General features: G+C 36.9%; 1 protein-coding gene across 1 annotated transcript; it reads left to right on the top strand.

The window, feature by feature from the left end:
• Nucleotides 1–16,593: 16,593 nt before the first annotated feature.
• Nucleotides 16,594–56,523, top strand: LOC128559005 (leucine-rich repeat serine/threonine-protein kinase 1-like). The gene is made up of 6 exons (XM_053549675.1): nt 16,594–17,455; nt 42,926–43,106; nt 44,259–44,435; nt 45,536–45,690; nt 53,456–53,697; nt 56,290–56,523. Exons 1-6 carry the CDS (start codon nt 17,237–17,239, stop codon nt 56,513–56,515), a joined length of 1,200 nt encoding a protein of 399 aa, XP_053405650.1. The 5' UTR covers nt 16,594–17,236; the 3' UTR covers nt 56,516–56,523.
• Nucleotides 56,524–72,089: the final 15,566 nt, after the last annotated feature.

Consider the following 72,089-nt stretch of genomic DNA (forward strand, 5'->3'; position numbering starts at 1 on the left):
CCCAAGAGGATTCCGTAGACAAGTGATATTTCTTTACTATCATAAAGTAACATTCTAAGATGTCGAAAAAGGCATATGCAGAAAGTCAAGAGCTCATTTTATGAAAAAAGGCAATTATTGTAGACACGCTCGGACCAAGGACCAGGTCCAGAGGGCCCGTGCCCACCCCACCGCCCAACCCCCCGCCCCTCCCCCACCCCCGCTGAGAGATGGAATATACCCATCAAAGTTGCACTCAAGATTTGGATCCAAAAATGCACTAGAAGCCACCATTTCATATCCTTATGTTTTTCAGGAGGGGAGTTGGGATACCCCTTCCCATAATACCCCACTCTATGCACATTGCCGATTAAGCTGGTGCCATTCTTTAGTTGAAAAACACGCACTATGTGTATAAAACGGCAATGTTTAGCCGCATCTGCACTTATAAAATGGTAACATACTAATAGAATAACATAGAATAACAAAATATCAACTTTAAGATGTCATCATGAAAATCCCAAGTTAAGCCCCTTCCTCGCCCCCCTCCCCCTCACACACACCCAAATAAAAAATTGTACTAAAACTGCAAGGTAAAATTCCAACTGGGACTGACCCTCAATGCTGTATAGTCACTTGGAAATAGTTATTAACTTCAAATTTAGTTTTAAACATGCTACTTAGATATAAATAACAAATAAAGTTTCATTATCAAACTCAGCTGAGACTGAAAATGTTTTGTAAACACTTCCCCTATATGCATTTAATCATTTGAAACTTTAAAAATTTTCTTGTGTGAATTTTACATTTACCTTGTGGTGTGACCTACCAAGACTGTTCAGATTATTTTGATTAATCAAAAGTCATGGCCACAGAAGGATGGTCACTTTTCCTGATAAGTAAATAGTAGGAACATAAAAAATCCCCGATTTTAAAATAATTTCACACAAATTGTTCTTGTATTACCTTCTACAAAGAGTGTTCAAATTTTACAGATTCATCAAGTGGAGACTTGAAAAAAAAAATCGTGTATGAACTGTTTTCAAAATGATTCCACACAAATTGTCCTTGTGTGACCTGTCATAAAACATGGCCGTCAGGGGGAGATGTCACCTGTTCCCTGTTAATATATTGGAAAATTTAGAAATGTTCTTGTCAGAAACAGCTGGCCCAATTTTAAAACAATTTTACACAAATCTTTCTTGGGTGGCCTTTTTACCAAGACTGTACAAATTATTCTGTTTCTTCAGAAGACGGCTTCTGGGGTTTGTGGTTTCTTTTTCCAATATGCATATAGTGGGGAATTCTTCTGGTTCGATATGTAGTGGAAAAATATTCCTGCAACTTCTTTCGCCACTTCTCTCAACCACACCATGAAACACACACATACACATTACCTACCATTATTTATTTAGCAGAAACTTTTAAAATATTCTTTTCAGAAAACGCTGGTACTATTTCAATTAAATTTCACAAGGGATTTTCCTTGTAAAACCATTTTGCAAGCAGAATAAATCAGATGGGCTCTTGTTTTTAATGTAGTAAAAAAACTTTTCAGTTACTCATTTCAATGTAATATTCTTTTTAAGTTATTCTGTGTATTTAAGGAACATTTTATCTAGTTAAGCACATTTTTAGCAAAACAGTATGAGCCACGCCATGAGAAAACCAACATAGCGCATTTGCGAGCAGCATGGATCCATACCAGCCTGCACGGATTATCAGTTTGTGGTTGAGAGAAGTGGCGGATGCGCAAGCTGGTCTGGATCCATGCTGGTCGCAAAAACGCTATGTTGATTTTCTCATCGTGCGGCCTATATGTAGAGAACTCGTAGAAGTATTTTGAAGTCATGCTATTGAAATTTATTATATAATAGAATCTATATCAGTATTAACAGTAGTAAACACTATAAAAAGTGTAGTCTATACTGTGGTCTATATTCAAATATCCTCTTGATTGGTATACTGTCTGTGAGGCATATGTATTTCGATATCCTGTTTTTTTTTATATATTCAGATATTCAATATGCACGAAATTTAGCTGTCTTTTGTGACATTCACATTAAACTATCTATTTAAACAATATTAGTCGATCAATTCTGATATTTTAAAGATTTTGAAATTTTGATGTTAATCTGAAGGCATGTCACTCTCAAGTTAAAATTATGTATAGTGTAGGCTATAAGCCAGATGATTGTGCACTTTTTAGAAGAGTTTTAAATTTGTATGATTCTTGCGTATTGTATCATAATATTACAATTTTGATGTAGAACCCATCGCTGCATGAAGTATTTTACAAAATATAGGCCGATTTTTAAGAAACTTTACCAGTGGAGATTTTCATTGTACTTTTCATAACTTTTTTAATTTTTGCTCAATTCTACAAATATCTTGTACAAATATTTGTCTTTTAAATGCCGACGCGACACATATATTTGTTTGATGTTTGTTGCAAAATTATTGGAGCGTATCGAACTTTATTGATTTAAGCATTCTGCATGTAAAAGGTGTATTATTGACTTATTTTGTAAAAAAATCATGTAAAGATTAAGGTTGGAGCCGTGGCAACTAAAATTAACATAAAAGTTGATAAAATGTCAATGTACGCATAAGTAGATTGATCTGAAACTTTTTAGTTAACAATTTCATCGCAATGTTTTCATACAATGTTCAGAAGCTTATGACAAAAACAACTGGACCGTGACAAATAGTATTTATTGCAAGTATGCACGTATTTATTTGTAAATATTAACAAATCCTATAAAAAAAATAAGACGTTCATATGAAATAAGGCAAAGTGTCAAATCGAGCTTTACGACTTTGTTACTACTCGAAATGCGCAGATTCTTGAGAAAGTGTTCAAATAAGATTCTGCGTCTGTGGGCACACTGAACACTGAAAGTAGTCTGTGTCAGTATATAGTGCTATTTTCCCGTCTAGTTAATGTATTTACATGCCAAATATAAAATGTACTTAAACTTGAATGAAACATTAAGTGAATGTACGTACCTGCTGAAGTCTTTCTACGCAATATTATCGTTTTATTAAGTATCTCAGTCATGTGACCATGGCTTTAATGCATTATGGAAAACCCAATATTATTTTTATTTACTGATTGTCTATAGATAGACTTTCAAGGCGAGAGTCATCTCGCAAGAAATGTAACACTAGACATGCTGACAAGAAAATACTTTGCATTGTAATTTTACATTGATATAGTAGCGGAGACATTCAGTACATTGTAACCTATAAAGAAAAAAACAAACCGGTGCAATTTCTTACAGGTACGAAGATAGTTATTAGCTAGATATGTCCCTGAAGAGCCGTGGCATTTTTTTTTCCAATTTCATTCTAGAATATTTCTGGAAAAATGTTCCATCTAGCAGGAAACTTTGAGAAATAATTGATAAGTAAGTTTGAGCAACCGGATGACGTTACATCATTATCATTATTATTGTACCACATATATATAGCGCCCTTTCCATGATAAACATGCAAAGACGCTTTACACAGCACAAACGAAGCCTAGCAGGGCGCGAAATTAATCGTCTGTGCTCTCTACTAGTACAAACACAGAGCGATCTGACCAGCGGGACAGAGTGAGAAAAAGCCGCTAAAGCCCCTAGAAGGGACTTTAATAGATCAGTTAATGTTTTTTACGATATTGTATTTTGTTTCATGATTAGATCTGCGTACATCAAATTTAAAATGCTAGGTATCTTATTACGTAATGTAATTTAAATTTTTTCTATAATAGTTCAATTACCATTTGTATTGAACATTATAGATGTTGTTTATGTAAAGCACTTTGAGCGTATTTTTATAGAAAAGAGTGCTATATAAATATGGTATATAATGATGATGATAATAATAACACAGAAAGGGAGAGAGAAATTCCTTTTAGATACAGGCTTGTCGGTTAACTCAGCTTAGTTCTTTGTGAATAGACAATCTGTTCTTTAAACGTGTCCGTGTTATAGCTACGATACACACAAAGCGTCTTCCTTGAAGAAATCAGTACAGTCCTCCACCGGACGTTTTCTCTTCACAGCACAAAAAAAAAAGAAACAATTTCTCCACGACTATTTTAGAATCCATCAAATGTAAAAAAGTCGAGTAACGACTCGAGCTCTATGTTAAATACGAAATTAAATGTATCTTAATGTCGAGTTCTGTGTATCTTTATCAGTTTGTTTTGTCAAGTTGTGCGCATACCAAAACAACACACACATTTCAAAATTTGTTATGATGTTTGAGGTGTGTGCCAGGACGACACATAGAAACGTTTGCCTAAACCACGCCACTGCCAATGCACATCACGAAACACCCTAAAAGCCACCATCGATAAATCAATGACATCATTTACATCTGACAAACATATGAAGTTATCACGTATATCGCAGAATGATTGAAGACGAGTTTCAGATTTATCATCGACGAAATGAAATTGTTTAACGGGCTGAATAGAAAACGACAAGTTTTATATAAAAATGTATTCATCAGTTGACAATTTCGCGGCAATTTTTTTCGCATGTTCCGTGCCGTAACTACGTTGAGGCACACCGAGGCAGATTCCTCGGTGTTTTTTTAAGCAACGTGTTTTTTTCTTCTTTTTTTTTACATTTGATATATCTATAAAAGGTCTGTTTTCGCTCTAAACAAAACAGATACATTTGATAGAAATATCTTACCTGATTTGTCTATATACTCTATTTTTGTAAATGGTTTATTCAAATCCTCTTCATAGATGTAAACATTTCTTTGTCCATTTTAGGATTTCTGTGTACTGAAAACTCATTTTGATGTTTCTAGTCAAGAAATGCCCGAGTCATATATACATATTGATGGAAATGATATCTCGACTTGACTTTTTTCACACTGGCTTACGAAAGAGACATTGAGTTTTGGTTCTTGTGCGGTTGTAGAGTCAACGGTAACTCCTAAACATAGTCACACATTTCCCTCCAATCATTTCTCACATAAGCATTCAATTTTGTACTTTAGCTTGTGAATCAAAGTTTACCAACAATTTCATAATCTGGCTTTAAAAAACGTACCATTTTCTTATCGGTGGGAAGTGAGCAGTTAGCAGTTGCAGCATTTACAGCAGTTAACTGCAACAACTGCTAGCATTTACAGCAGTTAACTGCTAGAACTGCTGGCAGCTACAGCAGTTGAATGCAACAACTGCTGGCAGTTGCAGCAGTTTTTTAGCAATTAGGAGTGACCTGTCGCTTTTATTTTTAGATTTGGATTTTCCAGACTGTTCCATTTATTAAATAATGGTTTGAAAGATATTTGACTTATTTAAAACTATAAATACATTTCAAATACTGAGCAGATTGAAATTGCATCTCAGTTGGTACAATTGAGGAATCTTGTTAGTGATTTAACTTTTGCGATTAGGAGGCTGTGGGTTCAAATCCCACACAGGGCGATTTGTTTTTTGATTAAATTTGTTTTATTTATATTTTTCATGTTTTTTTATTTTATTTTATTTCATCATTTCAATTTCATTTTTAATTTCATTCATACAATTTCAATACATTTCAAACACACGCCTCCAACGGAGCATCCCCACACTCGCTGGCGACGTCGGTTTCCTCCGAATCAGTGTCATCAGCTAGTTGAATGACCAAATTGTCAAGAGCTATGCCAACCATGTTGAATAATTCACAATCAAAAATACATTTGAAAAACCTATGTTATATGCGAAAATAGCAAAATGATACAAGTAATGCAATTCAAATACATCCTTAACATTATAATCATTTTAGATATATGTTACCAAATATAAATAGAAAAAAATATATAAAATGAAAAAAAATATTGATCTCCGTTGGAATTCGAACTCACAAAAGTTAGATTCTAGAGACGTCACACTTACCACTGCACCACGGCGTCTAATTGTCGAATAGGCAGTCATTTAAATATTTATTATAAAAATAAGTTATAAAAAAGGCAGGGTACCCCTTTACTGAAGTGGTTTATTCTAGTAACCTTTCAAATCTATTAATAAAAGCGACAGGTACACTTTGTCAGTTATTGTCAATAAAAGGGAAATTAATCACAAAGAATTCCTCGGAATTGCATCCCCTTATAATTATCTTTCACTAAAACGAAAGTAGGGAATTCCAATTAGAAAGTGGAATTGAAAAATATTTTAATAGTTTCGTATGTGTCCCGGGCACTAAATTTATACATAAGGCGTATATGCATTTTACATGCCTTTATATTCAAGTAGTTATTTATCATTATAATAGAACGTAAAAAGAATAAAAATAATGTATGACTAGAAACCAAATGAGTGAGGATGCGTTAAAGTCGGGCCAGACCGTAGACATAGTACTAGAGTTCAATCAATTACCCAAAAAATAATCCTACCTTACATTTACATTTGCACCTGTGTGACGAAAATTAAAAGGCGGAATGCAGTAACTGTATGGTTAAAAACTTAGTGATAAGTCATTTCATTTAAATGTCCATTTTCATGGTAAATACTGAAGAGTTTTTGCTTGTATTTACGTATGATGTGTGATATGGTATAAATAACATTATATCAAAATTTCAGCTAAAATAGTGAATTTGAATTTATTTTATCAGTTTTAAAACATTTTCTGATATCAGGTTCCAGTCCCACAACAGTAAAAAAAATCTGTTGCCCCCATGCTTGTAGATGGACGCCCGACGCCCGAGTAAGGCCATCCTGAAGGGGCGTGCCAGCAAGGTGACTTTTGCCTTTTCAAAACGCTCGAAAACGCTATTTCGCACTCCACAGGGTGGCCCGCAGTACCTGTGAAATAACTATGGGTTTTAGTCATCTATGTCAATTCATGTCCATAAGGGCCTGAACATTGGAACCATTTTCAATCCTAACAAAGACCACAATTGTGACCGAACTAACTGGAAACTCATTTGTATGATCGACCATGCAGGTGATGATCCCTATTTATTCACCAAGTCAACTAATGTGTCTTGTGTAGCCTTCTCAGTCGCTATTTTGACTTGCGTAATTCAAATTGTCAGATAACTCGTCTATTTTTACTGAAACACCATGCTTTCAATTTCAAGGACGGTTTCCAGTATATATTAATTCCTAATATCTCGTTGCGTATCTCTCACTAAATAGCATTAGGCTAGCGGTTTCATATATTAGCGTTCCCTCCCTCACTAACAAATAAATAAAAAATAAAAACAAATAAATAAAAAATATTATATAAAATAAAATGAGTCTAGGTAAATAGAATGATGACATATGTCATCACCAAAGTATTTTATTTTAGATTTTGAAGTATAATGATTTCCTACTGTATTTCAAATGGTCTCCCGGTTTTTATCTAGTGATTTCAACACTCTAGCTGTGAGAAGATTCACACGTTGTTCAGTCCACTTTCTAGAAAAAAAGGTAAGATTAAGGTTGTCGCGACCCCAGAAAGCGTGAACCTACAACTCCAGATCCAAAGGTAGACAGCTTAATATTGATCCGGTTCACAGTGTTTTAATCAATTCACTACCAAATTTAACCCAGTGAATCGCCTACTCGTGCTATCTTTTAATGCAGACAAATACATAAACCACTTGAACTGCAACCAGTGAAATTGGAACCTTGACAACATAGTTCCACGCACATGATACTAGGAGAAAAAAGAGAACATTGTTCTGACACGGTATAAGGTACGTATTATACCAATATAATATAGCAATTATATTAAAGTACTTACAATTTAAACATATTGAGACACAGTCCTTAATGTGTAAAAACGCAGTATAGACCCCTATAATTCTATTAATTCAGTACCAGAGACATGATGAATGAATTGACAAAAATGGTTGACGCAAAAATTTAAAACTGTGACAATTTTTTCAACACGAACCAACATGTTTCTTTAAAAAAAAAGCTTTATAATGCTGTATAGCAACAGAACACTATATACAACATCCCTCACTGTGTAAAGCTGAAAGAAAGGTAACAGGATAACTTAACTAGTTTGGACATTTATAGCGTATATAACATTAGCCACACTTACAACTCAAAGACATATCCTTCAGTGGTAAGTGGGCAAACAGAAAAGCCCACAGCTAGCCGGACAGTAAAACATGCTTGTAATGCGATTTCTATAGGAAATGCAGCGTAATATTAACAGTAGCGCTTAAATCTTAAATTTTCTCCAGATTGTACGGCACCCTGGCCTACCAAGTAACCGAATCGCAGTGTACCCCTCAAAATGTAGAATCAACCATAACACTTCAAAGACATATCTGCAGGTAGAAGGGGCAAACAGAAAAGCCTTAATATAAACAGCATCCGACATTAAAACATCTTATAATGCGATTTCGAGATGTAAGGCAGCGTATATACTTAGCTCGTAAATCTTAAATTTCTCCAATTGATAGCGTCACCCTGGCCAGACCATGAACCGAATCGCAGTGGGACCCCATTCAAAATGTAATCAACCAACACTTCATAGACATATCTTCATGGTTGTCAAACAGAAAAGCCACAGCAGCCGGACATAAAACATGCCTTGTAATGCGATTTCTATATAATGCAGCGTAATATAACATTAGCTCTGTAATCTTAAATTTTCTCCATGGATTCGTCACCCTGGCCTGACCAGTGAACCGAATTCGGCAGTCTGACCCCCTCTAAATGTAATCAGACCATACACTTCAAAGACCATATCTTCATGTAGAGGAGGGCAAACGAAAGCCACAGCAGCCGGACATTAACACATGCTGTAACTGCATTCCATATGGAATGCACGATGACTTGACTCTGTAAATCTTAAATTGTTTCTTCCAAGGATAGCGTCACCCTGCGCTGACCAAGAACCGAATCCATGTGACCCCTCAAAATTATATCCAGACCATACACTTCAAAGACATCCTCAGTGGTAGAAGCGCAAACAAAAAGCCACAGCAGTCGACATTTAAAACATGCTTGTATCGATTTCTATATGAATCTCGATAGTAACATTAGCTCTGTAAATCTTAATTTTCTCCAGATTGATAAGCGTCACCCGCCTGACCATTGAACCGAATCGGCAGTGTGACCCCTCAAAATCAAATCAACCTACACCCTTCAAAAGACATTATCTTCAGTGGTAGAAAGGGGCAAACAAAAAGCCACAGCACCACCTTAAACATGCTTGTAATGCGATTCTTTATGGAATGCAGCGTATAGTAAAACATTTAGCTCTAAAATCGTAAATTTCTCCAATTGATAGCGTCAACCCTGCCTACCATGAACCGAATCGGCAGTATGACCCCTCAAAATGTAGATCAGAACAGACACTTCAAAGACATATCTTCAGTGGTAAAGGGCAAACAGAAAAGCCACAGCACCGTCTGAAAACAGCGGAATGCGATTTCTATTAGAATGCAGCGTATAGGAAACATTGAGCTCTGTATATCTTAAATGTTCTCCAGATGGATACGTCACCCTGGCCTGACCAGGGAACTCGGAGCGCAGTGAACCCCACTAAATGTAGATCAACCAACACTCAAGACATATCTTCATGTAGAAGGCAAACAGAAACCACAGCAGCTGACATAAAACATCTTGTAATGCGATTTCTATAGAAGGAATGCAGCGATAGTAACATTAGCGCTGTAAATCTTTAAATTTTCTCCAGATTGATAGCGTCATCCCTGGCCTGACATGAACCGACTCGCAGTGTGACCCCCTCAAAATGTAGAATCAGACCATACACGTCAAAGACATATCTTCAGTGGTAGAGAGGGCAAACACAAAAGCCACAGCACCGGACATGGAAAACATTCTTGAAATGCGATTTTCTATATGAATGCAGCGTATAGTAACAGTAGCTCTGTAAATCGTAAATTTTCGTCCAGATTGATAGCGTCACCCTGCCTGACCAGTGGAACACGAATCGGCAGTGTGACCCCTCAAAATGTAGATCACAACCATACACATCAAAACATATGGTCAGTGTAGAGAGGGCAACACAGAAAAGCCACAGCAGCCGGACATTAAAACATGCTTGTAAGGCGATTTCTATATGTATGCAGCGTAGAGTAACATTAGCTCTGTAAATCTTATAAATTGGTCGCCTGATTGATAGCGTCACCCTGGCCTGAACCATGAACCGATTCGCATGTGACCCCTCAAAATGTAATCAGACCATACACTGCAAAGACAAGCGCATGTTGTGAGGGCAAACTAAAAAAGCCTCAGCAGCCGACATTAAAAACAGGCTTGTAATGCGATTTCTAATGGAATGCAGCGTATGAACAGTTCCTCCTGGAATGCTTAATTTTTCTCCAGATTGAAACGCTACCTGCCGACCTGAACCGCAATCGGCATGTGACCCCTCAAAATGTAGATCAGACCATACACGTCAAGACATTCTCAGTGGTAAGAGGGCAAACAGAAAAGCAACAGCAGCCGGACATTAAAAACATCTTGTATTGCGATTTCTATATGAATGCAGCGTATAGTAACATTAGCTCTGTAATTTCTTAAAGTTTCTCCAGATTGATAGCGTCACCTGCCTGACCAGTGAACCGAATCGCATGTGACCCCTCAAAATGTAGACAACCATACCTTCAAAGACATATCTTCAGTGGTAAGAGGGCAAACAAAAGCCACAGCAGCCAGTCATTAAACCTGCTTTGTAATGCGATTTCTATATGGAACGCAGCGTCATAGTACATTAGCTCTGTAAATCTTAAATTATCTCCAGATTGCTAGCGTCATCACCCTGGCCTGACCAGTGAACCGCATCGGCCAGTGTGACCCTCAATATGTAAACAGACCATACACTTCAAAGACATATCTTCATGATAGGAGGGGCAAACAGAAAAGCCACAGCACCGAACAATTAAACAAGCTTGTAATGCGATTTCTATCTGGAATGCAGCGTATAGTAAATGACACTCCTGTAAATCTTAAATTTCTCCAGATTATAGCGTCACCCTGCCTACCAGTGAACCGAATCGGGCAGTGACCCCTCAAAATGTAAGATCAGTACCATACACTTCAAAGACATATCTTCAGTGGTAGAGAGGGGCAAACAGAAAAGCCACAGCAGCCGGACATTAAAACATGCTTGTAATGCGATTTCTATATTGGAATGCACGTATAGTAACATTAGCTCTGTAAATCTTAAATTTTCTCCAGATTGATAGCGTCCACCCTGGGCCTGACCATGAACCGAATCGCATGTGCCCCCTCAAAATGTAGATCAGACCAACACTTCAAAGACATACGCTCAGTGGTAGAGAGGGGCAAACCAGAAAACCACAGCACCGACAGTAAAACATCTGTAAATAATGCGCTTTCTATATGAATTGCAGCGTATAGAACATACTCTGTACATCTTAAATTTTCTCCAATTGAATAGCGTCACCCTCCGACCAGTGAACCGAATCGCTGTGTGACCCCTCAAAATGTAGATTCAGACCAACACTCAAAGTCATACTTTCCAGTGGTAAGAGGGCAAACAGAAAGCCACAGCAGCCGACAATAAAACATGCTTGTAATGCGATTTCTATATGGAATGCAGCGTATAGTAACATTAGCTCTGTAAATCTTAAATTTTCTCCAGATTGATAGCGTCACCCTGGCCTGACAGTGAACCGAATCGGCAGTGGTGACCCCTCAAAATGTAGAGTCAGACCATACACTTCAAAACATATCTTCAGTAGTAGAGAGGGGCAAATCAAGCAAACCACAGCACCGACATTAAAACATGCTTGTATGCATTCATATGGGAATGCAGCGTATAGTAACATAGCTCTTAATCTTAAATTTTCCTCCAGATTGATAGCGTCACCCTGCCTGACCATGAACCGAATCGGCATGTGACCCCTCAAAATGTCTAGATCAGACCAACACTTCAAAGACATACTTCAGTGGTAGAGAGGGCAAACAGAAAATCCACAGCAGCCGACATTAAAACATGCGTGTAATGCGATTTCTAATATGGAATGCAACGTATAGTAACATTACTCTGTAAATCTTAAATTTCTCCAATTGATAGCGTCACCCTGGCCTGACCAGTAACGAAATCGCAGTGTGACCCCTCAAATGTAGATCAGCCTCATACACTCAAAGGACATATCTTCGTAAGAAGAGGCAAACAGAAAGCCACAGCAGCCGACATTAAACTCTTGTAATGCGATTGGTCCTATATGAATCGCGTATAGTAACATTAGTCTCTGTAAATCCTTAAATTCTCCAGATTGATAGCGTCCACCCTGCCGGAACAGTAACCTTGCCAGTGACCCCTCAAAATGTGATCAGACCATACACTCAAAGACATATCGTCAGTGGTAGAGAGCAAAACATAAAAGCCACAGCAGCCCGGACATTAAACATGCTTGTAATGCGATTTCTATATGGAATCAGGCGTATAGTAACAGTAGCTCTGTAAATCGTAAATTTTCTCCAATTGAGAGCGTCACCCTCCTGACCAGTGAAACCGAATCGCAGTGTGACCCTATCAAAATGAAGCAACCATACAGCGTCAAAGAACAATATCTTCAGTGGTAGAGAGGGCAAATCAAAAAGGCCACAGCAGCCGGAATTAAAACTTCTTGTAATCGATTTCTATATGAAATGCAGCGTATAGTATCATTAGCCTGTAAATCTTAAATTTCTATTTTCACCAATTGAAGCGTCAACCCTGGCCTGACCAGTGAACCGAATCGCAGTGTGACCCCTCAAAATGTAGATCAACCATACACTTCAAGACATACGAATCATTCAGGGTAAAGCAAACAGAAAAGCCAACAGCAAGCCGGACATTAAAAACAATGCTTGTAATGCGATTTCTATATGGAATGCAGCGTATAGTAACATCAGCTCGTAAATCTTTAAATTTTCTCCAGATGGATACGTCACCCTGGCTGACCATGAACCGAATCGGCAGTGTACCCCTCAAATGTAGATCAGTACCCATACACATTCAAAGACATATCTTCATGTAAAGGGGCAAACAGAAAACCACAGCAGACGGACATTAAAACATGCTTTTAATGCCGATTTCTATATGGAATGCAGCGATAGTATCTAGCTCTTAAATCTTAATTTCTCCAGATTGATAGCGTCACCCTGGCCTGACCAGTGAACCGAATCGCCAGTGTGACCCTCCAAAATGTAATCAGACCATACACTTCAAAGACATATCTTCAGTGGTAGAGAGGGCAAACAGAAAAGCCACAGCAGCCGGACATTAAAACATGCTTTAATGCGATTTCTATATGGAATGCAGCGTATAGTAACATTAGCTCTGTAAATCTTTAAAGTTTCTCCAAATGATAGCGTCCCCCTGGCCTTACATGAACCGAATCGGCAGTGTGACCCCTCAAAATTAGATCAGAACCATACACTTCAAAGACAATCTTCATGTAGAGAGGGCAAACAAAAGGCCACAGCAGCCGGACCTTAAACATGCTTGGAATGCGATTTCTATAGGAATGCAGCGTATAGTAACATTAGCGCTGTAAATCTGAAATTTTCCTTCTCCAGATTGATAGCTCACCCTGGCCTGACCAGTGAAACCGAATCGTCAGTGGACCCCTCAAAATGTAGATCAGACCATACTTCAAAGACATATCTTCAGTGGTAGAGAGGGGCAAACAGAAAAGCCACAGCAAGCCGACATTAAAAATGCTTGTAATGCGATTTCTATATGGAGATGCCCACGTATAGTAACATACTCTGTAAATCTTAAATTTTCCACAGATTATACGCACCCACCTGACCATGAACCGAATCGGCAGTGTGACCCCTCAAAATGTAGAACACCCAACACTTCAAAGAACATAGCTTCATGGTAGGAGGAGGCAAACAGAAAAGCCCACAGCACCGAACATTAAAACATCTGAATCGATTCTATATGAATGCAGCGTATAGTAACATTACTCTGTAATCTTTTAATTTTTTCTCCAGATTGATACGTCACCCTGGCTGACCATGACCGAATCGCAGTGTGACCCCTCAAAATGTAATCAGACCATACACTTCAAAGACATACTATCTTCAGTGGGTAGAGAGGGGCAAACAGAAAAGCCCCAGCAGCCGACATTAAAACTGCCTTGTAATGCGATTTTCTATAAGGAACGCAGCGTATAGTAACATTACTCAGTAAATCTTACATTTTCTCCAGATGATAGCGTCACCGACCGCCTGACCATGTAACCGAAACGGCAGTGTACCCCTCAAAATGTAGATCAACCATACACTTCAAAGACATATCTTCAATGGTAGAGAGGGCAAACAGAAAAGCCACAGCAGCCGGACATTAAAACATGCTTGTAATGCGATTTCCTATATGGAATGCAGCGTAGATAACATTAGCTCTGTAAATCTAAATTCTCCAGATTGATAGCGCCACCCTGCCTGAACCAGTGAACCGAATCGGCAGAGTGACCCCTCAAATTAGATCAACCATACACATCCAAAGACATCTCTTTCAGTGGTAGAGAGGGCAAACAGAAAAGCCACACAGCGGACATTAAAACATGCGTGTAATGCCGAAAAAAAAATTTCTATATGGAGATGCATCGAATAGGAACATTACTCTGTAAATCTTAAATTTTCTCCAATTGATACGTTTCACCCTGGCCTACCAGTGAACCGAATCGCAGTGTGACTCTCACAATGTTAGATCAGACCATACACTTCAAAGACATTTCTTCAGTGGTAAGAGGGCAAGCAGACAGCCACAGCAAGCCGGACTTTAAAAACATGCGTGTAAAGCGATTTCTATATGGAATGCAGCGTATTAGTAACATTAGCTCTGTAAATCTTTTTAAAATTTTTCTCCAGATTGTTAGCGCACCCGGGGCCTGACCAGTGAACCGAATCGGCAGTGTGACCCCTCAAAATGTAGATCAACCATACACTTCAAAGACATATCTTCAGTGGTAGAGAGGGCAAACAGAAAAGCCACAGCAGTCCCGACATTTAAAACAGGCTGTAATGCGATTCTATAGGGAATGCAGCGTATAGTAACATGACTGCTGTAAATCTTAATTTCTCCAGATTGATAGCGTCACCCTGGCCTACCAGTGAACCGAATCGCATGTGACCCCTCAAATGGAGATCTACCATACACTTCAAAGACATATCCGTCAGTGGTAGAGAGGGGCAAACAGAAACCAACAGCAGCCGGACATTAAAACATGCTTTAATGCGATTTCTATATGGAATGCAGCGTATAGTTACATTAGCTCTGTAAAACTTAACAACGCCGAAAAAAAACCCTGAATTACTTATGAATTTTCTTAAAATATACCCAGTACCATTAAAAATGTTGGATAAAATGTTAAGAATTTGATTGTTTGATAATAGTATTAGGTTTTGAACAAAATTTTAAGATCTGAGAAACACATAGGAGCATACCGTATTTTCCCGAATTAAGGCCCCCCCTCTAATTAACGCCCCCCACCCGTTTTGGAGGGGAAAAAAAGTCAACAAGAACGAAAAAAAATCACCTACCTCATTTTTATAAGTCCACATAATAAGTAATTTACAGTAAGTATCCAATGTATTAAGAATTAAACACACTTTTAAACAGTACATGTACCGTAAATCCAAAACGTTTATACTAAGTACGGTACGTATCCAATCATCAAATAGAAAATTAAACGGTAAATCCATTTTTGATTTGTTTTTGCACCACCCGAGCACAAGCTTCCTGTCGACTTTAAACAAATTTGCGGCAAAGTGTTAACCTTTTCTTCGGCAGTTCTAATAACTTTTAATTTAAAAGCCGGCACATAAACAGCGTGTCAAACCACTGACATTGTGTATTGCAGTACCCGCATGTACTAAGGAAAATATTATCGGAGTACACAGCTGTTTGGGTATGATGACGTAATGTGTAATGTGGCGAGCGTGTCACGTAATACATGAGGTACCGTATTTAAATGCATAATTTTAAGACAAACTGCATTAAATTAGATGCCAAATAATTACGTTTTGGGGGAATTAAACAACACAGAAACACTTTACAGTTGGTTTGAACGATGTTTTTAAGTTTTGTAAAAATTTTAATTTTTTATTTTTTTACCTCAAATGAACGCCCCCTCTTTGGAAAATGTAACGCCCCCGGGGGCGTCTATTCGGGAAAATACGGTATACATGCTATTATAATTAAAACGTTGCATTTTGATGATAGTATAGCAATCAAGGAACTCATATTCCTATAGATGACATAGCTGTTTTTGACAAAAACCATGAAATTTCATACGAATGAAATTAAACAATTTTACAGTATTTGTTAGATTCTTAATGATATAATTATGATAATAGCTTTCAGTCAAAGTTAACATACAGAGGACAATGTCTTGTTTCAGTATTTCAATACTTTTAAAAATGCTGTCCAGAGCTAACTTAAACACCCTAAATTTCAATGTAAATATATCTTTATCAGTGAAGGAGGTTGTAGTTTCTTAATGGGAGTGTCAAAAATTTTTGTTCGATTACCTGTTATGAGATTTTAGCATAGTCCGGTTTGGATGGAAAGTCAGGTGCTCTACAAGCTTAACATTATTGATGGAAGAATGCTGATAAACCATACCAGACTACTTAATGGTATGAAATTTACCAACTGCAATTACCAGTCCACCACCTTTATGCATTTTTTTCTATTTCGTAGGAAACTTTCATGACATGCTGGTTGATCAGACAGAACAGTAACTGCGTTTGATGACCAAGTCCTGCTGGAGAGTTAAGACATAACAAAACAGATTCCTGTTGAGTGGATGTGTTCAAGCACCTAATGTTTTATGACAATGAGCCAGAGTACATATAGATGCTGTTAACTAGATTGCTCAAGTTAAAGGTATTAAAAAGTGCAAACAATCATGTGATCAAAACAATCTGATATCTTGATAACTACCCGAAGCGCATGAGCTACAGTCGTTTTCAGGTATTTGATGTTTACAAGTGATTTTTGAATTACATTTCGAACACTTCGTAAGAGAAGTGTAAATATTTTGAGGAACATCGTTCTGACATAGACAGAAACAAAATGCTTGCAGTTGTTTTACAATAGATGTGTTCAAATATTAGTGATAGCTTCTGGTATTTAGAGCACAGGAACGGTAGAACCTGTGTATTTTGTGTTCAGATATGTGATTTGCATACATATACTGTTATTAATTGATAAAAGTACAAATCATTATGAAGGCTCATGCTGGGGTAGAAGGTACTGTAGCTCGAGTAAATTATGTTCATTTCTAGAGAAAAGTACATTTGATAAGATCTGTCACAGAGTCCATCATGGCTGAATGGTATGATGACCTTTTGACCTTCATCAATGAAGAGAATAAGGATGGGATCCTGTCCATGTTGCAGCGACTTCCGAATATTCCAGGCGCCATTGAGAGACTTCGTGAAGAATGTGCACCGCTTGTTATAGCGTCTTGTCGGAAAGGCTATACAGACGTGTTGCAGTTTCTGATAGATAATGATATAGACATTAGTAACATAGACACACAGGTAAAGTATTATTTTGGGGTATTCTTGCCTTTACATTTTATGGAAAGTCTTTATTAGGCATTTGTGTACATGTATTATTCAATACGGTTACTCCTCAAAAAGATTGGTGGTGATTATATTTGTACCACAGTGCAAAGATTATGAAGATGCTCCATTTGGTTAAAGACCTACATATAGATTTACATTGACTTACAGTTTAATGTTTTGAGTCACTGTCTGTTGTGTGTCATATTTCTGCAGATTTCTAGAAAACAGGCAACATTTTAAAATAATTGTTTCGGCAAATTATCAAAGTTGAAATTTTTTACGGGGCTTTATAAATTCTTTGATATTTTGTTTATTTTTATAGTAGAAAATAGTTCCACGCAGTCACAGACATTTTTGACTAGTGAGCAGTCAAATTGATTTTATTATGCCCCCAAAGGGAGGCATATAGTTTTTGAACCGTCTGTCTGTCGGTCTGTCAGTCTGGAACCGTCTGTCTGTCGGTCTGTCAGTCTGTCGGTCTGTCCGCATTTTTCGTGTCCGGTCCATATCTTTGTCATCTATGGATGGATTTTCAAATAACTTGGCATGAATGTGTACCACAGTAAGACTACGTGTCGCGCGCAAGACCCAGGTCCGTAGCTCAAAGGTCAAGGTCACACTTAGACATTAAAGGTTATTGCATTGATGGGCGTGTCCGGTCCATATCTTTGTCATCAATGGATGGATTTTCAAATAACTTGGCATGAATGTGTACCACAGTAAGACGACGTGTCGCGCGCAAGACCCAGCTCCGTAGGTCAAAGGTCAAGGTCACACTTAGACATTAAGGGATAGTGCATTGATGGGCGTGTCCGGTCCATATCTTTGTCATCGATGAATGGATTTTCAAATAACTTGGCGTGAATGTGTACCACAGTAAGACGACTTGTCGCGTGCAAGACCCAGGTCCGTATCTCAAAGGTCAAGGTCACACTTAGACATTAAGGGATAGTGCATTGATGGGCGTGTCCGGTCCATATCTTTGTCATCGATGGATGGATTTTCAAATAACTTGGCATGAATGTGTACCACAGTAAGACGACGTGTCATGCGCAAGACCCAGGTCCGTAGCTCAAAGGTCAAGGTCACACTTAGATGTTAAAGGTCTTTTTTCATGATAGTGCATTGATGGGCGTGTCCGGTCCATATCTTTGTCATTCATGCATGGATTTTAAAATAACTAGCATAAATGTGTGACACAGTAAGACGACGTGTCGCGCGCAAGACCCAGCTCCGTAGGTCAAAGGTCCTAAACTCGAACATCGGCCATAACTATTCATTTAAAGTGGCATCGGGGGCATGTGTCATCCTATGGAGACAGCTCTTGTTCCGATTTTTAGCTCACCTGTAACAAAGTGACAAGGTGAGCTTTTGTGATCGCACGGTGTCCGTCGTCCGTCCGTGCGTGCGTCCGTCCGTAAACTTTTGCTTGTGACCACTCTAGAGGTCACATTTTTCATGGGATCTTTATGAAAGTTGGTCAGAACTGGGTCACGTGCCTTCAAAAACTAGGTCAGTAGGTCTAAAAATAGAAAAACGTTGTGACCTCTCTAGAGGCCATATATTTCACAAGATCTTCATGAAAATTAGTCAGAACGTTCATCTTGATTATATCTAGGTCAAATTCGAAACTGGGTCACGTGCCTTCAAAAACTAGGTCAGTAGGTCTAAAAATAGAAAAACCTTGTGACCTCTCAAGAGGCCATATATTTCACAAGATCTTCATGAAAATTGGTCAGAACGTTTATCTTGATGATATCTAGATCAAGTTCGAAACTGGGTCACGTGCCATCAAAAACTAGGTCAGTAGGTCAAGTAATAGAAAAATACCTCTCTAAAGGCCACATTTTTCATGGGATCTGTATGAAAGTTGGTCTGAATGTTCATCTTGATGATATCTAGGTCAAGTTTGAAACTGGGTCATGTGCGATCAAAAACTAGGTCAGTAGGTCTAAAAATAGAAAAACCTTGTGACCTCTCTAGAGGCCATATATTTCATGAGATCTTCATGAAAATTGGTCAGAATGTTCACCTTGATGATATCTAGGTCAAGTTCGAAAGTGGGTCACGTGCCCTCAAAAAGTAGGTCAGTAGGTCAAATAATAGAAAAACCTTGTGGCCTCGCTAGAGGCCATATTTTTCATGGGATCTGTATGAAAGTTGGTCTTAATGTTCATCTTGATGATATCTAGGTCAGTTTCGAAAGTGGGTCACATGCCATCAAAAACTACGTCAGTAGGTCAAATAATAGAAAAACCTTGTGACCTCTCTAAAGGCCATATTTTTCATGGGATCTGTATGAAAATTGGTCTGAATGTTCATCTTGATGATATCTAGGTCAAGTTCGAAACAGGGTCATGTGCGGTCAAAAACTAGGTCAGTAGATCTAAAAATAGAAAAACCTTGTGACTTCTCTAGAGGCCATACTTGTGAATGGATCTCCATAAAAATTGGTCAGAATGTTCACCTTGATGATATCTAGGTCAAGTTTGAAACTGGGTCACGTGCCTTAAAAAACTAGGTCAGTAGGTCAAATAATAAAGAAACCTTGTGACCTCTCTAGAGGCCATACTTTTCATGTGATTTGTATGAAAGTTGGTCTGAATGTTCATCTTGATGATATCTAGGTCAAGTTTGAAACTGGGTTAACTGCGGTCAAAAACTAGGTCAGTAGGTCTAAAATTATTAAAATCTTTTGACCTCTCTAGAGGCCATATTTTTCAATGTATCTTCATGAAAATTGATCTGAATGTTCATCTTGATGATATCTAGGTCAGTTTCGAAACTGGGTCACGTGCGGTCAAAAACTAGGCCAGTAGGTATAAAAAGAGAAAAACCTTGTGACCTCTCTAGAGGCCATATTTTTCATGAGATCTTCATGAAAATTAGTGAGAGTGTTCACCTTGATGATATCTAGGTAAAATTCAAAACAGGGTCACGTACCTTCGAAAACTAGGTCAATAGGTCAAATAATAGAAAAACCTTGTGACCTCTCTAGAGACCATATTTTTCAATGGATCTTCTTGAAAATTGGTCAGAATTTTTATCTTGATAATATCTAGGTCAAATTCAAAACTGGGTCACATGAGCTCAAAATCTAGGTCACTATGTCAAATAATAGAAAAAACAACGTCATACTCAAAACTGGGTCATGTGGGAAGAGGTGAGCGATTCAGGACCATCATGGTCCTCTTGTTTTTATGTACAGGTCTGTAACCCAATTCCAAAAAAACATTGCTAGTTTTATCTTTTACTAGAGCAAAAGAAAACAGTGATTTTAGTTGGAGATGTAGGAATCATTTTCTCACAATCAAATATATATATATACTGTGTTCTTTCAGCATTTGGAATTGTTTTCATTAAGGTAGCGGGGCCCATAATGACAGTTGGCAATGTCTGTGTGATTAGGCCTAAAAAAAAATTCTTTGTTTCCATGCTCAAAAAAATTAGGGTAGGTGGGTTGGAAAAAATTTTTTTTTTGGATTTTTTTTTTATTAAGGGAGACTTTTCAGAAATTATTTTTGTGTCAAAAAATGAATACAAATAAGGGGGTTATGCCTTTTGAGCATCAGGAAGTTTATTTCTAACATCACTGACCATGTTTAAAGCATAAAAAGTGCAGTTTGGCAACTTTTTGTCAAAAAGTTGAAAAAATTATTCTCCAAGGCCATAAAAACATTTAGGGTCAGGCCAAAAATTTGGCGTAGGTCGGGATACCGGAAACAAACAAATTTTTTTTACGCCTTGCGCATTTTCCGTAGGCAATTACCCCGGTAGGCATTTTTCAGATGTAAAGTAGCTCATTCAGAGCACTTTACTTCCCGCAGCAACCTGAAAATGCTGCAGCTGTTTTAAAAGAATTAGGTCTACTACTTTAAGAAAAGTGATAACTGAAAAAGACATGTATTATTTTGCTTCAGTTACAGTCTGACCTTGACCTTGACCTCATTTTGGACTTAGGTTGCTTTATATGGGCCATCTCTTGGTTAACCAAATGGGACCGTTTCGTCTAGCATCAATACCGCTTACAAGAATGAATTGATACTAATACAGATGTAACCTGTGACCATTCCTAATCTTCAAACATCACCTGACCTCAGTTTGACCTTGACCTTGTTTTGGACTTTGGTTGCTTTATATCGACAAGGATGTCACTGGGGGCATCAAGCGTTTACTGAACGCAGCTCCTTGTTTTCCTCATTTTTCTTTTTTTCTAGTAAGTTTTTGCTTCTTTCAAGACTTGTTATTGATTTATTGTACAGAAGTGGAAGATACTCATTTGATAAGCGATTTTTTGCGGTTCAAAGTGAATTTACCTCTGAAATAGAAGGGGTAGAGTTAGACATCTTTAAAAATACTGAGTTACGTGCAGTAAAAGTTCTCTATTTTGCCTTCATTCTTTAGATTACATATTGTGGAAGAAATGTAGGTAGGTTTTACTTCTGCCCCACAGTTATATTTGAATGAAGTGAGCAAATTCAAAATAGACCCACAGGATTCGACCTTAATTTTTCAATGTTGGAGACAGAATTCCGTTTCATTAAATCCGTTTTCTTGGGGCACCCTAGGAAAAATGATACAGACACTTTAATTTTTAGTTTTATAATTGTTTACCAATAGTTTGGTGACTCTTTCATAAAAAAAAATGGTAATATGAATTCTCTGCGAACGTTTTGGATAAAGGCCGCCACTTTGAAATTTGTCTCTACTTGAGCTTAAGAAAATACCATAAATAACACAAAATTTATAAAAAAAACGGCACGGTAAAAGTTTTTAAAAAGTTGCAATAAAGTGCGAAGCACGGTCAACTTTAAGAATATACCAAGCAAATGCCATTTTTAGCTCATCTGATTTTTTGAAAAAAAATGATGAGTTATTGTCATCACTTGAGCGGTTGTCGGCGTCGGCGTCGGTGTCGGCGTCGGCGTCTGCGTCGGCGTTGCCTGGTTAAGTTTTATGTTTAGGTCGGCTTTTCTCCTAAACTATCAAAGCTACTGCTTTGAAACTTGGAATACTTGTTCACCATCATAAGCTGACCCTGTATAGCAAGAAACATAACTCCATCTTGCTTTTTGCAAGATTTATGGCCCCTTATGTACTTAGAAAATATCAGATTTCTTGGTTAAGTTTTATGTTTAGGTCAACTTTTCTCCTAAACTATCAAAGCTATTGCTTTGAAACTTGGAATACTTGTTCACCATCATAAGCAGACCCTGTACATCAAGAAACATAACTCCATCTTGCTTTTTGCAAGATTTATTGCCCCTTTTGGACTTAGAAAATCAGTTTTTAGCTCACCTGAGCACAAAGTGCTCAGGGTGAGGTATTGTGATCGCTCACCGTCCGCGTCCGTCCGTCCGTCCGTCCGTCGTCCGTCCGTCTGTCCGTCCGTCCGTCCGTCCGTCCGTCGTCCCGTCCACACTTTCCTTTAAAACAACATCTCCTCCTAAACCAACAGGCCAATTTTTGATGAAACTTCACAGGGATGTTCCTTGGATGGCCCCCTTTCAAAATTGTTCAAAGAATTGAATTCTATGCAGAACACTGGTTGCCATGGCAACCGAAAGGAAAAACTTTAAAAATCTTCTTCTCAAAAACCAGAAGACCTAGAGCTTAGATATTTGGTGTGAAGCATTGCCTAGTGGACCTCTACCAAGTTTGTTCAAATCATGACCCCGGGGTCAAAATTGACCCCGCCCCAGGGGTCACTTGATTTTACATAAGAAAATCTTAAAAAATCTTCTTCTCAAAAACCAGAAGCCTTAGAGCTTAGATATTTGACATGTAGCATTGCCTAGTAGACCTCTACTAAAATTGTTCAAATCATGACCCCGGGTCAAAATTGACTCTGCCCCAGGGGGCACTTGATTTTACATAGGAAAAATCTTCAAAAAAATTTCTAAAAATAAACCAGAAGGCCTAAAGCTTAGATATTTCACATGTAGCATTGCCTAGTGGACCTCTACAAAATTTGTTCAAATCATGGCCCCCGGGGTCAAAATTGACCCCGCCCCAGGGGTCACTTGATTTTACATAAGAAAATATTTAAAAAATCTTCTTCTCAAAAACCAGAAGCCCTAGAGCTTAGATATTTGACATGTAGCATTGCCTAGTTGACCTCTACTAAAGTTGTTCAAATTATGACCCGGGGGTCAAAATTGACCCCGCCCTAGGGTCACTTGACTTTACAACGGAAAATCTTCAAAAGTTTTCTAAAAACAAACCAGAAGGGCTAGAGCTTAGATATTTCACATGTAGCATTACCTAGTGGACCTCTACAAAATTTTTCATATCATGACCCCCTGGGTCAAAATTGACCCCGCCCCAGAGGTCACTTGATTTTACATAGGAAAATCTTCAAAAATTTTCTAAAAATAAACTAGAAGGCGTAGAGACTAGATATTTGACATGTAGCATTGCCTAGTGGACCTCTACAAAATTTGTTCAAACCTTGTCCCCCGGGGTCAAAATTGACTCCGCCCTAGGGGTCACTTGATTTTACATAGGAAAATCTTAAAAAAAAATTGTAAAAATAAACCAGAAGGCCTAGATCTTAGATATTTGACATGTAGCATTGCCTATTAGACTTTTACAAAGTTTATTCAAATCATGACCCCTGGGGTCAAATTGACCCTGCCCCATGGGGTTACTTGATTGTACATAGAAAAATCTTCAAAATTTTCTAAAAATAAACCAGAAGAGCTTAGATATTTGACATGTAGCATTGCCTAGTGGACCTCTACAAAAAGTTTTCAAATCTTGTTTTTAAAGTTACTTAAAGAAAATTTCAACTATATTTTCTCATAATTCTTTTGATTGATTTCTATTATGATCTTTTGACCTTGAAGACTTGTCCTTAAGTGCAATGATAACAGGTGAGCGATATAGGGCCATCATGGCCCTCTTGTCTTGGTTAAGTTTTATGTTTAGGTCAGCTTTTATCCTAAACTATCAAAGCTATTGCTTTAAAACTTGCAACACTTGTTCACCATCATAAGTTGACCCTGTATAGCAAGAAACATAACTCTGTCCTGCTTTTTGCAAGATTTATGGCCCCTTTTGGACTTAGAAAATATCAGATTTCTTGGTTAAGTTTTATGTTTAGGTCAAGTTTTTCTCTTAAACTATCAAAGCTATTGCTTTGAAACTTGCAACACTTGTTCACCATCATAAGCTGACCCTGTACAGCAAGCAACATAACTCCATCCTGCTTTTTGCAATAATTATTGCCCCTTTTGGACTTAGAAAATCATTTTCTTGGTTGAGTATTATGTTTAAGTCAACTTTTCTCATAAACTATCAAAGCTATTGCTTTAAAACTTGCAACAGTTTTTCACCATCATAAGTGGACACTGTACATCAAGAAACATAACTCTATCCTGCTTTTTGCAAGAATGATGGCCCTTTTTAGACTTAGAAAATCATGGGTAGGACAATATTTCTATTACACAAAAAAAATCAGATGAGCGTCAGCACCCGCAAGGCGGTGCTCTTGTTTAAACATTACTATTAGGGGCCTAATACCTTAATACTATATTGTACCTTGATCGAGGCTATCTGGTCAGTTTGTTAAAATCAGTTGAATGGCTTTCAAAATCACTTTCATGAAATTTTTTAACTTTCGGAATTAAAGTTGATTGTGTTTAAAAGTTCGGTTCAAAGTCATTAAGGGTGTTGGTTTATCTTTCATATGATGTTCAAGGTCGTCTGAGGTGACATCTCTTGTTTATTGTTGAATATGATAAATAACCCTTTAGCACCAGTATGATACTATAACTCAGAGACTAACTCACAATTTCATCAGTTCATAGTATGGATATATATAGTTTTGGTCAAAGCCACAAAATTGGCATTTCGTTCCCACTGAATTAAATGATTTGATATGTGATATATAAATGCTGATTAGAAGCGGAAGTAATTAAGAATACCACTGATATTGAAGGACATATTTATTGTTTGATTTGCGTTATCAGCCTTGATGATTTTGTTTGCTTACAACAGTTTATCTTGTTATTATCTTGTTATTAAAGTAAAAAGATAATACTTCAATATTTACCTCATATGTTCAGAAGGGAGAACCAGTGAAATGGGTATAAGTTTTATTGGTATAAGTTTTATCCCCGCAATAAAGTTGTGTGCATGCAGTTTCATCCAGTGAAAAAGTATAATAAGGTCACCAAGCTGTTATACTTAGGTTATTTTTAAGGTAAAAGTTTTTTGGCAACCTTTGTTTTTCTGTCATATCTTTATCATATATCTTATATCTTACTGTAACTTCACAAAAACATGGTCCAGTATGCAAACAAAGTATACGTAGGGGCTGAACCCATTATACCCAAGGTCAAGGTCACCAAGGTCTTTTACTTAGGTTATTTTTAAGGTTAAAGTTTTTCGGCAACCTTTGTTTTTCTGTCATAACTTTGTTACTTTTGCTCATATCTTACTGTAAGTTCTCGTAAACATTGTCCGGCATACAAACATAGTATATACAGGGACTGGGCCCATTATACCCAAGGTCAAGGTCACAAAGGAGTTATACTAGGAATTATTTTCATGTTAAATTTTTTCGAAAGCTTTATTTATAGACATCTTTGGTACTTTAAAAAATAATGACTTGAAATTAAAAATAATTGTTTATAATCATCATCTGCATGTGTGGTTACATACCCCATAACTCTAATTGTATTTTTGACAGAATTATGCCCCTTTTGTACTTAAACTTTTTTTTGCAATCTTCGCTTTCAGGATATTACTTTAATGCAATATATGATAAAGTCTTGAAACTTAAAATGTATCTTTATCACCTGCGCATGGGTGGTAATTCCGCAAGCCTCATTACCGCCGAATGCGCAGATGCCCTTGGATATTTCTATCTGATACGTAAACACTTGACAGATATTATTAATATTATATCTTTTACTGTGGAAATTATAATTTTTTTGAAAAATCGAAAATACACGAATTTACATTCACAGGAAACAGCCGTTTTGGCCAAAAGCACGAAATTTCGTGCGGACGAAATTAAATGATTTCTCAGTATATGGCGACTTTCCAGCTTTAATGGTGGAGGAAGAACCCAGGTGCCCCTATGTGCATTGTTTCATCACAAGAGGGCTGAGACCTGGGTAGAACCACCAACCTTCCATTTACAAGCCAGCTGGATGGCTTCTGCACATGAAGCATTCAATGCCCCATTTGAGGCTTGAACCCACATCAATCAGGGGCAAGAGATTTGAAGTCACTGTCAGTGACCTTAACAACTCGGCCATGGAGGTCTCCCCCACTCCCACACTAATAACAAACAAAGTATATTTTGAAGTAATATATCAGAACTTGTACACTTAAAAAACAACTTTGGGTTGTTTTGATTAACAGATCTATGTTCAGTGACCTATTTTTAAATAAAACTATTTTCTCAACTTCCTGATTGGGAAGTATTTAATAGTTGCTGTCGGTTTGTTAATTTTGTAATTATCTTGTCTAAACTTTGTTTTATCAGATAATCATGCTTGATGTATGATAACATAAAAGCAAATTTAATTCATTTTATGTTGACTACATTTACCAGTCTGTTCTCCATTGTTCTTGTATAAATATTTTATTTGAGTAGCATTTTCCTCTGAAATCATTCAGTGGAAGTTATTGAAACTTGGCATTGATGTTTCTTGGATGACTGTTATTGGAAGGTGTTCAATGATTCTGTCTTGGCTGCACATGGGCCACAAAAGCTGGAAATAAAAAGTCTTTGTACTGTTTTTGTGCGCCCCCCCCCCCCCCCCCCCCCCCCCCCCCCCCCCACTCTCCACCCACCCATGAGTGGTGGGGGCATATAGATTTGCTCTTGTCCATGCATCCTTCCGTCCGTGCGTCCGTCCGAAGTTTGTGACATGCCTAGTTCAAAAAGTATTTGATATAAATTAATGAAACCTTGTATGAGTCTTTATCATGATATGAACTTGCGCACTTTCTATTTTTCGTCTGGCTCCGCCCCCTAATTTTAGAGTTATGGCCCCTGAAATAGTCAAAAATGCACATTTTCACCTTGTGACACACCTAGCTCAAAAAGTATTTGATATAGATTCATGAAACCTTGCATGAGTCTTAATCAGGATATGAACTTGTGCACCTCTTATTTTTCGTCTGGGTCCGCCCCCTATTTCTAGAGTTATGGCCCCTGAAATAGTCAAAAATGCACATTTTCACCTTGTGACATACCTAGCGCAAAAAGTATTAGATATAAATTTATGAAACCTTGCATGGATCTTTATCATGATATGAACTTGCGCACCTCCTATTTTTCATCTGGGTCCGCCTATTTCCAGAGTTATGGCCCCTGAAATAGTCAGAAAATGCACATTTTCACCTAATTATGTGCCTCACTCAAAAAGTGTTTAATGTAAATTCATGAAACCTTGCTTGAGTCTTTATCATAATGTGACCTTGCACACTTGGCATTCTTCTTGAGAATTTTAGTGTTTATTACAGAGTTATGGCCCTTGAAATAGCCAAAATAGTGGATTTTTTGTTTGTGATGCTCATAGCTCAAAAAGTATATGGTATAGAATAATGAATCCATTTCATAATTTTTTTTTGAGGCTATACACCATTAAGACTGCAAACATTTGAATGATTTCCCCTTATTTGTGAAAAAAATGTACCAGTGGGGGGCACACCCTGTGTCCTACAGACACATTCTAGTTTTTAGCTCACCTGTCACAAAGTGACAAGGTGAGCTTTTGTGATCGCGCGGTGTCCGTCGTCCGTCGTCCGTCCGTGCGTCAGTGCGTCCGTGCGTCCGTGCGTCCGTAAACTTTTGCTTGTGACCACTCTAGAGGTCACATTTTTCATGGGATCTTTATGAAAGTTGGTCAGAATGTTCATCTTGATGATATCTAGGTCAAGTTCGAAACTGGGTCACGTGCCATCAAAAACTAGGTCAGTAGGTCTAAAAATAGAAAAACCTTGTGACCTCTCTAGAGGCCATATATTTCACAAGATCTTTATGAAAATTGGTCAGAATGTTCACCTTGATGATATCTAGGTCAAGTTCGAAACTGGGTCACGTGGGGTCAAAAACTAGGTCAGTAGGTCTAAAAATAGAAAAACCTTGTGACCTCTCTAGAGGCCATATTTTTCATGAGATCTTCATGAATATTGGTCAGAATGTTTATCTTGATGATATCTAGGTCAAGTTCGAAACTGGGTCACGTAGGGTCAAAAACTAGGTCATTAGGTCTAAAAATAGAAAAACCTTGTGACCTCTCTAGAGGCCATATTTCTCAATGCATCTTCATTGAAAATTGGTCAGAATGTTCATCTTGATGATATCTAGGTCAGGTTCGAAACTGGGTCACGTGGGGTTAAAAACTAGGTCAGTAGATCTAAAAATAGAAAAACCTTGTGACCTCTCTAGAGGCCATATTTTTCATGAGATCTTCATGAATATTGGTCAGAATGTTCACCTTGATGATATCTAGGTCAAGTTCGAAACTGGGTCATGTGGGGTCAAAAACTAGGTCAGTAGATCTAAAAATAGAAAAACCTTGTGACCTCTCTAGTGGCCATATTTCTCAATGGATCTTCATGAAAATTGGTCAGAATGTTCACCTTGATGATATCTAGGTCAAGTTCGAAACTGGGTCATGTGCGGTCAAAAACTAGGTCAGTAGGTCTAAAAATAGAAAAACCTTGTGACCTCTCTGGATGGCGATATTTTTCAATGGATCTTCATGAATATTGGTCAGAATGTTTACCTTGAAGATATCTAGGTCAAGTTCGAAACTGGGTCATGTGGGGTTAAAAACTAGGTCAGTAGATCTAAAAATAGAAAAACCTTGTAACCTCTCTAGAGGCCATATTTTTCATGAGATCTTCATGAATATTGGTCAGAATGTTCATCTTGATGATATCTAAGTCAGGTTCGAAACTTGGTCACGTGGGGTCAAAAACTAGGTCAATAGGTCTAAAAATAGAAAAAACCTTGTGACCTCTCTAGAGGCCATATTTCTCAATGGATCTTCATGAAAATTGGTGAGAATGTTCAGCTTGATGATATCTAGGTCAGGTTCGTAACTGGGTCATGTGCGGTCAAAAACTAGGTCAGTAGGTCGAAAAATAGAAAAACCTTGTGACCTCTCTAGAGGCCATATTTTTCACGAGATCTTCATGAAAATTGTTGAGAATGTTCACCTTGATGATATCTAGGTCAAGTTTAAAAGTGGGTCACGTGCCTTCAAAAACTAGGTCATTAGGTCAATTAATAGAAAAACCTTTTGACCTCTCTAGAGGCCATATTTTTCAATGGATCTTCATGAAAATTGGTCAGAATTTTTTATCTTGATGATATCTAGGTCACATGTGCTCAAAAACTAGGTCACTATGTCAAATAATAGAAATAACGATGTCATACTCAGTTGAACACTGGGTCATGTGGAGATAGGTGAGCGATTCAGGACCATCATGGTCCTCTTGTTCTTTTTGCTAAGTGGAGAAGAGGCTAATAGGCCTGTCATTTCAGGGGAAAAGAATGGTACTGGGTCAAAGGGGATTTCTGGATGTAGAGTCAATTTTAGGGGGAAACTGCACAGTTTTAATGAGTTCTTAGCTCACCTGTCACATAGTGACAGGGTGAGCTTTTGTGATCGCCCTTCTTCCGTCGTCCGTTGTCCGTCCGTCGTCCGTCCACAATTTCTTGTCTGCACGATAGAGGTTTCATTTATGATTTTATTTTAACCAAACTTGCACACAACTTATATCACCATAAGATCTCGGTTCCTTTCTTGAACTGGCCAGATCCCATCATGGGTTCCAGAGTTATGGCCCCTGAAAGGGCCAAAATTAGCTATTTTGACCTTGTCTGCACAATAGCAGCTTCATTTATGATTTGATTTTTACCAAACTCGCCTACAACTTGTATCACCATGAGATCTTGGTTCCTTTCTTGAACTGGCGAGATTCCATTATGGGTTCCAGAGTTATGGCCCCTGAAAGGGCCAAAATTAGCTATTTTGACCTTGTCTGCACAATAGCAGCTTTATTTATGATTTGATTTTTACCAAACTGGCACACAACTTGTATCACCATAAGATCTCAGTTCCTTTCTTGAACTGGCCAGATCCCATTATGGGTTCCAGAGTTATGGCCCCTAAAAGGGCCAAAATTAGCTATTTTGACCTTGTCTGCACAATAGCAGCTTCATTTATGATTCGATTTTAACCACACTTGCACACAACTTGTATCACCAAAAGATCTTGGTTCCTTTCTTGAACTGGCCAGATTTCTTCATGGGTTCCAGAGTTATGGCCCCTTAAAGGTCCAAAATTGGCTATTTTGGCTTTTGCAGCCATATAGAGACTTCATTTATGGTTTTATTAGCTCGACTATTCGAAGAATAGTCTAGCTATTCTACTCACCCTGGCGTCGGCGTCGGCGTCGGCGTCGGCGTCACACCTTGGTTAAGTTTTTGCATGCAAGTACATACAGCTATCATTTAAAGGCATATAGCTTTGAAACTTATTTATTCTTTTTCTAGGACAATTACCAACCTCACTGGGTCAAGTTCCATAACTCTAACATGTATTTTGAGCAAATTATGCCCCCTTTTGGACTTAGAAAATTTTGGTTAAAGTTTTACATGCAAGTTACTATCTCCAAAACTAATGCAGATATTGAATTGAAACTTCACATGTGTCTTTGGGGTTATAAAACTATTTGATAGCACCAAGTCCCATAACTCTGACCTTCATTTTGGCCAAATTATGCCCCCTTTTGGACTTAGAAAATTCTGGTTAAAGTTTTGCGTGCAAGTACATACAGCTATTACTAAAAGGCATATAGATTTGAAACTTATTTTTAGCTCGACTATTCATAGAATAGTAGAGCTATTGGACTCGCCCATGCGTCGGCGTCCGCGTCGGCGTCGGCGTCCGCATCCGCGTCCGCGTCCCGATTTGGTTAAGTTTTGTATGTAAGCTGGTATCTCAGCAACCACATGTGGGAATGGATTGAAACTTCACACACTTATTCACTGTGATAAACTGACTTACATTGCACAGGTCCCATAATTCTATTCTGCTTTTTTACAAAATTATGCCCCTTTTTCGACTTAGAAATTTTTGGTTAAGGTTTTGTATGTAAGCTGGTATCTCAGTAACCACTTGTGGGAATGGATTGAAACTTCACACACTTATTCACTGTGATAAACTGACTTACACTGCACAGGTCCCATAACTCTATTTTGCTTTTTTACAAAATTATGCCCCTTTTTCGACTTAGAAATTTTTGGTTAAGGTTTTGTATGTAAGCTGGTATCTCAGTAACCACTTGTGGGAATGGATTGAAACTTCACACACTTATTCACTGTGATAAACTGACTTACATTGCACAGGTCCATAACTCTATTTTGCTTTTTTACAAAATTATGCCCCTTTTTCGACTTAGAATTTTTTTGGTTAAGGTTTTGTATGTAAGCTGGTATCTCAGTACTCACTAATTGGAATGGATTGAAACTTCACACACTTGTTCACTGTCATGATCTGACATGCACAAAGCAGGTTCCATAACTCTATTTTGCTTTTTTACAAAATTATGCCCCTTTTTCGACTTAGAATTTTTTGGTTAAGGTTTTGTATGTAAGCTGGTATCTCAGTATCCACTAATGGGAAAGGATTGAAACTTCACACACTTGTTCACTGTCATGATATGACATGCAGTGCAAAGGGTCAATAACTCAACTTTGCATTTTACAAAATTATGCACCTTTTTAAACTTAGGAGTTTTGGGTTAAATTCTTATATGTAGGCTGGTATCTCAGTACCCTCTAATGGGAATGGATTGAAACTTCACACACTTGTCCACTGTCATGAGCTGATAAGCACTATGCAGGTTCCATAACCCTATTTTGCTTTTTTTAAATTATGCCCCTTTTTCGACTTTCGTATTCATTCAGTCGACAAGGCTGTTGAATAGTCGAGCGTTGCTGTCCTCCGACAGCTCTTGTTTCTTTTTCTAGATTAATTACCTACCTCACTGGGTCAAGTCCCATAACTCTGACATGTATTTTGAGCAAATTATGCCCCCTTTTGGACTTAGAAAATCCTGGTTAAAGTTTTACATGCAAGTTACTATCTCCAAAACTAATGCAGATATTGAATTGAAACTTTACATGTGTCTTCGGGGTTATAAAACTAGTTGATAGCACCAAGTCCCATAACTCTGACCTTCATTTTGGCCAAATTATGCCCCCTTTTGGACTTAGAAAATTCTGGTTAAAGTTTTGCGTGCAAGTACATACAGCTATTACTAAAAGGCATATAGATTTGAAACTTATTTTTTCTTTTTCTAGATCAATTACCTACCTCACTGGGACAAGTCCCATAACTCTGACATGTATTTTGGGCAAATTATGCCCCCTTTTGGACTTATAAAATCCTGGTTAAAGTTTTACATGCAAGTTACTATCTCCAAAACTAATATAGATATTAAATTGAAACTTCACATGTGTCTTCGGGGTTATAAAACTAGTTGATAGAATCAAGTCCCATAACTCTGACATGTATTTTGGGCAAATTATGCCCCCTTTTGGACTTAGAAAATTCTGGTTAAAGTTTTGCGTGCAAGTACATACAGCTATTACCAAAAGGCATATAGCTTTGAATCTTATTTATTCCTTTTCTAGGTCAATTACCAGCCTCACTAGGTCAAGTTCCATAACTCTTAACATGTATTTTGAACAAATTATGCCCCCTTTTGGACTTAGAAAATTCTGGTTAAAGTTTACATGCAAGTTACTATCTCCAAAACTAATGCAGATATTGAATTTAAACCTAACATGTTTCTTCGGGGTTATAAAACTAGTTGATAGCATCAAGTCCCATAACTTTGATATGTATTTTGGTCAAATTATGTCCCCTTTCGAACTTAAACTCTTTTGATATTTAACATTTTGGGTAATAATTTCCTGCTTCTGTGACAATATTTCGAATAGTCGAGCTTGGCTGTCTTACGGACAGCTCTTGTTTGATACAAACTTCCAAAATAACTTCAACAACAATAATTCTTGGATTCCATGACAAATCAGATCCAAGCGTAGGTTAAGAGTTATTTTATATCTGATTACCTCCCCTGATTGTAATCAAAATGGATTTATATCAGTAAGTACTTATAGTACTTATTTGAAATTTCATTATTGTCATTAGTTGGACTGAGCCAATCAGGGTAGATAACTATGGACTGATTTTATGTCAAATTACTTCCCTTTATTTCAAATTAAAATGGGTATATCTCCGTAACTAATGAAGATACTGATCTGAAATTGCATTTATGTCAACAGATTTATTTGGCAGATCCTTCTTTTCTTCACGTACAATAATTTTTTTTTTAATTACTTCCCTTTTATGTTACTATAAATAGCTTATTTTTAGTAACTTTTTTATTATTGGCCATAGGGAAAAACCGAGACCACTTTTCTGTGGTACAACATGGATGGTACCTCCAATTTGTAGGTTTATTTTGACATATCTGTACCTTGTAAGAATTTTTTTTTTCTTTTTGGTTAAATTTCTTCCCTTTGTTGTTACTGTCCTTTGGACTTAGATATTTTTTCTGAGGACCTTCTTGTCCTCAAGTGCAATGATAACAGGTGAGCGATATAGGGCCATCATGGCCCTCTTGTTTTGAATTACTTCCCTTTTATGTTACTATAAATAGCTTATTTCGTAACTTTTTTATTATTAGCCGTAGGGAAAAACCAAGACACTTTTCTGTGGTACAACATGGATGATACCCCCAATATTTAGGTGTATTTTGACATATCTGTACCTTTAATAAAATTTCAACTACATTTTCTCATGACTCTTTTGATTGATCTTGATTATGATTTTTAGCTCGACTATTCATAGAATAGTAGAGCTATTGGACTCGCCCATGCGTCGGCGTCCGCGTCCGCGTAGGCGTCCGCGTCGGCGTCCGCGTCCCGATTTGGTTAAGTTTTTGTATGTAAGCTGGTATCTCAGCAACCACTTGTGGGAATGGATTGAAACTTCACACACTTATTCACTGTGATAAACTGACTTACATTGCACAGGTTCCATAACTCTGTTTTTTTTTTACAAAATTATGCCCCTTTTTTGACTTAGAAATTTTTGGTTAAGGTTTTGTATGTAAGCTGGTATCTCAGTAACCACTTGTGGGAATGGATTGAAACTTCACACACTTATTTACTGTGATAATCTGACTTACATTGCACAGGTTCCATAACTCTATTTTGCCTTTTCACAAAATTATGCCCCTTTTTCAACATAGAAATTTTTGGTTAAGTTTTTGTATGTAAGCTGGTATCTCAGTATCCACTAATGGGAAAGGATTGAAACTTCACACACTAGTTCACTGTCATGATATGACATGCAGTGCAAAGGGTCAATAACTCAACTTTGCATTTTACAAAATTATGCCCCTTTTTCAACTTAGGAGTTTTTGGGTTAAATTCTTATATGTAAGCTGGTATCAGTACCCACTAATGGGAATGGATTGAAACTTCATACACTTGTCCACTGTCATGAGCTGATAAGCACTATGCAGGTTCCATAACCCTATTTTACTTTTTTACTAAATTATGCCCCTTTTTCGACTTTCTTATTCATTCAAGCGACAAGGCTGTTAAATAGTCGAGCGTTGCTGTCCTCCGACAGCTCTTGTTTGACCTTCTTGTCCTTAAGTGCAATGATAACAGGTGAGCGATTTAGGGCCATTATGGCCCTCTTGTTTAATTTATGAGTCAGGACTGTAAATGGCCTCTTCTAAAGAATAAAAAAATAGCCTAGGTGTTAAAGAACACCTCCAATCCAATTTAGACATTGATTTTAGTCACTTCTTTACTGTATGAATTTACACACAATTGGCAGGATAATGATGCAATTATAAAACAAAAAAATGTGGTTCCTTCCTGGTTGTATATTATGACCCAACTGATAAATCTATTTTCACTTCCGGATAAAGTATCGTGTTGAAACTGATATTTTATTGATTTTGTGTTTCACAATGCTTTGTTTTTGTTGATAAAGATATAGGAAGGGCATAGTCAGAAAGATTTTGCTCAAGAGCTATATAATTTTTAGCTCACCTGTCACGTAGTGACAGGGAGGGTGAGCTTTTGTGATCGCCCTTCGTCCATCGTCCGTCCACAATTTCTTGTCTGCACGATAGTGGTTTCATTTATGATTTTATTTTAACCAACCTTGCACACAACTTGTATCACCATACAATCTTGGTTCCTTTCTTGAACTGGTCAGATCCAGTTATAGGTTCCAGAGTTATGGCCCCTGAAAGGGCCAAAATTAGCTATTTTGACCTTGTCTGCACAATAGCAGCTTTATTTATGATTTGAATTTAATCAAACTTGCACAAAACTTGTGTCACCATCAGATCTTGGTTCCTTTCTTGAACTGGCCAGATCCCGTAATGGGTTCCAGAGTTATGGCCCCTGAAAAGGCCAAAATTAGCTATTTTGACCTTGTCTGCACAATAGCAGCTTCATTTATGATTTGATTTTAACCAAACTTGCACACAACTTGTATCACCACAAGATCTTGGTTCCTTTCTTGAACTGGTCAGATCCAGTTATAGGTTCCAGAGTTATGGCCCCTGAAAGGGCCAAAATTAGCTATTTTGACCTTGTCTGCACAATAGCAGCTTTATTTATGATTTGAATTTAATCAAACTTGCACAAAACTTGTGTCACCATAAGATCTTGGTTCCTTTCTTGAACTGGCCAGATCCCGTAATGGGTTCCAGAGTTATGGCCCCTGAAAAGGCCAAAATTAGCTATTTTGACCTTGTCTGCACAATAGCAGCTTCATTTATGATTTGATTTTAACCAAACTTGCACACAACTTGTATCACCACAAGATCTTGGTTCCTTTCTTGAACTGGCCAGATTCCATTATGGGTTCCAGAGTTATGGCCCCTGATAGGGCCAAAATTAGCTATTTTGACCTTGTCTGCACAATAGCAGCTTTATTTATGATTTGAATTTAATCAAACTTGCACAAAACTTGTGTCACCATAAGATCTTGGTTCCTTTCTTGAACTGGCCAGATCCCGTAATGGGTTCCAGAGTTATGGCCCCTGAAAAGGCCAAAATTAGCTATTTTGACCTTGTCTGCACAATAGCATCTTCATTTATGATTTGATTTTAACCAAACTTGCACACAACTTGTATCACCACAAGATCTTGGTTCCTTTCTTGAACTGGCCAGATTCCATTATGGGTTCCAGAGTTATGGCCCCTGATAGGGCCAAAATTAGCTATTTTGACCTTGTCTGCACAATAGCAGCTTCATTTATGAATTGAATTTAATCAAACTTGCACAAAACTTGTGTCGCCATAAGATCTTGGTTCCTTTCTTGAACGGCCAGATCCCTTAATGGGTTTCAAAGTTATGGCCCCTGAAAGGGCCAAAATTAGCTATTTTGACCTTATCTGCACAATAGCAGCTTCATTTATGATTTGATTTTAACCAGACTTGTACACAACTTGTATCACCATAAGATCTCGATTCCTTTTTATACGCCTGCAGGGACGTATTATGTTATCGCCTCGGTGTCCGTCTGTGTGTTGGTTAGCAATTTCCCTTCCGCTGTGTAACTCTTGAACCCCTTGAAGGATTTCAAAGAAACATGACACAAATGTTCACCTCATCGAAACGATGAGCAGAGTGCAAGTTTCGGATCTTTAAGGTCAAGGTCAAACTAAAAGGGGTCAAAGGTCATATGACTTTGTTTTTTGTGTATATTGCTCTGCATTTGCGTTGCATTGCAGTGCTCTTGTTTTTTTAATTCGCAGATCCTTCTTTTGTTCACTTACAATAATTTTTTTATGCCCCCGAAGGGAGGCATATAGTTTTTGAACCCTCTGTCTGTCTGTCGGTCTGTCCGTCTGTCAGTCTGTCGGTCTGTCAGTCTGTCCGCAGTTTTCGTGTCCGGTCCATATCTTTGTCATCCATGGATGGATTTTCAAATAACTTGGCATGAATGTGTACCACAGTAAGACGACGTGTCGCGCGCAAGACCCAGGTCCGTAGCTCAAAGGCCAAGGTCACACTTAGACGTTAATCTCACATAAAAATTATGAATGTTGCATTAAAATTGGTCTAGAAGCGTCAGTTGTTGCGTAACGAAAAAATCGGGGACGACCTGAACTGAGTACAAATCGTACCGTGGCGGAATAGAAGAGTTACCCGTGAAAACGTCATTTTGATCAACAATGAACAATTTTAAGCAGCATTTCTATATCTGTAGACAAGAAAAGCATTCAGTGTAATGATTAACAACTTAGTACTTCATGTAGCTTCATAAAACCCGATAGAACACACAAACCCGATGTTGTTAATCGTTCTCCACCCACTGTCTCGGCAGGTGAAATTGAAAGGGTGTCCATTGGCTGCTTAAAATCTGTCAACCATTCCACACTAATTGCCTCCAAAATTGAAAATGCGTCACAAAATCAAGACCACAAAGGGTGCCGAAAATTCAAATGACACCAAAAAGAAAAATGACTCCAAATTTCAGGATAGTTGATTTAAAGAGTATCAATGGTTGGACTGAAGTAAAGACTTCAGTTTTAGTGATGTTACTGTCTTAGACATATGGTCAAAAGTTGTTGTCCCTAAGATTTTGAAAATGTCCCCACTTTTTTAATACCAAGCAGAGTTCCCACTCATGTAAAATACTACGTAAATCACGTAATAAAAATAAAATTCACGCAAGTATTTTTTACCCGGTGCGAGATCGCGCACGTACGAAAATGCCGGGGACGAATCCGCTAAGCTGAAATCCCACGCTATGTGTACAAAAATAAACCTTGGAAATACTGCCGCAGTGCCTCATCTGCGAATCGATTGGCTTACATCTCTCTGACATCAAAAAATGTAGACGGGTTGTATCTTTTAACGCATTGGTAAATGAATGTACACTTATTAAACGGTTACCGATCTACATCCGGGTCCCCGGGAACTGTCTCGTCTGCAAGAATGTCGCAGTCGAAGCTTTCGGTGTTTGGCTTCATGGCAAAAGACTCACAAACGATGCGATGGAAAATTTGATTTTGAATTTTCATACCCCCAAAATTTGTGTTTTACCCCCAGTTTTTGCACCCAGGGGGTAAGTTTACCCCTGAAAAAAAATCTGAAAGGGAACACCGCCAAGGGGACATGTGTCCCCACCATTTTTGATCCTCGGCAGAACCCTGCACTGAAAACAGTCTGCTCAGTTGAGACTGAGTCAGGCTGTTCGTGTGGACAACAGCCATTTTTAGCTCACCTGTCACATAGTGACAAGATGAGCTTTTGTGATCACCCTTCGTCCGTCGTCAGTTCGTCCATCCGTCAACAATTTCTTGTCTGCACGATAGTGGTTTCATTTATGATTTTATTTAAACCAAACTTGCACACAACTTGTATCACCATAACATCTCGGTTCCTTTCTTGAACTGGCCAGATCCCATTATAGGTTCCAGAGTTATGGCCCCTGAAAGGGCCAAAATGAGCTATTTTGAGCTTGTCTGCACAATTGCAGCTTTATTTAAGATTTGATTTTTACCAAACTTGCACAAAACTTGTATCACCATAAGATCTTGGTTCCTTTCTGGAACTGGCCAGATTCCTTTATGGGTTCCAGAGTTATGGCCCCTGAAAGGCCCAGAATTAGCTATTTTGAGCTTGTCTGCGCAATAGCAGGTTTATTGTACCCCCCGACAACAAAGTTGTAAGGTGGGGTATATTGGTTTCAGGTTGTCTGTCTGTCCGTCCGTCTGTCCGTAGACGCAATCTTGTGCGCACCATCTCTCCTTGTCCCCTTGACAGAATTTAATGAAACTTCACACAAGTGATCAGTACCAACAGTAGTTGTGCATGGGGCATGTAAGGTTCTTTTAGAAAAAAAATTTGCAGAGTTATGGGACTTTGTTTTTTGTTACTATACTATATACATAGACACAATCTTGTGCGCACCATCTCTCCTCATCCCCTTGATACAATTTAATGAAACTTCACACAAGTGATCAGTAACAACAGTAGTTGTGCATGGGGCATGTTAGGTTCTTTCAGAAAAAAAATTTGCAGAGTTATGGGACTTTGTTTTTTTGTTACTATACTATATACATAGACACAATCTTGTGCGCACCATCTCTCCTCATCCCCTTGACACAATTTAATGAAACTTCACACAAGTGATCAGTAACAACAGTAGTTGTGCATGGGCCATGTTAGGTTCTTTCAGCAACAAAAATTGCAGAGTTATGAGACTTTGTTTCTTGTTAACATACTATGTACATACAGTCTGCATATGCAATCTTGTGCGTGCCTAATCTACCAAACCCTTGCACACAATTTAATGAAACTTCACTCAAGTGATCAGTACCAACCCTAGTTGTGCATGGTGCATTTTACATTCTTTAAGATAAATATTCTGCATAGTTATGGGACTTTGTTTTTTGTTACTATACTGTATACATACAGTGTATATACATACAGTCCACATAATTATGCAATCTTGTGTGAGTCAAATTGCAATGTACTGTGTCAGTGCATGCGGGGGGTACATTCATCACCTTAAGTGATAGCTCTAGTTTATGATTTGATTTTTACCAAACTTGCACACAACTTGTATCACCATAAGATCTTGGTTCCCATCTGGAACTGGCCAGATTTCTTTATGGGTTCCAGAGTTATGGCCCCTGAAAGGCCCAAAATTAGCTATTTTGAGCTTGTCTGCACAATAGCAGCTTTATTTATGATTTGATTTTTACCAAACTTGCACACAACTTGTATCACCATAAGATCTTGGCTCCTTTCTTGAACTGGCAAGATTCCGTTATGGGTTCCAGAGTTATTGCCCCTAAAGTGGTCAAAATAAGCTATTTTGACCTTGTCTGCACAATAGCAGCTTCATTTATGATTTGATTTTAACCAAACTTGCACAAAACTTGTGTCACCATAAGATCTTGGTTCCTTTCTTGAACCGGCCAGATCCCATAATGGGTTCCAGAGTTATGGGCCCTGATAGGGCCAGAATGAGCTATTTTGACCTTGTCTGCACTATAGCAGCTTCATTTATGATTTGAATTTAATCAAACTTGCACAAAACTTGTGTCACCAAAAGATCTTGGTTCCGTTCTTGAACCGGCCAGATCCAATAATGGGTTCCAGAGTTATGGCTCCTGAAAGGGCCAAAATTGGCTATTTTGACCTTGTCTGCACAATTGCAGCTTCATTTATGATTTGGTTTTAACCAAACTTGCACACAACTTGTATCACCATAAGATCTCGATTCTTTTTTATACGCCAGCAGGGACGTATTATGTTATCGCCTCAGTGTCCGTCTGTCTGTCTGTCTGTGTGTTGGTTAGCAATTTCCCTTCCGCTCTGTAACTCTTGAACCCCTTGATGGATTTCAGAGAAACCTGACACAAATGTTCACTCATTGAAAGGATGTGCAGAGCGCATGTTTCGGTTTGCTAAATTCAATGTCAAGGTCACACTTAGGGGTCAAAGGTCATATGACTTTGTTTTATGTGAATATTGCTCTGCATTTGTGTTGCATTGCAGTGCTCTTGTTTGTATTTGGCAGATCCTTCTTTTGTTTGCATACAATATTTTTTTTATTACTTCCCTTTTATGTTACTATAAATAGCTTATTTAGTAACATTTTTATTACTGGCCGTAGGGAAAAACTGAGACCATTTTTCTGTGGTACAATATGGATGTTTCCTCCCTTTTTTAGATGTATTTTGACATATCTGTACCTTGTAAGAATTTTTTCTTTTTGTTTTTGGTTAAAGCAATGGTACTCAGGTGAGCGATATAGGGCCATCATGGCCCTCTTGTTTTTTTATTTGCTTACTGGCAGTGGGTGCTTTAATGTAAATCACAAACTCAGTTGAATTCATTCAGGAAATTTAGCAGAGTTTTTAGCCCCTTGAACAGAATTATTTTGCCTAGATTTTCATCATTCTAGATTTTCATCTTACACGGAGGTTTATGCCTGTTTAGGCATATTTTTTTTTAATTCTAAACCTCTGGTTACTTTCAGGCTTATTTCTTGCAGACGGGTTCTATTACAATGTATTTATTATGAACTAGTGCCATGGTTCAGATTTACAACAATCCTTTGCTTGGTTTTAAAATCCACATTATTTAATGATAAAGACTTCAACCTATATCATATAACATGCTGTTTGATCCCCTGACACAGAATATATATTTTCAACAATTTACCATAAGATTTTGTGTCTGAAGTCTTTTATGCTCCACCTCTGTGTCGTGTGGAGAAGTTCTCAGTGGCTTACTGAAAACAAGCCAACACTGCCATTGCAGTGGATTTGTTGTATTACTACAGTAATTTGGAACAGCTGTAAACCTAAAGCTACAAACACCCATTTAATCAAATGATATACAGTAGAATTCCGCTATTAAGACCACCCATGGTTCTTTGTAAAACTGGTCTTATTAGCGGTCTGGTCTGATTAGTGGACAAGGCTATACGGGGAAGGTCTGGCAGATAATAACACATTGGAATACAATCAAGACGCAATAATGGCAAACACAGTGTTCAATTTATATGTAGCTTTATTTTCTTTAATTTCTTTAGCCTTAAATACTTGATCACTGTGTTAATCAAAGAATTACGGATCAAACTGTGTATTAATTAAGGACGCACTTAACTGATAATGATTTGAAATTTGTTCAGTTAAAGACACTTACAACAATATCAAACCTTTTCAAACTTCATTCTCCGCTGAAATCCCAAACGTATTTACATTAATAATAACAAACAAACACTGTTTAGATCTAATTAAATCCGTTTTAATCAAGTCAATTCAATCAGCGGGTATTCGTCTAATTACAAACAAATTAGTTAATTCAACAATTTCTTATGTTAAAATAGCGATGTAAAACACCAAACATCTTTAAATAACAATTTCAGACAATCAAACAGTTTGATACGCTGTTTTGATAATGTTTAAAAGACTTGTTAGCAATTAATGGATAAATACACAATGTACTCGCTTAACGTGTTAACACGATGTCGCACGTGTTAATTCCCACGGCGATTTGCGGTAACATACAGAAAAATTTGAGTGGTCATAATTGTGGTGATTAATTAAGTGTGAAAAAATCAAACAGTTCTGAAATTGGTGGTCGCATTAGTGGATAAGCGGTCTGGTCGCATTTTCGGACAAACGACCACTGGTTTTAAGAAGGAAATATTCCGTTCTTTGCAAAATCGGTCGTATTAGCGGTGCGGTCGTAATTTCGGCGTGGTCGTAAGTAGGAATTTTACTGTATACACCATAAGATTTATTGAAGATTTATGATGATTATGGACACTTGAAATTGCTGACCTTGATCCCTTTGATGCAATATTTATGAATTTGTTCTTTGTTTACAGGAAAATCCCATTCAAGTAGCCTGTGAATTTAATCAAGTCAGTGTGCTTGATTTTCTGTTTGAGAGAGGTGTGCCCATTCTGCCTGGAACTATGAAGGCATGGGAGGAAGAATCACCCATCTATATAGCATCAAAGTGTGGACATTACGATGTTATTTATAAATTAATTGAGAAAGAGCCTAGTAAGTTGTCTCCCTTTCTTTAGCTCAAAGTAAAAACTCATAGGCAGTAGCATCAACTTGTATGTCGTTAAGAAGGGTTTACCTGTTGAAAAAATATCCTTGCAGTGATACAAAAGGCTCAGTGTTATATAATTTCGGCCAAAGGAGTTCCATTGTGTTGAAAAAAACTTTACTTGAGACCCATGCTGAGCTTACTGTATTCTTATTGTTGTAACCTTTACCTTTAGATGGTTAGAGAACTTTTATCTTGTTTGAAATAGTTACAGAATGATGTTTTTGCAGTCAGAAAATTACAGAACCCTCTTAAGTACAAAAAAGGGTTTTCAGATTTGACAGTTTGATAGGAACACATTTTGATAACACTATAAATCCACTACAGCTCTCAAGGCCAAGGAAAACCCCTATTTTTTAGCTCGTCTGATTTTTGAAAAATCTGTGAGGTATTATTGGCGCCGGCATTGGTTAAAATTTTTCTTTAGGTCCACCTTTTCTCAAACATTGTTAGAGCTACAGCTTTGAAACTTTGCATACTTGTTTATCATCATTAGGGGACTATGTAGGCCAAGAACCATAACTATGATATGCATTTTGTAAGAATTATGACTTTTTTATACTAAGAAAATTTGAGTTTCTTGATTAAATTTTTTGTTTAGGTCCAGCTTTTCTCAAAAACTATAAAAGCTACAAAAACTGAAACTTTGCACAACTGTTTATCATCATTAATGTTGTGTGTGTGGGGGGGGGGGGGGGGGGGGAAGGGGGCTGCGGGAAATGTAGTTGGCCAAAACCCATAACTCTTGTTTCAGTTGCAGCCTTAGTGCCTAAGGAAATTTCTAAACCTCTCATTTAAAGTCTCAAGGCCAATGAAAACCATTAGTTTTGAGGAGTGCAATGTATACAGGGATTGGTTTCCAGAAACTTTCTCCATTCTCCAAACAAAGAAAAGTCAAGATTTCTGGTTCTGGCTGAGAGAGATTTCACTTGTTTAATCTTTTTTCCCACACATTTTTCGTGTGCCAACAAGAAGATCTTTTATTTAAACTTACCCTTCTTATGCTTTTTTCTATGAAACAATATCTGTCTCTGTAGAATGACAAGGATTGGCTGATAGCTTATATTTTGTATTAATGTCAACATGTTTTTCTTCTAAAGATTTGATCAAAGATGACCAAGTACGGAACTGTTTACTGTATGCAGCATGTTTAGGAGGAAATATAGATGTTGTGAAGATGTGGTTGTCACCTAGCATAGACATAAATCATCCCCTGCAACTCGTGAAGAGACTCACAGATTGTGAAAAACTTACACCATTATTTGCTGCCTGTGCTGGTATGTACAATTTTCTCTTTAAGTGAAAATTGACACAAGTAGAGTCAGTTGAGATCCTAAAAAAGTGTAAAAAATGCTGTTTGTATCCACCATTTCTGTAACAAAGTTTTTCTTTTACTTCTCTTTGAATATAAAACATTATCAATAGCATTATGTAATATTTTATAGAAATCTGGATATATGTGAACTTCCTAAATTTTCAGAATATTTCTGTCCCTTTTTAATTTATTGGAAAAAAGGATATTCTTTTTATATTCATTTTGCCTGATTTTTACACTGGGAAACACACATTCTGGGCCACATAATACCACTTCTAGGGACCACTTCTAGGGACCTTTAGAATGTTGTTTAGTCTTAAATATGTCTAGATCATGCAAAACAAAGTGGCAAATCATGGAAACTGTTTCAAATAGCTAGATGGATCAAACATTAATATTGTAGTATGCACTGCCAGATAAAAAACTGTCTGCTTTTTGAGTTACCATTAGCATTTATTGTCCAGCAGCATCTGACATTGTTTCACAGCACCACAACAAACTTGATGAGTGCACAATTCACACAAGTTTGCAAATATCTAAACTTCCAGTGACTTTTTTTAACCATATGATTAAATCTGTCTGAAGCGATTAAAGATATCTGCTTGTTTTCAAAAATCGGTTGCTTGAGCTATAGATATATAGGTAAACTTTTGAAAACGCTTGACATGTTTTCATCGAAAAATTGATAAAGAATATGCATGATTTACTGTGGCTGGAAGAGCAGTATAACATTCAGTACATTAGAAACTCATATTTACAGAATCCATCCTTTAATAGAACTTTTAAAATCATTCAAAAGGAGAGCATTTTGGAACAGACTAAAATATAGAGTAGTTAGCAGCTTGCTGTTTGGGGGATATACTAAAGCAAATGACTTTGATTAACTTAATACTGTGAACCAAGTTATCTGTCATTATGGTCCTCAGCCATTTTCCTGTATATATGTTTTATGTTTTGATTATGCAAAACCCTGGATTTTTATATACTTCAGCATTTTGCTCATACCACAGGTTTGACCTAGAGTGATCAGTGTTTTGCTATGATATTTTGTCCATTGAACAGGTGGACACAAACATGTGATAAAGTTTTTACAGAGTAACTGTGAGGATCTGCAGTTCTCTACAGCGGTTTGTCAGGCACACCCTGGCATGATTGGAGAATACCTTCAACAGTATTTTGAGGTGGAGCCTTCAGACAATGAAGATGATTTCATTGAGGTATTTTTATGTCTTACCCCTGAATGGGGCAACATACAATTACTACTGCAAATACCTAAGCATATCTGACAAGGTACCAGTCTATCTCAGTAAACAAAGGTTTCTATATACCAAAATGTTTGTTAGGATCTGTAGATTACAGAACTGCATGATGCAGTTGTATCATGTGTGGTAGATAACTGATATTCAAGATGGCGTCCAAAATGGCCGCCGAAAATTGTTAAATTTCTGTATATGGAGCCTTATGGATATACAGGGGTGCTAAATTGTATACATCTTATTGAAATACACTAAAATGTATGTTATGTTGTCAAGAGGATAATAAAAGGGTTATTTTTATGAAACATCACTAATATCCAAAATGGCGTTCAAGATGGCTGCCTAATTGAGTAAGATTTTTGTTTCAAGACTTCGTGGACGAACTGGCAATGTTATAATTCCTTTAACAAATAATCAATACTGTCTTTTGGAAATGGATTTACACATTTCACTCTCTAGATTACAGAATTGCTTGATGCAGTTGCATCTTGTGTGGTAGATAACTGATATTAAAAATGGAATCCAAAATGGCTGCCAAAATTTCTTAAATTTCTGTATATGGAGACTTATGTATATACAGGAGTGCTAAATTGTATATATCTTATTGAAATGCACTGAAATGTATGTTATGTTGTCAAGACGATTATAAAAAGTTATTTTTATGGAATATTACTAATATCCAAAATGGTGTTCATGATAGCTGCCAAACCTACCTATCTATCGATGTTTACTGCCTCACGCCTCTTTATGGGCAGGGTGCACGACGGGTATTAGTGAAGAATAAAAGTTAAACTGCAAGAAGTCTTCCAGATAAAGTGAAACTGTGAGACATAGCATGATTGATGAAATGTTAAAAACAGTAATAGATCTAGAGTAAAAGAAAGTTAAAAAACAATTGTTATATTTAATACTGGAACAGGGCCAATGCCTGCTTGAAGGATTCAAGATCAGACAGAGTCGCAATATGGGGGTAGTCTGTTCCATAGGACTGTGGTTTGAGGGAAGAAGGAGAATTTAAAGAAGTCCGTGTTGACATGAATTTAGCGGAGACTGAGGGGGTGCATCTGTCTGGTAAACCTGGCTGGGGCTTGTTTGTAAGCTGGAAGCGGGATGGCCACAAGATGGTGATAAATCTTGTAGAACATGACCAGTTTGGAGTCTAGACGTCTCTTCTCAAGTGTGCTCCAGCCTTAGGTGTTCTGTAGGTCCGTTACGCTAGCTACTGTACCGTGAATGATCGTTTGTAACCCATCTGACTGTGTCACTGCACCATTTCCAGCTTATGTATTTTAACCTGTGTTTTGGGGACCATACAGATGAGACGAATTCTAACTGTGGTCTGACCTGTGTTTTGTATGAGAGTGCTTAGACGTTTTTGTGTTTTGTTTTGATGTTGTGTTTAAGGAAACATAATGTTCTATTTGCATTTGTTGTTATTCTGTTGATATGTGTGTTCCAGTTGAGGTCATGGCTGATGTCGACACCTAGGTATTTTGCATACTTAACTAGGGACAGTGTTTGACCATGTAGTTTAAGTGGGCTTTTTGCGACGTGTGATGTGAAGGACCTGGCACTTGCTAAGGTTAAATTCCATATCCCACATTTTCTCCAAGTTTCGAAGATCAGTTTGTAACATTTGGCAATCTGTGAGGGAGGAAACTGCAAGATACACGGCTGTGCCATCTGCAAATAGCTGTTCCTGGGAGGTGACTGTATTAGGAAGATCGTTAATGTACAGTAGGAAGAGCATGTCCCAGGACAGAGCCCTGGGGACCCCTGGTGTGACAGGGACTTGATCAGACATATGACCGTTGACCACGACAGACTGGGATCTGCCTATTAGGAAGAACCTGATCCAAGACCCGATTTGTTTGGGGACACCATGTTCTTGGAGTCTGAATATTAATTTAAGGTGGTTGGCCTTGTCGATAGCTTTACTGAAGTCTAGTAAGATAAGGTCGGTTTGTTTGCCTGAGGAAAGATTCCTTGATATTTCATCAACAAGTTCTATAAGCTGGGTCTCACAAGACCGTTTTTCCCGGAACCCGTGTAGCAGCTCATATAGTGTGATCTGTTTTGAGAAGTGTGTGGATAGGCTAGAAGCAATAATATGTTCTAAGAGTTTGCATAGAACACGCATTAGAGATATGGACCTATAGTTTGCGGGGTCACTAGTATCTCTTTTTTAAAACTGTGCGGCAACATTTGTCTTCGTCCATTCTGATTGGAGTTAACCAATATTTAGGGATCTTTGAAAAATCAGTAATACTATGTCAAGGATCTCATATCGGAGCTCCTTCAGGACAATGGGCTTAATCAAATCTGGGCCAGCAGCCTTATCCATCTTTAGGTTTTGGATAAGTTTCAGGATACCTCTGGGGTCAAAGGCAATATCAGCCATAGTTGGGTATTTGGTTTTTCCAAGGGCATTCTTACATAGTTGGGTCAGTGAGAGTGCAGAAACTCCGAAAAAAAAACTGATACTGTTTATTTAGTATGTTTGCTTAACCAATGCATTCCGAGTTAATTTTACTAGTTGTCTGTTTGATGTCAAGAATGTTCTGGATGTATGTTTCATAAGATAACCTAATTGTTATTGTTGGATGAGGTGTTTGATGGTTTTGAATTGCCTGTAATATTGATTTTGACCTCTGTGCAACTTGACCTTTTGATATTGAATAAGATATTTGTTTCAAGACAACAATGTTATAATTCCTTTTATATCAAATAATCAGGATTGTCCTATGGAAATGCATGTACACATTGCACTCTTTGTCAACACAAACTGAGTGTATTTCATAACAGATTAAACAACTTGGGAGATAACCTGTTAAAAATGATAGACTCATCTGTTACATTCAACAGTTCACAGTTCTGTTCTATCTTTACTCAATCATCTTTCTACTCTAACCATTATGAATATGTGTTTATCACTGACATTAATGTATATGTAAAACATTTACATGACACACACTGATTGAAGTTGGTATCTTATCTAATCTGTTACTATTGCTTCATTAATAGACTCGATAAGCCGATCTTATGAAAGCATAGAACAAAGTAATATAATAACATGTGACTGAGTTTTCTAATGCGAAAATGAAATGTGCAACACGCCTGACACATCTAACTAAAGCGGATCTCTATCATACATAGTCTTTGAATGGACTTCGATTAAAACGAAACAGAAAATATAACAGTCTGGGGAAACTTTTTACAGCTGCCACTAAGCACCTTTAAAATATTCTCTTCGTTGCATACTTTGTTTTGTACTTCAAGGTCACATGATTGGACATTGCAGATATTAATATCACCAAGAAACAATCAAGACAATATAGAAGTTATATTTAATTTCTGTCTTGCCCTGTTGAATGTAAAACATATGAACTGCTGTGCCCTAGCCTGATATGATTTTAAACAACTGCAGAAAGAATTCAACTTGTCAAAACAAATTAAGATCTATCAGCAAAAGGAGAAAAAGGAAGATACAGTACAGAAATAGAGATATTATAATGAGAAGGACAATTTAATTTGGAATAAGAACTTCCTTAGTGTATTGGTTAATGTTGCTAACTTCTAATTAATTACCTCTCCCACCCAATAGTTGATGTCCTCATCAAGTTTGTCCTGATATCTGGGCGATACATGTGAAGCCGTGAGACTCACATCTTGAGCAAATTACCCTAGTGATTCTTAGATTTTACAAATTAACCTTGGACGTACCTCTAGATATTTTAGGCAATTTGGGGTTTCAGTTCCAAAAAAGTGATCAAAAGCTACTATGGAACTATTCATTGACAAATACATTAAAATGGAATCAAGCCCTCCTAGTCCGTTTGGCTTAATTTTTATACAATGTTTCTGTATAAATTTACTAGTTTCTAGAGTTATATGAGTTACATATGACTTGCATTTGTACTTCGTAAAATGTCTGAAAACGGAGGTGTTCTTGTTTTTGTTCGTATTCTACTACTTTTGAATGAACAAGTTATGACCCTTAAATTCAGTTCAAAATCTACATATAGACAGTACATCTTAAAAGAAGATTGTCTTTACAAGAAATTATTTATGCGCCTTATACTTTATAGCTGTTTTCTTTCTAAGATTTTTTTCATGGCAAAAATGGTAACAAGGGAAACAACTATGTCAAATACTTGGATAGATAACTAGCTGGGAAAAAAAATGTATGTTGTGTACCATAAATAAAAATGTTTAAGAAGTATTAAAAGGGACCACCTGTAGTTAATCTATTTATGCAATATTGAATACATACAGAGCAAAACCGTTTGGAAACCCTTATGAAATGTACTATTTCTGTTTGTTTTTTGGCCTGAACTTCCTTAATTATAGTATTATTTGTTTCTTTTTATAATATTACTGCATTTTTCTTATTTATATCTTACTGTCAAGTCAATATCAGCTTAATAACACAATATATATGCTATTATTTTACACGGAAAAGTAAATAAAAGTAAACCTATCTATTTTGGCGGCCATCTTGGACGCCATCTTGAATATCGGTAATCTACCACAGATATTGCAACTGCATCAAGCAGTTCTATAATCTACAATTCCTAACGAACATTTTGATATATAAAAACCTTTGTTTACAGATGTAGACCGGTTACCTCCTTAAGGAGGCATTATATTGCCTACTATTTGCACTATTAAATATTGACCATTTGTCTGTCCGTCAGTCCTATTGTTAGCTCACCTGTCACATAGTGACAAGGTGAGCTTTTGTGATCACCCTTCGTCCGTCGTCCGTCGTCCATCGTCAGTCCGTGCGTCCGTGTGTCCGTCAACAATTTCGTGTCTGCACGATAGTGGTTTCATTTATGATTTTATTGTAACCAAACTTGCACACAACTTGTATCACCATGAGATCTCGGTTCCTTTCTTGAACTGGCTAGATCCCATTATGGGTTCCAGAGTTATGGCCCCTGAAAGGGCCAAAATTAGCTATTTTGACCTTGTCTGCACAATAGCAGCTTCATTTATGATTTGAATTTAATCAAACTTACACAAAACTTGTGTCACCATAAGATCTTGGTTCCTTTCTTGAACCAGCCAGATCCCATTATGGGCTCCAGAGTTATGGCCCCTGAAAGGGCCAAAATTAGCTATTTTAACCTTGTCTGCACAATAGCAGCTTCATTTATGATTTTATTTTAACCAAACTTGCACACAACTTGTATCACTATAAGATCTTGGTTCCTTTCTTGAACTGGTGAAATTCCATTATGGGTTCCAGAGTTATGGCCCCTGAAAGGGCCAGAATTAGCTATTTTGATCTTGTCTGCACAATAGCAGCTTCATTTATGATTTGAATTTAATCAAACTTGCACAAAACTTGTGTCACCATAAGATATCGGTTCCTTTTTTAAACTGGCCAGATCCCTTAATGGGTTCCAGAGTTATGGCCCCTGAAAGGGCCAAAATTAGCTATTTTGACCTTGTCTGCACAATAGCAGCTTCATTTATGATTTGATTTTAACCAAACTTGCACACAACTTGTATCTCCACAAGATCTTGGTTTCTTTCTTGAACTGGCCAGATTCCATCATGGGTTCCAGAGTTATGGCCCCTTAAAGGTCCAAAATTGGCTATTTTGGCTTTTGCAGCCATATAGATACTTCATTTATGGTTTTATTTGATACAAACTTCCAAAATATCTTCAACAACAATAAATCTTGGATTCCATGACAAATCAGATCCAGTCGTAGGTTCCAGAGTTATTTTATATCTGATTACCTCCCCTGATTGTAATCAAAATGGATTTATATCAGTAAGTACTTATAGGACTTATTTGAAATTTCATTATTGTCATCAGTTGGACTGAGCCAATCAGGGTAGATAACTATGGACTGATTTTATGTCAAATTACCTCCCTTTATTTCAAATTAAAATGGGTATATCTCCGTAACTAATGAAGATACTGATCTGAAATTTCATTTATGTCAACAGATTTATTTGGCAGATCCTTCTTTGTTCACTTACAATAATTCTTTTTTTTAATTACTTCCCTTTTACGTTACTATAAATAGCTTATTTTTAGTAACTTTTTTATTATTGGCCGTAGGGAAAAACCGAGACCACTTTTCTGTGGTACAACATGGATGGTACCTCCAATTTTAGGTGTATTTTGACATATCTGTACCTTGTAAGAATTTTTTTTCTTTTTGGTTAAATTTCTTCTCTTTGTTGTTCCTGTCCTTTGTGGACTTAGATATTTTTTCTGAGGACCAATGATAACAGGTGAGCGATATAGGGCCATCATGGCCCTCTTGTTTTCCAATTGATAACCACAGAAGATTTCCTTGCAAGTGCCTCAAACTTGATAGGCAGTTAGGTCGTGACTGGCAGACGACCTCTATTGCTTTTGAGTTTAGTAGGTCAAAGGTCAATAAAGTTGTATCATAAAGTTGAAAATCATATTTTGATTGAAAAGTGCTTGAAAAGAATGCTTTAGCCTAGTAATCAAACTTCATATGATGATTGCCTGTGGTATATGACCTTTATTGTTCTGGCATCAGTAAGTCAAAGGTCAAGGACACTGTGCCTTTGAGCTGAAATCAGTTTCTGCTGGATAACTGAATGATGATTGGCCAGAAGTTGTCAAACATCTTAGAATGATTGCCTGTGATCAGTAAATGACCCTTCTATTTATTGGGTCAGTACATGTATGTCAAAGGTCACAGTGACAATGATACTGAAAACAGTTTCTACTTAATATCTACAATAAGTCTTGGCCTTCAGCCTTCAAATACATAGGATTATTGCTTGTTCTCAGTAGATGACACTTGTTCTTTATGGTGATCAGTAGGTCATCGGATGATTGCCTGTGGTCAGCAGATGACCTCTATTGTGGTTAATAGGACACAATGATATTGATATTGAAAATGGTTTATGCTCAATAACTAAAGAACAATTTAGCCTATAGTGATATAAGATTTCATTTAATGATTGCCTGTGATAAGGTCACCTCTATTGTTATAGGCTCAGTAGGTCATAGGTTTAGGTAACAGTGACATCACAACTGAAAATGGTTTCAGCTCAGTAACTAAAGAGTGCTATGGCATACAGTCTGCAAACTCCATAGCACAGGATGATTTCCTGTGGTCAGTAGGTCAATAGACCATAACTGTTTTGAGTGGTCACCAAGTCAAAGGGCAAGGTCGTAGTGAGACTGAAAATGGGAAGGCGATAGGTGGCATATGTGTTTTATCTAGTTGGTATTGATATTCCTTTTACTTAAGATTGATCTATATCGTAAACTGAAAAAATACTTCATATTTATTGCTTTTAAATAAGGGTATAACTTAGAATTGATAAAATTGATGCATTAGGGGTAAAACCTAATAAATAAAACCTACAAATGTATGCTACAAAATTGCCTTTATTTGATGATGATATTTTTGTAGAACTTTCATATTTAATGACATTGTGTAGATTTAAAGGTCTTTCAGATATGCAAAAAGCGTAGATCATTATTAAAAACATTCTGCATTTCTATCATAGCAGGTAGGTTTTATTATATATGGATGTCTTTATCTATGAGATTTATTTATGGAACTTAAAAAAGTGTTTCTTTCTTTGTCACACCCAAAAACATGAACAAAGGCTTTGAAATTATTTACCACTGACTGGGAATATGATAGCAGTGACATATTCTATTGCCTTTTTCTTGATTTTACAGAAATAATGCACACACTTTTATTTTTAGTTATGTACTGGACATCTGCAACGGAAGAACCTTCACATGCTTCACACTGATTGGTTCACACAACATCCATACTTTATGACATTATCGGAGCTTGATATTAGCAACAACAGATTAACAGAGTTACCCGATTGTCTCCCTTGGAAGTTCCAGAACCTTAGATGCCTCAATGCTTCTAGAAACTTTATAAAATGTCTAACTTACTGTGAAGAGGAGGGTAGTGAGGAAGACTCTATCTGTCCAAGGTACGAATTAGATTATTAATTGTTTAGATAGTAACTTATTTTTAAGTCAGTTGTTAAACTAAGTATTGAAACTTATATTTATCACTCTTGACACCGCCTTATGTAATCTATTGCCATGAGGGTATTTGAGAAGAGAACCCACATTTTATGATACTGCTGAGTGCCAAGCAAGGAGCTGTAGTGCTTCCTGTCACTTTTTATATGCCCGTTTGAAAAACGGGACGTATTATGGGAACGCCCCTGGCGGGCGGGCGGCGTCCACAGACCTTGTCCGGAGCATATCTTCTACATGCATGAAGGGATTTTGATGAAACTTGGCACAGTTGTTCACCATCATGAGACGGAGTGTCATGCGCAAGAACCAGGTCCCTAGGTCTAAGGTCAAGGTCACACTTAGAGGTCAAAGGTCAAATTCAAGAATGACTTTGTCCGGACCATATCTTCTTCATGCATAGAGGGATTTTGATGAAAGGTGGCACAATTGTTCATCATCATGAGAAGGAGTGTCATGCGCAAGAACCAGGTCCCTAGGTCTAAGGTCAAGGTCACACTTAGAGGTCAAAGGATACAAGAATGAAAACTTTGTCCGGAGCATTTCTTCTTCATGCATAGAGGGATTTTGATATAACTTGGCACAAATGTTCACCACCATGAGGCGGAGTGTCATGCGCAAGAACCAGGTCTCTAGGTCTAAGGTCAAGGTCACACTTAGAGGTCAAAGGATACAAGAATGAAAACCTTGTCCGGAGCATTTCTTCTTCATGCATAGAGGGATTTTGATATAACTTGGCACAAATGTTCACCACCACGAGACGTAGTGTCATGCGCAAGAACCAGGTCCCTAGGTCTAAGGTCAAGGTCACACTTAGAGGTAAAAGGTCAAATTCAAGAATGACTTTGTCCGGACCATATCTTCTTCATGCATAGAGGGATTTTGATGAAAGTTGGCACAATTGTTCATCATCATGAGAAGGAGTGTCATGCGCAAGAACCAGGTCCCTAGGTCTAAGGTCAAGGTCACACTTAGAGGTCAAAGGATACAAGAATGAAAACTTTGTCCGGAGCATTTCTTCTTCATGCATAGAGGGATTTTGATATAACTTGGCACAAATGTTCACCACCATGAGGCGGAGTGTCATGCGCAAGAACCAGGTCTCTAGGTCTAAGGTCAAGGTCACACTTAGAGGTCAAAGGATACAAGAATGAAAACCTTGTCCGGAGCATTTCTTCTTCATGCATAGAGGGATTTTGATATAACTTGGCACAAATGTTCACCACCACGAGACGTAGTGTCATGCGCAAGAACCAGGTCCCTAGGTCTAAGGTCAAGGTCACACTTAGAGGCCAAAGGTCAGATACAAGAATGACTTTGTCCGAAGCATTTCTTCTTCATGCATGGAGGGATTTTGATGTAACTTGACACAATTATACATCATCATGAGACGAAGTGTCATGCGCAGTTCCCTTCTTTCGAATTACTTCCCTTTGTTGTTACTATAAATAGCTTATATTGTAACTTTTTCATTACTAGTCATAGGGAAAAATAGAGACCACTTTTCTGTAGTACAACATGCATGCTACATCCAATTTTGAGGTGTATTTTGACCAGTCTCTACCTGGTAAAGATTTTTGTGAGGACTTACAATATTTTTTTTTGATTTTTTTTTTTTTTTTTTTTTTTAAGATTAACTTCCCTTAGTTGTTACTATAAATAACTTATATTGTAACTTTTTTATAATTGACCGTAGGGAAAAACCAAGACCACTTTTCTGTGGTACAACATAGATGTTACTTTCCAATTTTAGGTGTATTTTAAGGTATCTCTACCTGGTAAGGAGTTTTTCTGAGGACTTAGAAAAACAAAACACTTAGTTATTACTAAACAACCACAAAATTAAAATTCCATTTGCAAATACAGGTGCTAGAGTAAAGAAATTTGCTGTGACGGGCGTATATTGTGACATTCTTGCACTCTTGTTCGATATAATGCAGCCTGTGATCAAACCACCAACCCTTCTGCAGTCAAAGTGTATGGTCTGCCAGTATATTTTCTAGGTTGGTTAGATTATTAGATTATAATAGAGTCATTAATAATTTCTGCAAAGTTGAACAAGAAGTGTGTAATGGCCTTAGACCCATAGAACATTAATCTGACAGCGATTAGGTAAAGGTAGAGACCATCTAGTTATTGATGTTGATACTATAATTTCGTTATCAGTGAACATCCAAAGACTGACTGAATTTTATCATCATCTTTTCCCCAAAAATATAGGATGGTGGAGAACATCCAATAATTAATGTTGATACAATATTTTTGTTATCAGTTTGCATTCAAAAACTGACTGAATTTTATCATCTTTCTCTAAAATTATAGGAAGAAATACACAATTTTTTAAGAAGGAAAGTCGAAAAGAATTTGTTCATTTTTGCTACATGTCTTCCTTTAGTAACATTGCAACTATTTGTTCTAGATCTAGATTCATTCATTTCACCTTAAAACATATTTAATTTGACATTTAATTCTGTTAATTGAATGACCCTCTTTATAGATTTAATTTCCATGTTCTTTTACATCAATTCCTATATATTCAGTCTTGAAGAGGTCAACCTTTCCTACAATAACTTGGAGACAGTGTGCCGAGAACTATTTGAGATTCAAACGTTACAGCATCTGAATCTGTCACACAACAAACTTGTGTACCTCAGCAAGTCTTTGCTTCATCAAGGTGTAGCTCAGACAGATAGTATTACAGTACTGAAGCGACACTGTAAGTTTAAACATTCAGCAAGTATACGAGGCAGTTGGGTTCAAATATAAGTAAACAAAGTCCGCCTTCTAGGATATTTGTTAAGGAAGTAGAAGATTGACTTTTGTCTAATTGTTTCATTATCTAATCACTTTGTATCATCAAAGCTAGATTAATCACTTAAAACATTTGTTCTGTTTAGTGATACAGACATTCCTTTAATTGATTTTTAGCTCGACTATACGAAGTATAAGGAGAGCTATCCTACTCGCCCTGGCGTCGGCGTCGGCGTCTTTCCGCGTCTCTTTTTTCAACATGTCTCTGTAATTACTTGATGGATTTGATTCAAACTTGAAATACTTATTCCTCATCATCATCCACATCATCTGACATAAGGGCCATAACTCTGGCACCAATATTTCATGAATTATCCCCCCTTTTCACTTAGATTTTCAGGTTAAAGTTTTGATGCACTTTCACTCTATCTCTGTTATTACTGAATGGATTTGATTCAAACTTAAAATAGTTATTCAGCATCATCACCCACATCAAATGACACAAGGTGCATAACTCTGGCACCATTTTTTCATGAATTTTTCCCCCTTTTTACTTAGAATTTCAGGTTAAAGTTTTGGTGCACTTTCACTCTACCTCTGTTATTACTGAATGGATTTGATTCAAACTTAAAATAGTTGTTCAGCATCATCACCCACATCATATGACACAAGATGCATAACTCTGGCACCATTTTTTCATGAATTATTCCCCCTTTTTACTTAGAATTTCAGGTTAAAGTTTTGGTGCACTTTCACTCTACCTCTGTTATTACTGAATGGATTTGATTCAAACTTAAAATAGTTGTTCAGCATCATCACCCACATCATATGACACAAGATGCATAACTCTGGCACAATTTTTCATGAATTATTCCCCTTTTTACTTAGAATTTCAGGTTAAAGTTTTATGCACTTTCACTCTATCTCTGTTATTACTGAATGGATCTGATTCAAACTTAAACAATTGTTCAGCATCATTACCCTTATCATATGATGCAAGGTGCATAACTCTGGCACCATTTTTTCATGAATTATATCCCCTTTTTACTTAGAATTTTAGGTTAAAGTTTTGATGCACTTTCACTCTATCTCTGTTATTACTGAATGGATTTGATTCAAACTTAAAATAGTTGTTCAACATCATCACCCACACCATATGATGCAAGGAGCATAACTCTGGCACCAATGTTTTATTAATTATTCCCCCTTTTTACTTAGAATATTTTAGGTTAAAGTTTTGATACACTTTCACTCTGTCTCTGTTATTACTGAATGGATTTGATTCAAACTTAAAATAGTTGTTCAACATCATCACCCACACTATATGACACAACACTGCGAAAAAAGAGTTAATATACGGGAGTGTACGGGATCCCGTATATTACCCGTATACGGGAAGAAATACGGGAAAACTAAGATACGGGCGGGTACGGGGCTTGTATATTTAAAAGTCCATATACTAATAAAATACTTAGTATACGATACCCCGTATATTATTGAAATACGGGAAATTCTAAAAAGGGTTATTCTGATCGTATACAACACCGTATATTCCCGTATATGTCTGGTGTACGGGAATACATAAATCCGTATATTACGAAAATACGGAACGTATATTTCCCGTATATGTTTCATATACAACCCCGTATATTTCCCCTATATTCTGGATATATGGGATATGTATAGTTTGTATATTTCGAAAATACAGGGATTAAATTTCCCGTATATTCTTTGTATACAACTCTGTATATTTCCCGTATATGCCGGAATTACGGGATTTAAATAATTTGTATATTTCGAAAATACGGGACGTATATGTCCCGTATATGTTTCATATACAACCCTGTATATTTCCCGTATATTCTGGATATACTGGATATGTATAGTTTGTATATTTCGAAAATACAGGGATTAAATTTCCAGTATATTCTTCGTATACAACTCCGTATATTTCCCGTATATGCCGGAAATACAGGATTTAAATAATTTGTATATTTCGAAAATACGACATGTATATGTCCCGTATATGCTTGGTGTACAACTCCGTATATTTCTCGTATATGCCAGAAATACGGGATTTGAATAATTTGTATATTTTAAAAATACGGGACTTATATTTCCGGTATATTCTTTGTATACAACTCCGTATATTTCCCGTATATTCTGGATATACGGGGTATGTATAGTTTGTATATTTTGAAAATACAGGGATTAAATTTCCCGTATATTCTTCGTATACAACTCCTCATATTTCCCGTATATGCCGGAAATACGGGATTTAAATAGTTTGTATATTTCGAAAATATGGGACGTATATGTCCGTATATGCTTGGTATACAACTCTGTATATTTCCCGTATATGCTGGAAATATGAGGTTTAAATAATTTATATACGAGGGATGTTCGAAATGAATTGCTTATTTCTATCTGGAGACTTCAAATTTCATGTTAGCCCAAAAGGGCTCATTTCATGCCCTCGAAGTACTCCCCGTGGCTAGAAATGCAAAGTTTCAGCCAATGTATCCACTTCTTGAAGGCGTCACGGTACGCTGATTTGGGCACAGTAATAAGGTACTGATGAATGGCAGATCCAAGTGCCTGTCGGGACTGGTATTTCCGCCCAGCAAGGAATGATTTCAATTTCGGAAACAAAAAGAAATCACATGGGGCAATACGAGGGGTGAGGCAAAACAGTTACTTTTTCTTTCTTCAAAAACACCGTCACTATTGCGGAGGTATGAGCGGGGGCATTGTCATGGACATGTTTAAAACCAGTGGCAGGGCGTCGTTTCTGATAATACTTTTTCAGTTTCTTCAGTACTACGTCTTTGTAGTACTTTCCGGTGATGCTTTTGCCCTTTTTCACCAGTACTTTTATTGTGACTCCTTCACCAGAGAAGAAGATTGCATACAAAACCTTCTTTGCACTCAAAGAACGTTTGGCAATTATTGGGCGTTTGCTGTGTTTAGTGGCCCAGATCTTATTGCTAACCTTTCTGACGGGCTCAAAATAATGGACCCAGGTTTCATCACCTGTGACGACATTGGCAAACTGCTTTTTGTCATATTTTGGAAACATTTGAAGCAGCTTTTTGGCCACATTAACCCGTTGCCTCTTTTGCTCATCAGTCAACAGATGTGGCACCCATCTAGCAGAAATCTTTCTGACTTTCAAATGCTTCTTCAAGATAAGGTGAACCATTGATAGTGATATGCCTACCTTTCGTGCAATATCACGAACTGTAAATCTGGCATCTCCTTCAATGATTTCCTTTATTTTGGAAACGATTTCTTTACGAGATGCAGATTTTGGCCTACCTGATTTCGGTGCATTTTTGATGGACTCTACACCAGACTCAGATTTCTTTTTCCACTGCCGAACTGTGTCATAAGACACACAAGAAGGTCCATAAGCAGTAGAAAGTTCAGTCATCAGCTGCTTCAAAGAACAACCAAGTTTTGAGCGAGCTTTGATGTAAGCCCGTATTTCATCTTTCTTGTCGATGCTTCTACCAACCATTTTTACTACAGTGGTCAATGATTGCGTGTATTCAAATGGCAAATTTTATGTCTTACACTTAATCTAACATGTACATTTATACACCGTTGTGTAGGTATTGAATAACCCTATACAGGTAGGTATTGGTTTTTATCGTGCCCCACGTGGATATCGAGCTAGAGGACAATAAGCAATTCATATCGAACACTCCTCGTATTTCAAAAATACAGGATGCAATCAATATGTGTAGTGAAAATTATATTCTCCGGCCATTTCAAAGGTCAAACGTTTTGCATGTTTTCGAACTTGTATGTGTATGTAGAATGAATGCCAATATTGAAAGAAAGAAATGTTTAATACTAATATGACATGAACTGAAAAAAGGATTCACGGACCAAAACAGGTATAAATTTAAAATCAACCATGAATGAATCCATCATTTCATCTAGCGCGTTCCCGATTTATTTGAAATTACTCGAAATAAAAATAAACACACATAGCCTCCTCTATATGTTTAATAATTACCTTGCAAACAATTCTATCATAACAACAAATGTGACAAAATAAAGTGATCATAAGTTAAATAATTAATAACTTTTTATGTCAAAAATAAGTAACCTCCTCAATGGGACCGGGTATGCCTGAGGCGCCTGTCCAGCTGATGAAGGTTAATGAACTTAACTGCCTTGCCAACAGTTCTGAACATACTCAACAACAAAAATTAAATATGACAAAAATAAAGTTATCCGTTAAGTATTAATTAAAACCTAATTCAATCTTAAATACGCAGTAACATTTTCAACGAGACAGGGTAGGCACAGAAGCTCCTGTCAAGTTGGTTTGAAGGTTCAATTCCATTTACATAATATTATAACAAGATGGGATAATATTATAATAAGATGGGTTGTAACGGCCGCTCTAATTAAACTTGATAGGGTAAGCGCGAGGGCTCCGACCAAGTTGATGAAAAATTCACTCGACGGGAAGGAGACCAAGCGTGACATGCCAGTCAGTCCGAATAATCAAGAATCATACCTTAACGGAAAATATGTAACTGCAACGCAATGCAACAACTTAAACAAACTAAGGTTAAATACCAATTGCGGTTCACGTTACTTGAAAGAAGTTTGGGACTATAAACAAGTGAGGCTCCATTCAAGCTCATAGTCTTTTTACTCACGTTGTTGATGTCGAAAAACAAATCATCAGAAAGAAAGATAAGCAACCTTACATTACCTAAATCCAATTATTTACTACAGTGTTTTACTGTTTATTAATGCCTGTTACACAACCCCGAGCAATATAGGTCCTACCACACTATAAGAATCGGTCATAATACTTAACTAGGGAACGGCATCAAAACTGTGGTATTCTACTGCAGTCTTACACTACATTACTAAATATTTACTGTAAAATCTTTATTTTATTTAACGATGCCTTTTTACGCAACGCAAAGCAATCTAAGTCCTACAGTACTATAAGAGCCTGACCTAGTGACCCAAAGCAACTTCGAGTCCTACGAATTTATTAAAGAATGGCATCAAACCTGTAGTATTCTGTTGCAATCTAAACTAATTATTTACTGCCGAAAATTTTGTACAATTTACTGATGCCCTTTACGCAACTCAACGCAATATGGGTCTTGCCATACTATAAAAACCGGACCTGTTGACCCAAGGCAACTTCAAGTCAAAACAGTTTATTAAGGAATGGTATCAGACCTGTAATATTCCACTGCAATGTAATAAATACTTCCTACAGAAAACTTTGTACTACATACTGATGCCTTGTACGCAATGCACCGCAATCTAGGTCTACCGCACTATAAGACCTGGACCTAGTGACCCAAAGCAACTTCGAGTCATAACATTTTATTAAAGAATGTCGTCAAGTCTATAATAGAGAGTTTGAGATTTCAACCTTCGCCTTCCCCTTCAACGTCTCTTGCGAAGTTAACGTATGAAGTTGAAGTTCGATTAAAATTTCTTGAGATTTCAAACATTAGAATGAACCTTACTTCTTTTAATCCGCCCATTCAATTTATCTGTAATTATGATCGTTTTTTTCGTGCATTTTGATACCAATTGTCCGAAAGGGCAGGAAATTTACAAGAGGTTTTAAAAATGAAAAGAATGAAAATTAAATAAAAAAAAACAAAAACATTTCAATTAATATAATCATTGCATGGATATTAGAGCGATTACCTGAAAAACCAACAAAAAAACAAAAACAACAACAACAAAAAAAAAACAACCCACGATAAAACAATGTAAAAACTCGTTAGTGTTGCTCTAAACATTTAGGTTTTATATAAAATTATGTCAGTATAGTCAGTATACAATGCACGATTGTAAATCATACACGAGAGGAAATAAAAATGATTTTTACATACCTAAAATTATTTTCCATTGGGTTTCAATGGACCGCGATCGTGCAATATTTTTCCATATCATGACGTTGAACGCTTTCATATCGGACTAGTCCAAATCCGTGACTCTAGTTACCTCCCCTGACGGTCCGTCCATTGCGAATCTCGTTTCTTTAGATTTTTGTTGCTACTGTGTATTTGATTAATTTGTAATTTATGCAACATTTTGTTTACTTTTACACTTTGATAGGGTAGGGGTAGGGTAGGGTCTCACCGAGTTTCAAGGCTGACTTTCTTTGTAAAATGTAAGAATCAAAGGGGGAATTAACCCACAATTTCTCTCTGCCAGGCTCTGGTTCCGTGCATTTAAAAAATGGAGTTATACTATAGGGCTAACAGGAAAAGTCTCTCATCATGATATCATAAATCTGAAATTGTCTGATACTTCAAAAGAATTTTCCGTCTAGTACCATTTTATGTTTATAATTAAAACGCAATTGTCATATTAAGTGTCCGACAGAAACAGATTGATTTTATTTGGATGTGAAAATAAAATGTTCCACCAAATGATAATCGCGCGTAATTATTTATTTTTCAAGTAAAATGACTGTCATGCCATGTGCCTCCATCCAGATTTCAGTCTTTGATGCCGAGTATGTGGATAGAGTAGATGTTAAAAGAATGAAGTTTCGACTTTCGTGATATCACATCTTCGGACGTTCAAAACTTCACTTCATACGACAAAAAGGCCCATCTGGTATAATCGATACCGCCTGGGGACACAAATATGCCGTAGAAGTTAAAGTTTGAACAAAATCTCAAAGTTTCTCAAAATCAGTTGATAACTTTATACTTCCAGGTTCAATTCAATGTGTTTAGTTAAAATCATTAGCCATACAAAACTTCATTATTCTTATACCTACTGATAGTGTTTCGCATCAAATTTAGTCTAATTATATATACGGATAATCAAATAACTTAATAAGCAGAAATCCTGAAACTAAGCTTTTTATTTCGCATAGTAATAAAGCGAAGTCTTAGGCTTACGTGATATTACATGTAAAACTTTAGTAGCAACGTGTGATTTAAATAAAATACACGCATATCGGTGACGTTTTACCCAAAATATATATGAGAGACGTTGAAGGGGAAGGCGAAGTTTGAAATCTCAAACTCTCTATTATTCCACTGCACACTTCGAGTCATAATACTTTATTAGAAAACGGTATCAAAACTGTGGTATTTAACTGCAATCGTAGATAACTAAATATTTACTGCAAAGTGTTTACTATATACTGATGCCTTTCATGCAACGCCAGGCAATCTAGGTTCTACTGTACTATAAGACCCGGACTTAGTAACCCAAAGCAACTTCGTGTCATAACACCTAAAACATTATACTATTATGTATTGTAGCCTTAGGCAAAGCAAAGCTACACAACAGCGATTAAACTCGTATAAGCAACGGTTTGCAAGAACGTATGTGGCAATTGTGATGCAACAAGCGAATTACATTATTGAAGCTGTCATGTCCCCTCGGGTACGAATTGGAAATGACCGACGAGAAATGATAGCTGAATGTTTAACAAAGATGCTCTAGATTAGATATAATTATAAACGCTTACTAAATGCATTTAATATAGATATCACGCAGTCTCCCCCCTGCCAACTTGAATTCTCCAGTAATATATCATGGTAACGTAGAGCGACAATTAAATTATTGTGTCGTAGGCTACCAATAAATAATTTTATCCCTTCAAAAGCAAGTTCCGTAACAAGCTTTAAAACAATATATTTGTAATGAACGATATCTGATTGAGAATCCAGAGTATACAAACACTTGGCATTTAAACGCACATAATTAAATAACACTCATTAAAATTGATAACACATCTTATGTTACTGTTTATCTCCACACTTGCTGAATGGCATATTATCCGTGCTCCACATCTAATCATTGTCTTCAGCAGTCCATATACTTCGAGCAAATATGTGTGAAATCGTCTTTGGAAACCTTTTGATCTATTTGTACACTCATCCTCGTGAAGTAACGATCTGAAATACATGACTAGAAAAGAAAATCTGTCTCAACTCTCCTACTGAAACGGCTCGAGATAGAGAGGATAATATAAAAATGTTGACAAAAATGAACATATATGTAAATTATGTGGAACTGGTAAAGAAAATTAAATGCACTTCCTTTTGCTATGTCCTTGTTTACAGAAATTAAGAGCAAAGCATATTCCAAGGAAATATTATATCAATTTATGTCTACTTATTTATTATCCTTATAAGCAGTAGCAATAAAACTACAATAAAAATGTTGCCATGTACGCATACTATGATATTTCATAGAACGTAAACGTTTGCTTTGAATATAATAATATGTACTATATGCATGAAACTAAAGTATACAAGTTAATAGGTTTATATTATGAATAAGATTTGAATAAATGTACGTCCCGTATTCCATAAATGTATACTGCTGATTGTATATACATGCATATTTTGATTTTGGGCCGGTGGCCACTACATCAAATAAACTTCGTCATTATCATTGTCATATTGAAACTGGACGGAAACGCATTTTATAAAACAGAACATTGCAAGTGGCACCTTTGTAATCTCATTATGGGGTGTGGCGGGTGGGCAAAATTGTCAACTTTACATGTACTTGCTCAGCCAACGTACAAAAACAGACAGAGAGCTGCACGAGAATTCTCAGCTTTTTATGCAAGTTTGACAGACTGTTTACCGATATCAAATTTAACTAGCTACAGGCTTGTATAAACTCGGGTACCAATTTATAACGATAAGAGCGAGGGCGTATCGGTTCCATAGCAACGGACTTGACATTTGATTTCTCTAAAAATAAATCAAATTATTTTAAAGAAAAATAATTTTTATTATTTGAAATTACTCGAAATAAAAATAAACACACACAGCCTCCTCTATATGTTTAATAATTACCTTGCCAACAATTTTATCATAACAACAAATGTGACAAAATAAAGTGATCATAAGTTAAATAATTAATAACTTTTTATGTCAAAAATAAGTAACCTCCTCAACGGGACCGGGTACGCCTGAGGCGCCTGTCCAGCTGATGAAGGTTAATGAACTTAACTGCCTTGCCAACAGTTCTGAACATACTCAACAACAAAAATTAAATATGACAAAAATAAAGTTATCCGTTAAGTATTAATTAAAACCTAATTCAATCTTAAATACGCAGTAGAGCAAGTGACACAGTTATCGACAGTTTAATCTAAATATAAATACACAAGTTACATTCTTTGTTTACTTGTTGTAATATCTATCCTACTATGTAAAACGGTTTTTGATTGGCCCTTTGGAAAGGTATTTCCCGGTTACTGTGATATGTCCACGTTATGACGATCAAAAAATCGATCTCCCTTGTTGACATAGTTATCGACATCTGGATACAGTTATCGACAGCTATATATGACATTTAATTTTCTGGAAATTTTATGCAGTATTTTATAAATAAATATAGCAAAGTTCAACTTATTCACGTAAAACTGTTTACTTTTTTAAAAAATGTGCAGACGACACGCTAGCTAGCCTCTCCTTCAAATCACATGGTTACGACATCAACATATGCAAATTAATTGGCCACTAATTGTTTAATTGATTCAATTAATGACACTGAAATAAATTTTATTGGATCGCCGAGAGTACTACACAGAAATAATATCAGTGTAAGGTCTATAAAATTATGGTGTTTTACCATATGTGAATACGGTCGCGCGTCTTGGATTTGAAAATTACCAATTATGACATATTCATTTCCTTGAAAACTCGTAAAAGGAAACATAGATTTTATTCATATAGATGAATTTGTCTTTGTACCAATTTTCACCATTAAGTCTGCGTAATAGAACAGCAGATTTTTCTCCGTTGTGTGAAGAATGATGGTAGTCCAGGTCATTTCGGCTCTTCCTACTTCTGGTACCCGGCCTGCCATTTTACATGTAAAGTTGTGCAGGGCACAGCATACATCTTGGCCAAAGCAAAAACAGCGAAGCCATCCCTCAGTATGTTGATGGCAACCTCAGTTTTGAGGGAGAATATTCAAATCTCATGTTATGTTTAGATAACAATTAAACTCAGGGAAAAATGGTTTGTAATCATCTAAATGCTATATATAAACCATTTTGCTATACTAAATTTAAATAAGAAAAGAGGTTTGATGACTCAAATATTCATTTTGTAACATTTTTAAATATTATTAGGGACCGTGTCGATAACTGTAGACATCACTGAAATTCGGAGATAGTTATCGACACTCCCCAATTTGACACCCACAATAGATGCATGTAATATTTAGTGGTATGCAACCTACAAATATACGTCATAGGGGCAAATTAACATAAATAACCCGCCAAAACTACAGTGAAATTTTCCAGAAGCAATATTTAGGACACCGGTACTCTTACCACGTGACGTAGGCACTTCTATTTTTAGAAATGACAACAAACAGTGCCTGACGAAATTGTCTCTGGTCAGTCAAAAATATGGCGAACAGCTTTCCAAAACCGACGAAACGAACACATAAAATATTTTTCTGGTACATTTTGATTTTATTGGGTTTCCATGACGTTACTTTTACTTAAAAATCAATTAAGATCAACAGAACTGTCGATAACTGTAGACTGTCGATAACTGTGTCACTTGCTCTAACATTTTCAACGAGACAGGGTAGGCACAGAAGCTCCTGTCAAGTTGGTTTGAAGGTTCAATTCCATTTACATAATATTATAACAAGATGGGATAATATTATAATAAGATGGGTTGTAACAGCCGCTCTAATTAAACTTGATAGGGTAAGCGTGAGGGCTCCGACCAAGTTGATGAAAAATTCACTCGACGGGAAGGAGACCAAGCGTGACATGCCAGTCAGTCCGAATAATCAAGAATCATACCTTAACGGAAAATATGTAACTGCAACACAATGCAACAACTTAAACAAACTAAGGTTAAATACCAATTGCGGTTCACGTTTGCGTCTATTATGACAACGCGCGAGCTAGATCAATCGGGCTTACAATAATGTTAAGTCAAAAAACGTTTAAACTGATACCGATTAACGAATCTAACGCCCGGTCACCTTCCAGTCGATAGAGTTTTCCCGCCACAATAAATTTTCAGAAATTTATCCCCCAAAATTCTTATCGATTGGAAGCCATGTTCTTAGAAATATATCTTTTAAACACAGTTGCCAAATGCCATAGCCCAGCCCTACAGCAAATATAAAAGATTGTATTTACCTTATGATGTCTTTTAGCACACAGAATCTTTCTTTCTTTTTTTTTTTATTTTTATTCATTTATTTACTTATTAATTCATTTATTAATATATTTATTTTAATTATTTTTGTTTTGTTTTCTAATTATATAAGATGTTACTTTCTGTTCAAAGTTCCACCAGAATGCTGTCTTCTAATGTTGAAGTTGTTTATTAGCAAAATTATCCACAAAGACCCGCGGTTCTCTTCTTGACTTACAAAACACTGTTGTGGCAATGAACTGTCAATACGCTACTTTTAGGATGATTACAGTAAATCTAACGTTTATTTTAAAACGACATATTTATTCTGTACGTACACGACCGATATATAGGTCACGCACACACCTGTTTAATATAAACTACACGCCTCGTTGAATATGCCATGTCGATAAAGTAGAATGCTTGACATGTAACCGTTTACTCTATGTTTTTAAATTGCTGCCACTTATTCATTATTGAATATTTTTCTATACTGTTTTTTGTGTTTTCCGGCCAAAAGTTTGAATTTTGTGCATAAAGTGTTTTACATGTATTTACGATAAAAACTAAGTAGTTATTTATGATCACGCCATATAAAATTTCACATGTAATCCTGTATAAAATCAGCTGTTTTTATGCAGTTTTGTTGAACTTTCTGTCAATAATTTATCAAAAATGCTATAGAATTCCAACTATATTTATTCTCTAGCGGTGCTGTAAGTTTGAGGCCATAATATTAAATAATGAACTGTACACGCATGTTTTTTATGTACGTGATGCCCAAATTTCGCGTGAGCCGTTTAAATAACTAATTACTAGTTTCTTTACTGTTTATTTACTTATACATCTTCACTACTACATTTTCCTAATATTCACTGCTAAATTTTCCTATGATGACTATCTCTTTCATACCCAGTTGTCCCGGACCGTGCACCAACCAGTATGTACTTTTGCCGTCCGATAGTAAACCCGTTCATCCTAGATTTTGAACTAACCTTACCATAAAACTAGGTCAATGTAATGATTCAGTTTCTATGGGACGATACTACTAGGCGATACAAATGGGCCCGCAACCCTTCATGATTCATCTTCCTTATTTCTTTCTGTATTATACAAGAATTCAGTGCAACTGAGCAAAGCTTGTTTGAATTTGAGGCAATCGAGAATAGGAAACTCCTGGTTAAAACCACCCATCTACTTTACCGTTATCACGTGCATATCGTTTCAAAGCATTTATATTAGCTGGTGATTTGGCCGAGTTAATTATCCAAAGTGAAAAACTCATCTTTGTGACCGCGATGTTTGAAGGAATTTACTTGCAAAAAGAGGATTTTTATACCATATGCCGCCACACCCACTTTGAGAATTATTATTAGTACATGGAATATTGCTACTTATACAGTTATTAGAAAGAACTACATCAGAATTTGAAAGAATTTGTTCAAAGTCAATAACAATTGACCCACCAGAATAATCCTGTAGTAGTCTGTTTCCTCTATCGTCAATGTCACAAGTGTTGACTGTTCGACCTTCAGGCGCCACAAGTTCGCCAGCAGGCCTGCTTTCAAGGTTACACTCTTCGCCTTTTCATTTATGACGGACCTCTCGTATTACGCCTGTTCTCTTCATTGTCGGTTGTTGTCAGACCAGCCGGCTTCTCTTATTACAACCTCTCGGCAAGCGTAGAGAATTAAATTCTTTATAAAATTGTCAACTCAAAATTGTCAACTTTACATGTACTCGCTCAACCAACGTACAAAAACAGACAGAGAGCTGCACGAGAATTCTCAGCTTTTTATGCAAGTTTGACAGACTGTTTACCGATATCAAATTTAACTAGCTACAGGCTTGTATAAACTCGGGTACCAATTTATAACGATAAGAGCGAGGGCGTATCGGTTCCATAGCAACGGACGTGACATTTGATTTCTCTAAAAATAAATGAAATTATTTTAAAGAAAAATAATTTTTATTATTTTAACATTTAATCTAGATAGCCGATTGAGAAAAGAAAAGGATTAATCAGTTCATCCCTATTTATTTGTAGTGATAAATACATCCGTGGATCATCGCCATTGCAAAAATCTAATGTAAGCATAAATTAACTCTTTTTCTGCACATTTCCAACGCTTGTGCATACAATGCAAATATTTATACTAGAAAAAAAGAGGAACTAATCCATTTATATTTTGTACTGAAAAAGTATATAAGACATGTATTGATACTTTATTTATGAAATCAATTCTAATATTTTTACAGACGAAAAATAATCGATATAATGTGTCTGCATCCAAAGATTCGAACAAACGCCTTTCGTTCAGTTTTATACAGTATCGTCTGCTACGGACCGAGTAGGTCGGTTTTTTTGTGTTTTTGTTGGGATTAACATTGCGCTGACATACTTATAGGTCCTTTAGCGACTTTCCTGTTTCCTTGGTGGAGGAATACCCTAGGTGCCCTAACGTGCATTATTTCATCGTGACGAGCGAGCACCTGCTCAATGTCTTCCTCACATGAAGAATTTTAACACTCTGAGTGAGGCTTGAACCCGCATCGGTGATGGGCAACTGGTTTGAAGTCATCCATCTAAACCACTCGACCACGGAAACCCACTCCAGGTGGGTCGAATCTTTAAACCAACATGTAGATAACATAGCATTTTGGTAATAAAGAAAGCACATAATCTACCGAAGTCATTCAGTTTAATATAATTCAAAGAGCTATAAAATATGTATTTTATACCTTTTTGTTCAATGTTCACTTTCAACTGTTACTTAATTATAAATCATTAAGCGAAAAATATTTTCATATCCGTTGACTTTTGTTTCGAAGTAATTCTGCAGATGTTCTATGTATAGTACGGTGGCATAGTGAGGACATAGGAAATATTTTATTTTTTCTGTGCGCACGTGTTAGCTACCACGTGCATATGTGGTAATTCACACGTGTGCGGGTGATAACTATCACATGCGCAAGTGACAGCATGTTATTCTACCATGTTCCCATGTTATAACTAACAAGTGCGCACGTGTTAGCTGATCAATGAAAAAACGTGAAAGATCTGCAGTTTTTCTAAATGGATGTCTTTCATAAGGAATTGTTATTTATAGTTAGCTGTAATTTACGAAGTAAGTGTTTCTTGTTTTTGAAAAAAGGCTGATATCTCGATTAGTTTCGTTGGTAATATTTCACGTTCGCACGTGTCAGCTAACAACTGCGAACGTGATAGCTATCACATGCGAACGTGTTAGCTAAGATAGTTATTATGTGCGCACATGCTAATCAACACATTCGCACGTGGTATCTAACATGTGCGAATGTGGTGCTAACACGTGTGCACGTGCTAAATAAAATGTTTCCTATGTCCCCTCTATTCCACTGTAGAATACACTGTGACAGACTATTTTATTTCTCGTGGATGTAGGGTCCTTTAGTATTGACCTAGCACATGTGCTTATTTCGTACATTTCCATAAATTCATTTTCAATGTCCAAACATAAATAGCGATACAAATATTACATATATAATTCTTAGTTGATATTATACTATCGCATATGCAGGTAGCTGGGCGGCAAAGCGTTTAGCTGCCAATATCAGGGTAGTGGGTTCCAGTTTTGGCCATACCTTTTCCCCTAAATTTATTTGCAAACTTTCCACTTATTTGTCAAACGCACCGTGATATTTATGGTCCATTTATTAAAAGTTATCATATTCACCCGTTGTAAAAAAGTCAATTATTTAAAATATTCTAGACAAAAAGAAAGACAAATTACCAGTCACAAGCATACTAAAAAATAAATACTTTAAGAGAAAAAAAAAAAAAATTTATAAAGATAAAACAGGTAACGATAACATCACATTACTTTACTTTAAAGCAATGATAACCGTGGTAACGTGGATGGCGTGACACTGATTGACTGTATAATAAAAATTATTTTGCCTAAAAATAATTACATTTATTTTCTCACGAAATGAATGGATATCTTGTTGCTAGGTGTGTAAGCTAGAAACTATCGTTGTTGTCAAGTATTCTGGTTTTGTGATTTATTGGTTACCTGTCTAAACACAACAGAGTAATGATGAATGCCTTAGCGTCTGGGAACCACTCAAGCGTTGTATTAACTTCAGATCACGTGCAATATTCACAGTTGAATTTAAGGTGTACTGGCTAGCGTTTCAGATCGATGTTAAATTGAATAGCTAGATTTACATGCCACGTGGACGATACAGAGCGTGCAAGGAACGTAGAGGCAAGCCAGCTTGTTTGGGGGATGACCAAGGAAAGCAAACAAAAGACGGTGGATTTGCCAATAAATCTCATGCATCAAACAAATGCTGGAAGGTCTTTTGTTATTGATTTGAAACACGCAAATAATTTTGTAGTCTAATAATTACCATTCTTCTGTTGAGAATCTAAATATGGGGTGTGGCGG

The sequence above is a fragment of the Mercenaria mercenaria genome, chromosome 8 (assembly GCF_021730395.1).
Source record: "Mercenaria mercenaria strain notata chromosome 8, MADL_Memer_1, whole genome shotgun sequence".
In the NCBI taxonomy this organism is placed as follows: domain Eukaryota; kingdom Metazoa; phylum Mollusca; class Bivalvia; order Venerida; family Veneridae; genus Mercenaria; species Mercenaria mercenaria.

Excerpts from the sequence above, each read along its gene's own strand:
- LOC128559005 (XM_053549675.1), top strand. The coding sequence starts at position 17,237 with ATGGCTGAATGGTATGATGACCTTTTGACCTTCATCAATGAAGAGAAT. Across the intron at positions 45,691-53,455 it reads ATGAAGATGATTTCATTGAG|TTATGTACTGGACATCTGCA; the intron begins GTATTTTTATGT and ends TTTTATTTTTAG. Across the intron at positions 53,698-56,289 it reads GAAGACTCTATCTGTCCAAG|TCTTGAAGAGGTCAACCTTT; the intron begins GTACGAATTAGA and ends CTATATATTCAG.